This window comes from Patella vulgata, chromosome 4 (genome assembly GCF_932274485.2).
Source record: "Patella vulgata chromosome 4, xgPatVulg1.2, whole genome shotgun sequence".
NCBI lineage: Eukaryota > Metazoa > Mollusca > Gastropoda > Patellidae > Patella > Patella vulgata.
Genome location: NC_065882.2, coordinates 79,765,458 through 79,826,565, shown reverse-complemented (window position 1 = coordinate 79,826,565; position 61,108 = coordinate 79,765,458). Strand labels below are relative to the sequence as shown.

Genomic DNA, 61,108 nt, shown 5'->3' with positions numbered 1-61,108 from the left:
ACTTCAGGGAAAATATTATAATGTACATGATTATGTAAGAACAAATCAAATAGAGGGTCAAGTTGTTGAATATCCGAGAAAGCGAGAAAATCTGAGAAGAGATAATTAGTAACCATGGAAATAGATTTAAGAAGTTAAATATTGTTCTTGTTAAGGTCCATTCTCGGGATCCCCATTGGTATCGTTCATTTCTACTCCACTAAACTCGGTCCATCCACGGGGTTTTCACGAGTTCAAATTATCTACCCTTGATTCTACGAACCAATCAACAGTTTTAGCTTCATTTTTTATGTTCACCACAATAATCTAAGTTGCAATAGAATGTGAATTACTTTCCTTTGCCCACTCGATTGGTCGATAAAAATAGAAGTATCAAGGGTAGATAATTTGACTATGTGTCTCCCCCGAGAGGTTAGTGGAGTAAAGCGGAACGATACCACTGGGAATACCGAGAATGGTTAAGGCTAGACCAATTGAATTTTTTGTTCTTTGTGGGTATGGATAAACAGCCACAGGAATCATGGGAACAATGTTTTCGGTAATATTTCATAACTTCAAAAATTTGAAACTAAAGTTTTTGGATAGTTCAAACAATTACTTTTTAATTTTGAATTATCTTTGAATTTCAAAAAGAATTAGGAATATATATGTCACAATTCTATGGAATACAATGACTGCTTATTACTGAGTGAGGTTTCTACTAGGCTTCTCTAGTCTTGATCAAGCAATGATAAGCCTAGTCGAAATGTCATTCAGTGAATTGTATTCCATAGAATTGTGGGCCTGTATATTCGTGTTCAATTACTAAATGCCATTGAAACAATTTTTATACGCCCACATTTTCATGTGTCCGTCCTTGTACGCAAATTGTGTAAAAGTATGTAATAACAAAGGTTGTGGACCCTCTAGAGGTCAAAATTTTTGTCCGATTTTGATGAAACTTAAAACATATATCTTTATATTCCAAAGATTTCAGTTCTTTTCGACATTCGCGCAATTCTGTTTAGCTTGTTCTCTATCCATCTCTTGCAAAATGTGGGCGTATTTTGCCTGGCTACTGCTGGTTAAGAAATAAGAAGCAAAATTTGTAATAGTTGTTCCCACAAAGGACAGAAATTCAAATGGGTGTGAAATAAAGATGTCGATGATTTAAAGATAAGAATGAAAATTGTAAGGTTATAAATTTAATGAATTGGTTAAAATTGAAAGATTCAGTACTTTAATCTTGGGTTCTTTATAGTTGAGGTTGATGAAATAGTATTAATTAGGGCCAGTTTTATTTATCATAGCACCATTGTAGTTTATTGATAGGTTAGTCATTTATTTTATCATCAAAAATCGTAAAACTTGTAGTGACAACAATAAATTGTAATTGTTTTGTAAATGTCTTTAAATTAATATTTTTATTTTTTATGTCAGTTTTAAGAGCTTAGGAGTTTTCAAGTGCGATTCCGTTGAACAGAGATTGAAATGAAATGTATGATAGATTCAGGGGACTATTTATTACGTATTTGTATTTGTCGATTGTATATAAATATTATTATTATTTTTTTGTAATAAAGAATTTCAATTCAATCACACTACACTGTTTAATTTCTATTGGTCAAGGGACCATGGTGGCCTGGTGAGTGGGGGTGTGGGTTTATTCCTGATGAGCGTTAAATCAATGGGGAGGTGTGTATAATCCCTTGGCAGTTGGACATGGAAATAAGAATAGGCTGTAGTCAATCAAGTTACATGACAAAGATGGCTTCTAAAAATCGATTTTTTTTATATCTTGGGGTATTTCCTCGCAAATACAATGTTTTGAGAGGGATTTGAAGCATATTTTTGATGTATTAATTAGAATAAAAACATATTCAAACTAATTAATATAAAATTTTTAGTCCAAATATGTCATCAAATCACCCAGTTTGTATGTGGGAAGGCATCTTTAATCTTGTGTATTTAGTATTCATTTTTTTAACATTCAATCAATATCAAATCTTTGTTATAACAATTGTAAAAATCATTTAAATTCACCAAAGATAAGCTGTCAGGCAACGAAACATATGCCCACAGCAGCTAAATCATCCGAGTGGTCGACAAGGTTTGTCACATTTATTTTTATACGCCCACATTTTCATGGCTGCCCCTCGTTCTCAAATAGTGTAAAAATATGGTATATCAAGGTTGTGGACTCTCTAGAGGTCACAATTTTCTTCTGAGAAACTTGAAATGTAAGTTTATAACTTAAAGATCTTGGTTCCTTTCAATATTCGCTCATATCGGACTGTAACTTCCTGAATTAAGGCCCCTTATTGTACGAAAAATCACGTTTTTAGCTTGAGGTACCTCTAGAGGTCACAATTATTATCCGATTTAAATAAAACGTTTGAATATATCACCTTTACATCCTAAGGATCGTTGAGTTCGAATTTCGTGAAAATCGGACCAAAACTGACAGACAAAATGGCCGCCCCTTGTACTCAAATAGCGTAAAAATATGGTATATCAAGGTTGTGGACCCTCTAGAGGTGACAATTTTTCTTCTGATTTTGATGAAACTTGAAATGTAAGTGATAACCCAAAGATCTCGGTTTCTTTCGATATTCGCACATATCAGACCGTAACTTCCAGAATTATGGCCCCTGATTGTACGGAAAATCATGTTTTTAGCTTGTTCTCTATCCATCTCTTGCAAAATGTGGGCGTATCCTGTCTGACAGCCGCTGGTTTTTGTAGGTAATAAGGGACATTAGTCTTTGTGTGTATGACAGATGTGAAACGGAGTAGAACCATATTACATATTAGTAGTCATCATTTGACAAAAACAGGGAAACAAAAACCTCCCTCATGTGCCTGCTTTTTGGGAAGGATCATCAGAGAGAGAGAAATGGGGTTTAACGTCCACTCACACAAACTAGGTCGTTTCGGGACTAACATATGGTTAATCTTTATTTCATTAATTCACTTGCGCGTGGGGGATCACATGGCTAAGTGGGTAAGACGCTGGCTCGCTAGCCTGGAGGTCGGGTGTTCGATCCCTGCATTGGCCGAGAAAGTTCATCCAGATTTTCCGGCGTGGTTCCCTCTTGTCCGTGATGCAGGACAGAGGGCCTGACAAGGACAGCTGTCTAGTCCTTCGGATGAGACGAAAAACCGAGGTCCTGTGTATATATTGGAATGCACGTAAAAGATCCCCTGGCAGTTGGAATTCGATATAAGAGTAGGCGATAGTGCCGCTGCTCGGGCAAAATTTCTCTCATAGCACACTGTATGGCGTATGCCTGTCTTCATTACCTCAGTATAGGAGCAGAACAGTAGGACGTTAAACCTCATTTTATTTCATTCCATTTCACTTGCGCGTAGGGGGTCTTTAGCAGATGGAGGAAACTGGAAAACCCACAAGGTTGGACAGGCAACCCTACCCCTTTTCATGTACAAGCTCAATGACAGACCTTATGATGCAACGCACACCATTCGACCACCCGACCCCCGGATTGTCTGAGAATGACATATTTTTATTGTAGGGCCTAATAAAGAAGTCAATAATTTTACATTTTTTTTATTACATATGGAATCAGTTAACATGTTGAATATGTTGATAATAATCAGAGATAATTAGCTCAATATGAACCAGTGTTAATAAATGTCTAATTAATAATTTATATAACATTTAAGGCCTAAAGAAAGACCCGCAATAAGCAGATTTAGCTTGTTTAAATTGTGATAAATTACATATTGTACTGAAAATGCATAATCAGGGTCAGGGTCAGGGACTTTAAATGACAGTTACACACAATAAATAGATGAACAGAGGAACCCTGAAACAAATATGAAGTGGCAAATGTATCAGGAGTGGCATCAGATGTTCTTGAATGACAGCATACTGCACCTCATGTACGACACCCTCACTGCTTATATAATGACATGGAGTAATAGACTTCACTGGGTTTTTCCTGTCTTCATTAGCCCAATTGGTGCAGAAAGTAAGACCAATCGCTTTTCACACTGACTTGGTTTTCAGGCCAAAGATCTGACAACAGAGTCACATACAGCAAAATTCTTTTAGTAACTTTCTTGGTGTTTCTATACGTAATAATTTATAAATCTTTCTTATGACGACTCTCGATTGCCTGAATCTGACTTCAATATATTGTTAAACACATCTGATTCACACAAAACTTGATTCTTGGAAATAGCACAATGATTAAATTTATCCATCAACAATTACTCAAAATTTCAGGAATTCTCTCGCTGACTAAAAGCTTCATAGATATTACCAGCAAATTTCTTTACTTCCTCCATCAGTAATAACTCCTGAAAACACATAATATATCAATTAAATCTAACACACAATATATCAATTAAATATAACACACAATATATCAATTAAATATAAATCTCCTGAAAACACACAATATATTAATTAAATATAAATCTCCTGAAAACACACAATATATTAATTAAATATAAATCTGAAAACACACAATATATCAATTAAATATGAATCTGAAAACACACAATATATCAATTAAATATGAATCTGAAAACACACAATATATCAATTAAATATGAATCTCCTGAAAACACACAATATATCAATTAAATATAAATCTACTGAAAACACACAATATATCAATTAAATACAAATCTCTATTCTTTGGAGCATTAAAATAGACAACAATGGATCTAAAAGCTCATATTAATGTAATATGAATGTATATAAAGTGACTTGCATTCAATTTTTCAAATTTTTCATTGGAATTTTTAAAAAATTATGTTTGGTGAACAGTCCAAACTTGTTTGTACCTGCTTAGTCCATTCTACACAAGTTTTTTATTACTATTTTGTTGCATGTGGATCATCCATTTTCAATTATTTCTGCATTGTCTTCAGGGTGTTTTTCTTTGTTCCTTACAAATGGCGCTCAAAACCATTGTCTCCATTGTGTACTGACTTAGGAAACACAGGCTACAACATGTTATATATCTTACCTGAATAAAGACATTAGGAGCATCTGCTACGATTTTAAACACCAGACCATTTACAACAGGCACCATTTTAGCTAGAGGTATCACACAATCATGTATATCAGTCCTATAACATAAATATATCTATATTTTATTACAGGTACCATTTTAGTTACAGGTATTACTAAATGAAATGGGGTTTAACGTCCTACTTTTCTGCTCTGACCGGGCTAACGAAGACGGGCATACGCCGTACAGTGTGTAGTGCGAGAATGGCCCGGACAGCAGCACTACGGCCTACCTGTTAAGGGGTCTTTTATGCGCACGCCAATATGTACACATGACCTTGTTTTTCCATCCTATCCGAACGCGTATGTTTTCCCTTCCCAGGCCCTCTGTCCTTCACCACTGACAAGGAGAAATAACGCCAGAAAACTCCCGATGAACTTTCTCTGCCAACACTGGGATCGAACACGGGACATCCAGGTTAGTGAGCCAACATCTTACTCACTGAGCCACAGTGGCTCCTAGAGGTATCATACAAGATTATTTTTTCAATGGTTCTGATGTGAAATGCTAGGGATAACAAGCAAACATTGAGGCTGATGTCCCCCTGCCAAAATCCCAAAATAAATAGATGACACATTTTAATTTATTGCACATTTATTTTTTTCAAAAGTATCAAACTGAATATGAACTATACACTAAGTTTCACCACTCTCTATCAGATAGAATCTAGATTATCTTGTCCTAAAGCATCGACCAATGAAATTGATTAGCTCTGCTTAGCTTCAGCTCAAAATGTTAATCATTGAACAAGTACTCTGGTACGCTACATGGATGAACAGGTCTTAAATAATCCTATGGTGATGCTTCTCACAGCGAAATCTATTTGTTAAGGCCAGCTCAAATTTCGTCAAGGTTGCTGAGATATAAATTGTTGGCGATATTGTAGGTTTAGGTTAGGAAGCATTAGGGGTAGGGCTAGATTCAGGGTTAAGGTTGGGATTAGCGCTAGCCCTGTTTACATCTTGTGACTTGAAGTTGGCTTTATCATATAGACCTAACCTGTTTCTCAGCTACGCTATGATAGATACTTGGAACAATCTGGTCGAGTACAGTTCACTGTGAATAATGTGCATGTGCTGTGGAACAATCGACTTCAGGTAAAAACGATCGGAGTCTCATCGAACATCGACCCTTCTGAAATGGTTTCCAGGTCCAGAATGATCTAAATCCACAGTATGCCAGTCGTATCAAGCATTCTCGTCCATCATGTTTCAAAGTTTGTTTTGTGTTTTATGCAAAAAGACAAAAATGTGACATAGATCGTTTACCCCTTGGGCTCTTCAGCGAGACAGCGTGGGAGAGAGACAGAGAGAGATAGAGTTTAACATCCACTCGACACAAACTAAGTCATTTTGGGATTAACACATTGTTCAATTTTTATTTCAATAATTCGCTTACATGTAGGGGTCTTTAGCAGTAGGAGGAAACCGGAGGACCCGGAGAAAACCCACGAGGATGGACAGGCGACCCTACTCATTGTCACGTACAACCGGGGAATCAAAACCATGCCAGTTGACTCAATGACAGACTATATGATACAACGCATGTGCTAACCATACGGCCATATAACCCCACCTCTTTGTCTTTATCTCATCATAAATATAATAATGTCTACAGAATGATAAAGCCTTACTGTTTATTGGAAATATTTTTATAATGTTCTGCTATATAATCCATTAATTTAGAGAAACCTTTGTCTAAACACACTGTTATCACTGACTGGAAATCTGGGCTGAAAAATTTCAAAAAGAATAAAAATAGAAAGATCATATTTAATTTGGAAAATAGCAGAGAATTTTGCCCCAGCAGCAAATGAAATTCAACGGCCAAATGATGTGCTTAGCAAATGTCAGTTATTGGTTTACAACCTGGGACAAACTTTGAATGTAACTGTTCAAGTCACTGATTGTTATTTAAGTGCAAGGGTCATTTTGGGACTAACATAGGGATTATTTACGGAGAGAGAGAAAAAGAGAGCATCTTACTCACTGAACCACTATGACTCCCTCCAGGTTAGCGATCCAGCAACTTACTCACTGAGCCACCACAGTTTCCTCCAGGTTAGCGAGTCAGCATCTTACGCACAGAACCACCTCGACTACCTGATTTATAGAGAACCACCTACCTGTCTATCACATCTCTTGTTTCTTGAATCAGTTTATCGTAAATTTCTTCTTCCTTATTAATCATCTCCTATAAAAAAAACATCAATCATAGAAACGGACGTCACTAGTCAGTTCGAATTAATTAAAATATAAATAAAATTTAACTCCTTAACGAAACCAGGCTATTGCCATTGGGTGGAAGAATCCCTGTAGAGAGCAGGCAAGAACATGCCCTGAAGTTCACAAAACATTCTCAGGTTTAAGCTGAAAATTCTCTCATCTTTCCATCGCTGTTTATGAGAAATATCTTTGATCCAGAAAAACAAAACATTGCACATAGTTCCTCATTGATGGATTTAATACATTAAAACAACAATACTTTTATAAAGGGCTATATTTGAGTTAAAATAAGGCGAACCATTTTGATTTAATTCCTAACTGAAGTCTGAGAATGTTTTGTGAACTTGGAGCCTGATCTCTGTGATACGGTTGGGGATCAAATTGAAACATGTCTTGGATTAAAACTGCTCTACATCTAATACAGTCTTGTTTAGTTTGTTGATTGTGGAATATTACAATTAAAATATTGTGACATAGAATCTAGAATGTCATACACACATGTTGTCAGTATTCTGTACTGATCACACAAACACTTCAAATGAATAAAATAAAACATAAGAAGTTTCATATTTATCTCTTCAAGTGAAATGAAATGGAGTTAAACGTTCTACTTTTCTTCACCCAACAATCTAATGAAGACTGGCATACAACGTGACATGAGGTAAATATTGCCCGAACACCTGCATTTCAGTCTACTCATTGTCAAAAATGAAATGAAATGAAATGGGGTTTAACGTCCTACTGTTCTGCTCCTAACCTGGGCTAATGAAGACGGGCATACGCCATACAGTGTGCTATGAGGGAAATTTGCCCGGACAGCGGCACTATCGCCTACTCTTATATCGAATTCCAACTGCCAAGGGATCTTTTACGTGCACGCCAATGTGTACACGGGACCTCGGTTTTTCGTCCCATCCGAACGACTAGACAGCTTTCCTTGTCAGCCCCTCCGTCCTGCATCACTGACAAGGGAGAACCACTACTCATTGTCAAATTCCAGAAATAAGTAAACAAAAGCGAACATTATGCCAATTTGACAAGTATGATAATTATATTATATCAACTCGCTGATAACTGATAAATCTCTTAAATGTTCATCAACTTTATATGTGTTGATCACTTGCCGTCATGACCAAAGCCCAACTTAACCGAAGCGGGGATCTGGGCCTGACTAGAATCGTGGGGTCCATAACGTGACGAAAAGATTATTTCATATCCTTTTGAATAGCACGCATGCATAACACACCATTAAACGGTCTGTAATACAAGAACAATTACATAATATCTGATCACATACGAAATCTATTCAGTTCCAAATGGCGTACAATGCGCGGAAATGGCATATAACTTCACAGAGAAGGTCGAGGGATCGCTCAGTCTCCGTCCTCGCGCTACTAGATAGATTACCGTGGAACTTTCATCTGGAATTTGATTTTTTTTCTCTTTTTGCCATGAACCGCGGGGCAAGTTGGGCTTTGGTCATGACAGTTAACAACAAAATCTCACGAGACTACATAATAATACATGTTCAGGGCATAATGTAAACAAACAATTTAAAAGCACATGGCCATGTAAATGATATTTAATACTTACTATATCTGGTTTCTGTTCATTGGCCATGAGATACGATGAGAGAGGATGAGTTGACGGCAGATCATTACGTTCTTCTACACGATCACGTATATGTTGAATTAATGACTGCATATTTTCTAAACTCAACTGATCTCGTAATGATAAACTGTAATATATATACATGGAATAATGTCATACTTTTTTTTAAACGACTGCACTGATGAATACGACCATACGCCGTACAGTGTACTATGATCAACATCTTTGATAGAAGGCCTGATCTCGCTTTAACTAAGTACATCTTATCAAGGCCTTCACGTAATACCCTGCATATCTCGGCACTAATTTCGATTGGGTACAAGCCAATTCCTTGATCGTGGTGAATACCAAGTCTCGCACTTTCAAGCTAAAATGTCTACCTGTGATAATCGAGTTGCAAAGTTCAAGGTTCATTCAATGTCAAGGTTTCCGTGGAAGTCACAATGTCACAACCTCTGATTGGACGCTACTGTTCACGTGTCTGTAGATAACATAGCTATAAGTTTGGGAATTGTGAAGTAAACAAGCAACGGCCAGATGTTGTGAAACTCGCAGTCATTGCTTCAGGAACATGTATGAAGGACAGCAGCATAATGGCCTACTCTTATTTCAAATTCCAACTGTCAAGGGTTCTTTATGTGCACATCAAAAAGAAAATGGAAACTTGTTTTTCAACCCATCCGAACAACTAGACACTGTCCTTGTCAGGTCCTCCATCCTGCACCACTGACAAGGAGAAACCACACTGGAAAAACCAAAGGAGCTTTCTCGGCAAATACTGGAAGCAAACTTTGGCATCTGTTAGCGTGAGCGCTGGCTAGCCAATAGTTCAGCTACACTCGTTACACTCGCCCAGTACGTTCAGGAACCGGCCTAGTGATTTCTTGTGGTGTGACACAACATGCCGTTAAAAAAAATATCTCCCCTTCTGCTAAATAGCTTTGCAGGCACCATTGAAATCTAAATATAGGGTAACGCAAATATTTATGTATTTTTAACGGCATGTTGTGTCGCACATACTGAATATACAAGGTAAGCAAGGTCTTATTTTCTGACATAAATGTTCCTTTACATTGTAGAGGCATTCATAGGGACTGACACACGACCGTTCAGCAGTAAATCTTACTGGGAACCGAAAGTTTTTCAACAAGGAGTCAATAGGCCGGGCCGATTCCTGAACGTACAGGGTGAGTGTAATGAGACCTATGTTCAGAGCTGAACTAGGTAGCCAGTTGTTTTCATTTGGTAAAGTTTATGTAATTTCAAGAAAGGTAATAATGTGGGTGTATAAAATAATAACTCACCTGTCCAATTCTTTACCTGTAGCAGTTTTAACCACCTCTATTAAATCTTCTAAACCTAAAGTATTTTAAATGATGATATAGGTGTGAAACAGCTTTATCTAATGTCCACTCCAACCGTTAAACAATTTAGAGAGAGAAATGAAGTTTAACGTCCACTCGGAACAAACTAGGTCATTTCGGGACTAACACATGGTGGTACAAGCGGGGAATCGAAACCATGCCACTTGATTCAATGACAGACCTTATGATCCAACACGCACACGTTAAATCATTTGGCCACCCAACCCATGAAAAATTTAGTGGACGTGATCGTCTTTTATTTAGGTGAAAACTAATTGTTTTACAGAGCTGATCTGATGAATTAGTGATGGGTAAAACTCTCTAAATCTGTTTTAATTTATGCCATGCTGCATGCTACATGTATGAGGGACATTTTGTCTGGACAGTGGTATTCCTGCCCACTTTACATCAAATTCCAACTGCCAAGGGTTCTTTTAGGTGTTCTTAGGACCTCCAGATCACTAGGTCGAATGGTTAGCACGTGCATGCTGTATCATAAGGCCTGTCATTGAGTCAACTGGAGTGGTTTCGAATCCCTGGTTGTACGTGACAAGGAGTACATGTAGGGTCGCCTGTCCAACCTCGTGGGTTTTCTCCGGGTCAAGTGGATGTTAAACCCCCATTTCTCTCTCTCTCCAAATCTCTAGACACTGTTCCTGACTGGGACCTCCAGCATTCACTAATGACAAGGAGAAACTACAGAGATCAAAGCGTGGCCCCGGTTTCAAAAAGCATTCTCAGAAGAATTTACTTCACCTTCAATCACTCTTTATGAGAAATATCTTTGATCCAGAAACACAAAACATTGCACATAGTTCCTCATTGATGTATTTTATACACTAAAACAACAAAAGTTTTATAAAGCGCTATTTGTTTATTAAAATAAGGCGAAAAATTTTGAGTAAATTCTAAACTTAACTTTGAGAATGTTTTGTAAAACCGGGGCCGGATCCGTTTGGTTAGTGAGAAAGAATGGCTTTGTATTTTTCGTGAAACAAACAGCGGTAAAATGAACTCTTGGTCAACCAAGAGGGTCATCCTGCAAAGTGATAATCACTACAGTTCGATGTAATTAGAAACAATTGTATTTCTGGTTTCGTTAGCAGTTTTGTATTTCTCTTGCCATACGATTTTAAAATAAATAATCTGTATTTCATTACCTGGTCCCACAAAATGTTTAATTAATGACAAATATCTTTCTTGTACAGCTTTTGTTGTTCGATGTTTTCTGGCAATCTAAACAAAATAAACAATAAATTCATGTTAGTAGTCAGTAGAGGAGTAGTACTGTGGGAATCACTGTTCTTAATCGGGTGTTTGATGTTTAATCAAGCCGATTAGTAAAACAATGAACCACTGTTCTTAATCGGGTGTTTTTTGTCGGCTTTAGCTGACTGATGTTTAATCAAGCCGATTAGTAAAACAAATGAACTGTCCACTATGGTATCATAAATCAATCTACTTTTGGCTAAATTACAACGGGTAAATTATTACTTGTTAATTAAGAAGTCAATCAACTTGCTTGTCGGCTACAGTCATACCTTAGTGAGGATCCGTCATGTGCTTCATAATCTGAGAAGCCTAATTCGCACATTTAACGGTAATTTTGATAATCCGGTAAAAGAACTAAACAAGCTTCCTGTTAATTCATAACAGGTTCAATAAGGGAATGGAAGCTTATAATTAACCTTTTTCCTACCGGGACCTCATTTGACCCAATTCTGTCCGGTTCATTTCAAAATGGATTAAGAACGCAGGAGGGAATGTGTGGGAACGGCATTCCCTTAGTCTGTTTGACTCCTATCTGTATTGTTGTATTAGCTTGAAAACGTTAAGAGAATACTCTTTAAAAACCACGCCTCTTTACTCAATGACAGACCTTGTGATTTCACGTCAAACGGTTAAACTTACATATCCATTCTGAGAATCTTGTGAGTTATCAAGGAAAATATATCCACCCATAACATTTAACTGTACTCGTAATATAACGGACATTAAACAACAACCATACACTGATGATATCGTTCGTGAAAAACCTACAAAATACAAATATTTACAATCTCAGTAAAACACACATCTTATTTCAATCAATCTGATTAAAACACAGAACCGATTTGTTTCGTTTTTTATAGTTCAAAACTTCGTTTCACTTGTCTTTACTACACTAGGATCTGCAAGAGTTGTTATATAACCTGCGTTCTGGCTGGTGTGAGGAATGAGCCAATGAAACGGTCTGTTGCAGCGAGTTCTTGGTCTGAGGTGCACGGAACTGTGGGTAACCCACTAGAAACATCAACACTGATTGGTTAATCAAATGTCTGACGTCATGGGGTCAAATGCCGCCTGACGCCCGTATGACCCCTGACGCAACCTCAACTACAATTGGTCAGATCGTCATGTAGTGTAGGTCATTGAAAGTATACAAAATAACGTAACGAAATATAGATCTGTATTTTAAACAGATTGTATCTTATTTGGTTTTTTTTACTGTTGAACTTAGTTTTCCATTGTTGAAATTTAGTGGAATCGAGAAGAATTCTAAAATAAACTCTATTGTGCTTCATGCAGTGGGATCAGCCAATGAATAGATCAAAATTTGGTTTCATTTGGTTTCTCGAAGACTTTTTATATAAATAACATTCTGTTTGATGTGGGGGATTATTTAATGAAATGGCCTGTTTCAGTGAAGCAATCTGCCATGGGTTCATAGAATTATGATAGTCATGTGCTCAGTAAATGTCATGAATAGCGCTGTATAGAATAAAACCAACGTTATATACAAATAGTGAATGTCCATAGTTAAATTAGATCTAATACAACTCTTAATACTTACTGCAGACTTTTAATGTTGCCCATAATTCTAATTTATTAGCAGGGCTACAAAATAAATATTTTATGTTTACTACATGTTCTCATGGGTTAAATTACTGATGGCAATATTCTAATCTGATTCCAACAGTACTAGAGTCCGACTTTAGTCACATCAATGATCCGACCTGCGACTTGAAAGAGCTTAGGATTCAAGTAGCAATGAAGGGCCATACCTCTAATTTACCTTATTCGCCATGAATTGCTAACTCATTTTATGAACTGGCGATTTGAGCGAAAGAACGAAAGATTTGGGGAAGATTTGAGACTCGACTCATACTCGAGGTGCAGCAACTTGGGACTCGACTATGACTTCAGGTTCTGTGACATTTTGTCTGGTACATCTAAAATCATTATTCCTTGAAAAGGCTTCTGTCTAATCGTCATCAAATGCCAGGTGCCAAGGGTTCTTTTACATGTACACCAACATGTGCACAGGATCCCAGTTTTTTTTCCCATCTGAATGACTAGACACTGTTCCATGTCAGGCCATCTGTCCTGCACCACTGACAAGATCAAACCAAGCCAGAAAATCTCAACAAACGTTCTCGACCTACCCCAGAATCAAAGTTGGAACCACCTAGTTAACGAGACAGTGTCTTACTCACCAAGTCACTGTGGTTCCCGCTGACAAGAAGTAAATTCTACTATAAAACTAACCTCTGTTTAAGTTGAGTTGTATATTCTTCTGTATTTAATTTATTTATCAGTATTTCTCTGATGTTAGGAATCATAGATAAAACTAAAAACCACAAAAACAATCAAATATAATGGGCTTTCGCAATCTGATTAAAACACAGATCCTGTTTCGTTTCGTTTTTATAGTTCAAAATTTCGTTTCCTGGATGATGTGAGGGAGCCAATTAAAGTGGTCTGTTACAGCGAGTTCTTGGTGTGAGGTGCACGGAACTGTGGGTATCCTAATCAAATGTATGACGTCATAGGGTCAAAAGCGGCTCATATGATCACTGACGCAACCTCCCACTACAACTTGTCAGATCTTCATGTAGGCCATTGAAAGCATAAAAAAATGACAAGAAATATTGATCTGTATTTTAATCAAGGATTCTTTTATTTGCAGACAAGGTTAATGGCAGACAGCATGCTTGCGTCAGATTGTTCCGCTGTACCTGACTCTCGAAGGTGACTGTCATGCAAAAAATCCTGCTTTTCTGCACCAGTAGGGATAATGAGGACATCCATGAGGGAAATATCACCTTGACAACAGCAATTCTACCTTCTTTTCACTGAATTCAAACTATCAAGGGATCTTTTACGTGCACGTCAATGTTGACATGAAACTTTGTTTTTGGTCTCATCCAAATGACTAGACACTGTTCACTGCCAGACTCAACATCGTGCACCAGTAATTAAGTGACAAGAGGAAACCAAGCTCAGAGTTTCATATTCAGAAACACACTACCCTACACAACATGATCCATTTGTTGACATTAATTAAATTTAATTTTTTAAAAATTGTTTAAATCAAAGAAAATTAATTTGAAGTTGAACTGACCTGTCATATTACATGTTCGTTGATTACTGTCAAAATGATGTTGTCTTCTACAATTACAGAAAAAAAAACCCCATTATTCCATAGCAATTATAAAATTTCTAATAAAATTAAAATGGAATGATGGCAGAATCTGTCCACCATTATTTTCCATTTCTAAATCAGCTGTTTACTGATGGACGTGCAATATGTCTAGCGTACATGTATTTTTAAAGATAAGAGTTGCTACATTTTTCCCGTAAGAGTGAAACCTTTGTCTGGTAGTCCATAAAGATTTACACAAGGATGACAAGTAAAAAGACAGAGAGAGAAATGGGGTTTGACATCCACTCGACACAAGCTAGGTCATTTCAGGACTAACATGGTCTAATTATATTTCAATAATTCGCTTGTGCATAGGGGTCTTTAGCAGTGGGAGGAAACCGGAGGACTCAGAGAAAACCCACATTGTTGGACAAGTGACCCTACTCCTTGTCACATACAACCGGGGAATCGAAACCACGCCAGTTGACTCAATGACAGACTTTATGATACAGCGCGCACGCGCTAACCATTCAGCCATACAACACCCCTGAAAAGTAAAAAACATTGCTTGTTAAATAGTACTCATACAGCAAAGCCAAAGCACGCTGTTCAGCCTTTTGCTATAGTCTGAGAGAAAACAAACATGCTTTTCCATCTAATCTGAGTTTAGTCTGGAATATTGTGACCTCTCTTACCTGACAACATTTATGTATTCCTTGTCTTCTTCTTCTCGTATCTCTTTTAATCTCTTTAATAAATATTTATACATCATCCATGTTCCTGTAATAATTATAATATTCATACATCATCCATGTTCCTGTAATATTTACAATATTTATACATCATCATCATTATCCATGTTCCTATAATATTTACAATATTTATACATCATCATCATTATCCTGTAATATTTACAATATTTATACATCATCCATGTTCCTGTAATAATTATAATATTATCTTATATGTCATTCTAATCAATTTTAGACAGTAGTGGTAAAAAGAGAGAGAGAGAGAGAGAGAGAGAGATGGTTCTAAAAGCAAGAGAGAAATGGGGGTTTAACATTCACTCAACACAGACTAGGTCATTTCGGGGACTAATATATGGTTCAATTTAATTTCAATAATTCGCTTGCGCGTAGGGGTCTTTAGCAACGGGAGGAAAACGCAGGACCCAGAGAAAACCCACAAGGTTGGACAGGCGACCCTACTCCTTGTCACGTACAATGACAGACCTTATGATATAGCGCGCACGCACTAACCATTCGGCTATCTTCCCTCCCCCACTAAAGTAACTACTATTTCCTGTACCAACGGGTCTGAGGGGTGCTTTGCCAGGTAGCTAAAAACGTTAAGATGTACTGATGTGATTGTGTTTACCTACGATTGGGTGACTTTAGTTTCACCTGGCAAACTTAATTTCGTTATTAATGCATGTAACATCTTGAAAATAAGTTAATTTTATACTAATAGAACTTATTAAACATAAGCATCCCACTCTAATGAAACCAACTTTGGTTTATCTGCAAATATTGTCTATAAATTAAAACAAGTGTTGTTTCTATCAAAATTGATACGGACATTCATAATTAGGCCCTACTGTGTATTTTTCCTGTGCAACTCATATCAGGTGAGTACTTTGATTGGCCTTCATGACGTCAAAGATGTCAAATTTAAAATTAAAATGCCAGACTATCATCGCTTCAATTTAAAAAGACATGATTTGTAGGCTATCTGTGTCAGGCAGGATTGATTATATGCTTAATTGTAGTTGAATCAGGCAGAAATGTTATAAATAACCATAACCAATTGTTGTTTTAATGAAAAATGTTGTCAATTTTGCTTATTGAAGTCTGACGCGTTTCACGTCGGGATTTGCCATGTATAATTATATAGTTCCATCTCTTATCTCGAGATGTGGTTTCTTCTTATCTATTTGCCAGCATGAACCGTGGGACTTCGGACAGTTTTATTTTGGATATCAACTGTCAAGGGTTCTTTTCGTGCACACGCCAATATGTAGGTCTACACAGGACTTCGGTTTTTGTCCAATCCGAACGACTAGACACTGTAACTGTTCATTACCAGGTTGTCCCTGCCCTAACCAAGTAGAAATCATGCTCGAAAATCATAAGGAACTAGTTGCCAGCCAACAACTGGGTCGAATGCGGGAACTTCTGGTTAGTTAACTGTCTAAAAACATAATTTACAAAATTCATACATGTATATCCAAGATAAAAATATCCGAGGTATAACAATGATTGAGAATGGTGAACGACCCTACGGGCTACTGAATTTTGGCCCTACTAAGTAACTAATCTGACATTGTACTAGCTATTGATCTTTACCTCCAACAACGACCCCAGAGAAGATGAACTTCTTTTTGTGCCTTTTAACAAAATTCCAAATACTGCCAAGCATCGTGTCTGCTTATTGCTATGTTGTTTGTCTTCAAATGAATACGATCTTTGAACCCCTCGACGACGATTTTTCTCTTCGTTAATTTAGAGTTATCCCCCTTGTAGAGAGCGCCTCCTGGGTTGTGTTGGATCGTCTCGACCGTCAAAGTACGTTTATAAATACTGTATATTATTTTATTTATTAAATGCTATATTTTATCCAATTAAGTCATTTGGCAAAGTTATTATAGTAGGCTTATAATTTTCATGTTGACTTGTTTGGTAGGAGGAGAATTACCATCTCCAACCTAGCAACTTGTGCTCAGCTAAACCAAAAGACACGGTCAAGGACGAGGCTTCGTCAGTCAGGATTTTATTTTGTGGACCTGAACAAGAATTAAATTGTTATACCTTTAAATACCTTTTATACCTTTTCTTCGGTCTACCGTTAAGACTCTATGGCTTGTTGACCACCTTGATTACTTCTAGCATTGATAGGATTGCGCATGTTTGAGCTGAATCTAAAAAAATTTCTCAAAGTGTTTGGTCTAAATATTATCTATAGTATAGTATAGTATATTAGCAACTTGGGTTAAACTTTATTTCTTCATTTTTTCAAAATTAATCAGGGTTACAGCATTGACAACGTAGTATGGTAATGCGTTCCAATTGTTTATGACTCTGATTGAGAAAGTGTTTTTCCATATGTACGTCTAATCTAGAATGATGGTTTTCTAGTTTAATGTTGTGCCCTTCATTTCCAGATTTAGTGGGGGGGGTTTTCGTCACAATAGTTAGTACGCCAGATCCGTTTAACTTTTCGTTCAGCTAATAAAAACGAGCAATCGAAAACAATATTGTTTAAAATTAAAATTTTGCATAGGGGCGAAGAGCTTCTGAGGCCCAGGAGAAGCAAATTTATAAAATTGAAATAAAAATAATGGAATTTCAAGAATAATCGAACTGTCTTGTTGATATGGCGACACACAATCCTCGGGTTATCATGTAGAGGTTGTGAATACAATTAACACTCTGAAACAAAACAAGAAAATGAATTTTCACGACAAAAAAGAAGAAAATTAAACATTATAGACGGGCGATGTTTTATTTTTATATAACAACCATTGAAATGATGAGCGGCTGTTTGTGAATATAGATGCTGGATATATTTTTCTTAAATACCCTAAGCTCAGAAAAATTACGATGATCAAAACCAGTTGTCATTGTTTTTTAAGGCGAGTGATCGCTCTCAAGTGCCTGCTGCTCACCTGAATTTCAACCGAGGGGAGTTTTTTTTCCCTCCCCTTAAAATTGAAAATCGCTCTCCTTTACAAAGTCATTGGGGGTTTGTTAGCATTTATCAAACCAGGAATGACCCCCTAACATGCAGTTATTGATCTTCATAACCATTTCCCATACACACAACTAATCACTCTCCATAATATCAGATCACTCTCCTTAATTTCTAAATCACTCTCCTTTATTTCTTAATCATTCTTCTTATCGAAACTCAGAGAGCTTATTTAGGGGAGCGATTTTTTCAATTTGTTGATTGAGGGGAGCTTTTTTTGGCTCTTGTCTGAAATACAAAAAACAACAACTGCAAAACTGCGTGTAGGAATTTTGACAAACAGAAGATCAAATTGGTGTAGCCTAAAAATAATATAGGTTATTAAGGGTTACATGTTGGTCATTCCATGTCATGACCCATGGTTTAACTATCGGGCAACACATCATATGGTGACCCATGGCTTCTATAACTTTCTTAATTGGTTTGATGATAGAGCATGGTATCCATTGGGTAGAATTGTTGGAGGAACGGTAATTTATTCCAATTTATATTCTGATTTAGATTGAAAAACATCAGCAAAATTGCCAATTAATTTGTTTTCAAGGCAAATATTACTCATTCATTGTTATATATGTCCACATTGTTGTGTAGATAGATTTTATCTGCTTTTGATGAAACTTAAAATAGACGTTTTTATAACCCAATAATACATTCTACAGTAGATATGGCTTGACATCAGTTGCTCTTATTTTTTGAAAAAAATTTCACAAGTTGTTTTCCTTTATTTTGTTAATGTAGAATGGTAATGAACTGCTCTTTTCATTTTCTTTGTTTTATTTGTTTCGTTTGAATTTGATTTATCTGTTTAGTTTTTGATTGTTTAATTTTTGTTAATGAAGCTGATTCTTTTAAACTTCGTTTTTTATTTTTGAACTCTACTTGGTGTAGGTGTTCATCAGGTAATACCTCGACTGAGTTCAATATAGAGATTAGCCGGTTGATTTGTTGGATATAAACCTTTGAATAATAGCGCCTAACAGGCAGCTGTGTTTAATTATGTTCTCCTGATTTTGATTGTTTCTGTGTGTTTGAAGTATATGTTTGTGATATGCGCTTAGAAACACTTCACGTGTAATGAAGCGCTATATAAATCGAACAATAATAATAATATAGACTTTATGTAATACTGCAGTTATATGACAGAGATATGTCATTTTGAATCGGAGTACTAATTCGCAAGTTTATAAACTACTATTCTATGAGTGACTCGACTTGTGTATTTGTTCGGATGAGACGAAAAACCAAGGTCCTGTGTATATATTGGCGTGCACGTAAAAGATCTCTTGGCAGTTGGAATTCGATATAAGAGTAGGTCGAAGCGCCGCTGTCTGGGAAAAATGTCACCCAAAGCACACTGTATGGCATATATGCCTGCTTCATTAGCCCAGTCTGAGCAGAACAGTAGGACGTTAAACCCCATTTCATTTCATTTCGATTTTGGTGTACTGATTTTATACCTTCCAGTTAAGACAGTATTCTTAAAATTGGGGGATTTGGAAAATAGTTACGCTAATACCAATTTCATTCATTCATTCAATGTTGTAATCTTTTTTTTAAATTTCTTTTTTTTTAGATGTCAACGTATAATCTGAACCCAGTAATTTATACAGATCTGACAAGGCGTATGCAGGGATGGGTAACGTGGCAATCGGGACCATGTGCTGACTTTGAAATGGATTTATACAGATGTGGATCTAGAGTAGGATATGGTAAAGTGTATGATGTATGTAATAAAGAGCGTGAAGATATGTTTGAATGTTTAAATCACAGTGTACAGGTAAATAGTAACACAGCTGGTTTTATGATAGTGTTTAGTTGTTGGGATGGGTAGACTGGATAACCTGCTCTAAAGGACGTCAGACTGGTTACTATGTCACTGCGCTATTCTGACTTCAATATATCTAGACAGGTAACGGGCAGCCTTCTTGCCAGGAGGAATTCCTCCCGGTAGTGGGCACCTCTTTCTGCGCAAATTACCAATGTAAACAAAAGCATGATCGGACGCTGAAGTATGCCATAAAGATGTCAACATCAATTAAATGTAGCGATCGTTTATGTTTAGCTTGTGGATTAGACCCGAAACTATGCAATTTTTTCTCAATAAAGAAATTTTACGGTACACTACTGGCAATTAATATTTTGGAATTTGAGAAATACTGCAGTAAATCAAAAATGAGTGATTTACCATAGCCGGTAGGCCTACGATCGTACCTGATTATAAGACTAAGAGCTGATTTTAAACCGTCACTTTGTTTGGGTTTAAAGGACAATATTGGTGTCAGTCATTATTACATATGTGATAGAACTGGTTAAATACATTCCAAATACAATTTTAACACAGAGATCATTGCTACGGGAGATGTGTAACAAGCACGTGAAGAAACGGGAAGTGACGCCAAACATGACAAACACGAGTTCTCCTTCTATATAACAGACTGAAGTAACGAGCGGTAACAGACAAACGATCAAATTTCATTTCACTGATAATTCCGTTGAAGTTGAAAAGTTATGATATGGGACAGTGATAGGGCGACCCGTGCACTCTACAGAAAGTTGGTCTCGACACGGCTAAATGTGCACGCTTCAGTTGCGTGTCTCAAACTGATTTCTGACTACCCCGCACTCTCTTTGAGTCGATAAATAGCCATGGCACGTGCAATTCTCTACAAATATATCAACTATTACAGCCGTAAAAAATCTATTGTTGACAATTTTGAATAGCAGTAAAATTTAACTTCTTGGTTATTACAGCAGCTTTAGAAATTACGTTTGTTTTATTTTTTAAATTGCTTTATCATTAACTGTACCGTTAAGAGCGGCATCTTTTGGTTTAGTACAAATACTATCTCTGAATCACTTTCTTTAGCAGGAACGTGATACTAGCTGTAGTTTCATTTTACTTTTACAAGTTTCTTAAAACAATTGTTGAGTTGTCTAAAGTGCTTATTTCTAAATTCAATTTCTTGTTCTAGCTTTCTGTTATGTTTCGTAAAAAAGTAGTCTTGATTATCCCGACTTGTCAATCAGACGTAAAATGGTCGATAGACTGGTTAAGCGAGACTAATTTCAAAACAAGGGCACATAACCTATCTTTTACTCAAAAGTGTCTGGATGTTATGGACGACATTTGGAACCAGTTTTCAGTCTATTAGTTATAGATGATTAATGGTCATAGCTAATTAAGTACAACACGATCGTTTATTTAGTGACTATAATTGTGTGAAACTGATTTGAGGCTTGGCATGTATATAAATATTGTGGCGTAATTGTCGAGCAGCATAGATTGATGATAGTGAGCTGCATAGATCAATGACACCTAGCTGCATAGATCGATGACAGCGAGCTGCATAGATTGATGACAGCCAGCTGCATAGATCGATGATAGCTGGTAGCATAGATCGATGATAGCGAGCAGCATAAGTCGATGAAATTTCCATTCAAAATATCTTTGTAAATACCGAACAGAATTGAACCATTATTGGACTGAAATTTTGTGTTAATTCTGTATAAAGTCCATTGATATGTACATGTGACTGACTGGAAACAATAAATTATTATTATTATATTCCTATTAGAGATTCATCTTTCACAGCATTATAGTTTGCAAGAGATTTCTTTTGCTTATAATGACAATCAGCGACTTCAAATAAAATCTCTTATTTCTACTTTCAGTATCAACGATATAAAATTATGCAGGAAGAACGAAAAAAACAAGGCAGACCATACCTTGAGCCACCCCCGATGCACGTACCTGGATTTAATAAACGTTAAATTGAAAGTAGAGATATTATATAAACAGTGTGTAAAATAGACTAAAGTTTAAAATAAGAGGACTTACTATTCATTTTATTAAAGTGTCAACAGACATTGTATATCATATTGAATACATCATAATAAACTACGTAAAATAGTTTAAATTTGGGAAAAAGTGAAAATAAAATGTATGATCCTGTTAAGAATAAAACGTATAATATAATTATTTACTCTTAGTCTTACACGTTTGATTAATGTTGTTGGGGGCTGAATAGTGTAATGTTTGTGATTTAGATCATAAGGTATGTCAAAGATCTGGCTTTGAGTCAAGTGGCGTGGTTTCGATCCCACACTTGTACATGACAAGGGGTAGGGTCGTCTGTCCAAACTTGTGGGTTTCTCCTGTTTCCCCATGTACTAGCACGATGCCCAAATCACCTGGGGCCCAAATTTGATTGTGGCCGAAATTCGACCGAGACCCAATTAGCCAGGTGCAGGGCCCTCACATAGGGGAGGCTGTGGGGGACAACACTTCTTGGTGGCGGCAAATTATCTAAGTGCATACCAGAAATGTTCAAATAGCAAATTACCGGCCTTCGCTTCCCCTAAATCTGTGTAAACCAGTTCATATTTTAGCAAATAAAGAGAGAAAAATTATGATTTTTCCCAGATATATTTTAGGTTTTTTCGATCAAATGGAGGGTTGAAGGTGAAATAAATATAAACATTTTAAAATTGTATTTGAAAATTTCTCTAATCATAGAGAGTCAACCGAGCGCATGCACTAAACAAAGCAGTTACGGTATTTGGAGGGGAGGGGGGTATCACTGAAACTTTTGCCATGGGGCACCACATAGACTTGTGAAGATGGCCATACATTCATGGGGTCATGCTGGTAACTTTGATACCACATATGTGGGGGGTGGCGACAAAGCGTTTTTTGCACAGGCCCAATTCGCCAGGGGGCCCAAATTCAATGGCCTATGAGATTCACGGGGTTATGCTGGTTAATTTGATACCACATAATTATGTGGGTGTGGAGCATGGTGATTTATATAGAAGATTTAAAGCCAAAATAAAGACCTGCCATAGGCAGATTTGAACAATTTCTAATAATTGCTTTTGATTATAGTCGAGGAACCAGTCATGTTGGGTGGTTGGATAGCCGAATGGTTAGCATGTGCGCACTGTATCATAAGGTCTGTCACTGAGTCAACTGGCGTGGTTTTGGTTCCCCAGTTGTACGTGACAAGGAGTGGGTTTTCTCTGGGTCATCCGGTTTCCTCCCACTACTAAACACCCGAACGCGCCAGCGATTTATTGAAATAAAATTAAACCAAATGTTAGTCCCGAAATGACCTAAATTGTGTCGAGTGGACGTTAAACCCCATTTCACTCTCTCTCTCTCTTTCTTTGCCTGGCAACCTATCTTTTTTATATTACATATCTTGAGGCGTTGTTGAATTGTGTATCAAGGTTTTATTGTCATATAATACATGCATGTATGGGATAATAATACAATTCAACTACATTTCAAGATACCTCATTTTAAAGATGCCCTTCCACGAATGTATTTCCAATAAAAATATAGCATATTTCCTAAATATGAAAAGTAGGGATACTGAATCTTACTAGAAAAATACTGGATTCCCTAAAACAAACACCCATGGGTCACACACAGGAAAAAAAATCTAAGAGTGCCACAAACTGGCAAACTGTCTGCTTTGGTAGGTTTAGGAACAAATGGTACGTGTTGAACGGTGATCAAGTCTATAGAGTCTTTAAATAATTAAATTCAAGTGTATAAAATAGTTGTTTAGGGTTTATGTAACTCTCATAGTCAACAACCACAACAGTTTATAACGCCCTGACAGTCAACAGCCAACCACAACAGTTTATAACGCCCTGACATTCAACAACCAACCACAACAGTTTATAACGCCCTGACAGTCAACAACCAACCACACAGTTTATAACGCCCGGACAGTCAACAACCAACCACAACGGTCTATAATTAATTACAATTGACGAACGCTTTGTATGCTAACAGATTCCATTTGATTAGGTATATGGAATTCTGCGTTCCGCAACGATCAGTTTTGGGGCCTGTACTGTTCATGGCATACATTATTCTATGGGTGACATCGGAAACTACGCTATAGAAATCCGAGGAACTTCCACGGTAACCACTGGGAACGAAATCTGAATTCCCTGATTAATGAGCCAACTTTACTCACCTTCCATTCCATTCAGTTGGATAATCATAATAGGCTTGGATGGGACGAAACACCGAGGCCCCGTGTAGACATTGGCGTGCACGTAAAAGATCCCTTGGCAATGGCAGTCAGATATACATATAACAGTTGACCGTAGTGCTGCTGCCCGGGCAAAATTTACCACATTTCATTTCATTAACCCACTCGGAGCAGAATGTTGAATGTTGTGTCATTATCAGACCAGTTTGAGGTAAATGTGTATTCTGAGATGATTAACACCTGTATGTCCTGTTAGTAAATGTGTAACCTAGATTAAAATTCTTGTTTGTAAATATATATATTATTTCTCATATTTTTATAAATTTATGTACATGTTTATATTGTATGCTGTCGTCAAGGATGTTTCGATGCAGTAAAATCTTACGCTATACGGAGAGCGGCGCTACGGTCTATAATCTTATATTAAATTCTGACAGTGGGTCTTTTACGTGCACGCCAGTATTACACGGTTTTCCTTCCCATCCGAACGACTATACGTCGTGATGTCGAGTTGTAATCTTATGAAGGGAGACACAACAGTCACCGTTATCATTACATCCTTTGATCCTATATATTACACACGTGACCGGGAATCAAGTGGGCGGATTTATAAGAAATAGAAGATATACATTAATAGCCAAATATTTTAAGGAGACTTGTGACGCAGAAACTCGTGTCTGATTCTTTTCTTAGGCCACTGTCATACATCACAAGTTTTACATAGCTTGTTAAACATACATTATGCAAGAGCTAAATATGTCTATTGCAGGTCTTTCTTTAGGCCTGCAATGTTATCTAAATTATTAATTAGACATTAATTAACTTATCCAGACAATAATCAACTCTCGATGGCATCGCTTGCCTGCGATATTTAGTGGATTGTGCGCCGATTTACTGCATAACTTTCATTCACGATTTAAGAATTTGCTAGATAGGTTTCAACGCTGGCTCAATGACTCTGGCTTACTGTCAGTGGTATAGGAATGAGAGAGAGAGAGAGAGAGAGAGAGAGAGAAAGAGAGAGAGAGAGAATTGGGGTTTAACAGCCACTCGACACAAACTATGTCATTTCGGGACTAACACATGGTTCAATTTTATTTCAATAATTCGCTTGCGCATTGGGGTCTTTAGCAGTGGGAGGCAACCGGAGGACCCGGAGAAAACCCACGAAGTTGGAAATGCGACCTTACCGCTTGGCATGTAGACCCCCCCCCCTGCAAAAAGTCCCCCCCCCCCCCCTTGAAAAAATTGTCGACCATAAAAAACAATAGATATACATTGTCTGTCAATATTACAGCACGCCTGAGACCACTCCCCTTAACAATATACCTAAATTAATAATCTAAATTAATATTCCCTATCAATATACCTTATTAATATTCCTCATCAATATTCTCTATCAATATTCCCTATCAATATTCCTTATTAATATTCCCTATCAATATTCCTCATCAATATTCCTGATCAATATTTTGTTCTACACTAAATTCAGTGGTATTTTAGCCTGTTCTGATATCAATCCTCAAAACAACTTAATTAAACTTAAGGCCTATTTAGATTTTGACCATTTAGGTTAACCTTTGATATCTTGCACATGATAACAGGATATCCGATAACACAGACGATAACATCCAAGTAGACGATTGCGAAATGTGTAACTTTTGCTGCACCCTGAACTAAAAGATACAAATATTGATAAACTGCTGCACTTTGTGTACATCAATAGTCCAAATACCGCAACAAAAGCCGTTGTTGTACTCATTTTATTTCATTAAAATTGTGGGAGTGTATTGCAACAAACCAACAAGGAAACTGTCGACGGACCTTGACCTTAGTGAAGTGAATAAGAAAACTCGTTGATTCATTTTAAAAAGGTAATTATAAATATTAATTTTAATGTATTTTTAATGTTTTTGATAAGTCCCAAAGTGGTCCCCAGGAGATGCCAGTACGTGGTCCTCGAGGTGTTTGCAAACCGCATTGATTTTAACCCAAACCACGTTTTACAATTTGATCGATCTGTGTTGTGTTGATTCGACAAGAAAGGGGCGTGGCGGTGACGGTTGATTTTACAAGAGGAACAATATACTGTGGCGAAGGGGGAGGGGGAGGGGGTACATACAAACTCCCAGTTTATATCGTTAGGGGGAGGGGAGGAGTAGATCCACCCCCCACCCCACCCCGCGCCGAGAAATGTTGATCTGTGTGAAACCTATAGAATCGATTTGATACTCTTTGGCTAAAACAAAATAAGCGCCATTGCGTCTCCTTCACACAACCCCTGCCCCGAAATCTATATTCTGTTACATTGTTTTTTCGAAAGTTTGTTTACTAAAAGTGTGGTTTCCTCTTATCATGTGTGGTGCAGCACTGGGGGAGGATGAGGGGGGCGAGGGGGGGGGGCTGGCAAAGACAGTGTCTAGTCATTCGGATAGGACGAAAAAACGAGGTCCCGTTTACACGCTAATATGCACGTCGAAGACCCCTTGACAGTTGGAATTCGAAATAAGGGTACTGGCACAATTTCTCTTATAGCACACTGCATGACGTATGTCCGTCTTCAATAGCCCAGTCCATGCAGAAATATATATAGGACATTAAACCCCATTTCATTTCACTTTATTTTTACAAAGTTTAGCTAAAATTTTGTCTCGTACCGAGGCCATGTTGAATACACACACTATAGGCTGTATCTATCAAAAGAGTAAAGAATTTGTCCTACAACTTTTGATAACAGTAATTTGACAGGGTAGTATTTCATATCGTTGTGTATGTAGCAAAGTATTGTGTAGTATGGAGAGAGAGAGAGAGAGAGAGAGAGAGAGAGAGAGGGGGGGCGGTGGTCATTTCGGACTAGGACATTTCGGCCACTTTTTTTTGTAGAAAGTGGACGTTTCTGCCAGATTTATTTTTTTTTTCTTGTAAAATGTGCCGAAACGTCCGTTGGCCGAAACATCCTAGGCCGAAATATACCCTGGCCAAAACATCATAGGCCGAAATGTCCACTGGCCGAAAAGTCTGTCCCCACTCGACACAACCTAGATCATTTCGGGACTAACATATGATACAAATTTATTTCAATAATTCGCTTGCAGACAGGGGTCTTTAGGACCTGCAGAAAGCCGTATGAACTAAATTGTTCATTTAATACTCTATCTATCTAATTATTTAACATAGAATTAAGGAAACCAAACCTAGATATCGACGGTAGATAATCTCTCAGCACGATTAAAAAGAGACCCATCAAAAGGTTTTACACAACATTTATAGGTGGCTCTGACTTTTTAAATCGTCAAGGTCGCAAGATGTAGATAGGGTTAGGGCACGTGATTGTTGACGAGGTTGACGGTTAGTTTTAGGGCTAGTTCTAGGGCTAGGGTTAGAGTTAGCGGTAGTCCTGTTTACATCTCATGACCTTGACGAAATCTGCAGGTGGTCTTAATATTTAGACCTATAACCGTGGCCCAGTGGGTAATGGCAATCCTGGCTGATGCAGACAAACAGGATGTTAAACACCATTTGTTAAATAATTTCAAGTGGATGCCGAATGTTCACAAATTTTCAGTTCACAATATCTTTGTAAATAATAAACATAACCGAACCATTTGTGGAGGGATGATCCTTCACAATATCGTAGGTTAAAAACGATTCAATATCACCAAAAACGACTTTCAGATATTGTAATGTGCTTACTCCTAGATTTTGTTTGTCTTTTATACTGGCCTTATTGCGAATGTTATTGGATAGAATCTTGTTTTACAATCACGTTGTTTTTATTTCAGTAAAACAGAAAGATGGGAGACTGGCAGCATTCTATATTTGGTTGTTTTGATAACATGGGATTATGTATCATCACCTATTTCGTACCTTGCTACACATTTGGTAAAAACAGCGAACAGGTCGGGGAGAGTTGTATTCTGTGTGGATTGTTGTATTTTATTCCCGGTGTCGATCTCGTCGCTTTAGTCTCCGTTCGAGGAAAAGTCCGCCAACAAAGTAACATAGAAGGTAGCTGTTTCGGAGACCTGCTTAACGTTATCTTCTGTCATCCGTGTGCCTTGGTACAAGAGGCACAAGAACTACAAGGGTCTGGCGGATATGGAATGGTCAGAGAATAGCCAGAGAATAATTGTTATATTAAAGTTTGTTATATTTAATTGATATATTATACTGTTTGATATATTAAATACTTGTAGTGTTTTCTTTTCATACGGGGGATCACGTGGCTAAGTGGGTAAGACGCTGGCTCGCAGCCCGGAGGTCGGGTGTTCGATCCCTGCAGTGGCCGAGAAAGTTCATCCAGATTTTCCGGCGTGGTTCCCCCTTGTCAGGGATGCAGAACTGAGGGCCTGACAAGGACAGCTGTCTAGTCGTTCGGATGGGACGAAAAACCAAGGTCCCCTGTACTCATTGGCGTGCACGTAAAAGATCCCTTGGCAGTTGGAATTCGATATAAGCACTGTATGGCGTATGCCCGTCTTCATTAGCACAGTTTAGGAGCAGAACAGTAGGACGTTAAACCCCATTTCATTTCAATTCAATTTTCTTTTCATATAATAACTAGTGCAGTTAAACATACATTATGCAAGAGCTAAATCTGCCTATAGTAGGTTTTTCTTTAGGCTTGGTATGTTATATAAACTATTAATTAGACATTTATTAACAAAACAAGGCCATAATCAACTCTTAATTGTATCTGATAATCGAGAATTAATCTAATTTAAAAATGGGAAAGCGATGCTAAGTCTCAAATGCACCAGAACCCTGGTTACCACTATGCACACATCTTGTCAAAACTACAAACAGTGATAATTTGGCTCAGAATGAAGTAATTTGAATGAAATTTTCAGTATTTTCTTTTTTTATCATCTATTTTTGAATTATTATAGCAAGAATGGGGATTTCTTTATTAAACTCTTAACTAATGTATCTTTAAATTGTTTAAGTGGTATTTAGTAACTAGATGAGAATAACACATGACACAATTATATGGAATACAAGTTACTTAAAGGGTTTATTTCCTTTTCCTTGATAAAGATGGGAGAACTCTCGTCGAAACGTCGCTGAAATAAACCCTTCAAGTATATAGCCAATCTGTTTTACAGAGGATTACGAAAGTCTTCTAATATCCCAGTTTTATTTTAAAATTTATTTATTATTATTTAGTACGACCGACCCTTAATTCAATGAGAGGGATTTTACGTAGAGATGATCTGTTTTCCAATCCTTATTTTGAAAGGGGAGCCGCTAGATAAGACGCTGGCTCGCTAACCAGGACGTCTTGGGTTCGCTTCCGGTGTTGGCCGAGAAAGTTCTTCGGGTTTTTCGGCATAGTTTCCCCATGGCAGTTGGACAGGACGGAGGGCCCGGTAATGAGCAATGTCTAGTCGATTGGATGGGACGAACAATCGAGTTTCCGTGTACATATTGGCTTGTACGTGAAAGTATCCTTGTCTTGTTTTCATATAATAACTAGTATTGTTTTGTTTTTTGATTTGGTTTATTATTAGTTAGTATTACCAACACTGAGTGCCGAGACAGTAGTGCCTTTAAGAATACGGTATACAAAATGATTGAGTCTCTAGATGACATATAGTTCCTGGTCGTTCCTGTTCAACCCTATTACTGCAATATAAAAATACGGCTCTACCCCCACCTCTGTTCTAAGCTATTTTGAAATCCTTACCGTCTTTTTTTTTGCAGTGATTCTTCTTTCTTAGCCAAAAGGAATCATTTCCCGCCAAATAATTCAACACTATTTTCAAGTAGAAATGTGCGATTCAAAAACAAAAACGAAATACGTTTGATTTGGTCCGCCATTATAAAACTCGCAGATGTCGTGGGTCTCAGCTGAATGACGGTGAAAAATAGAAGGAACTGTCCTGATAGCAGCCTTTCTGTCTACCTTTCTTGGGATTCCATTTGCCAAGGAGTAGGTGCCTAATAGGGTCGTCTGCTTGGCTAACCTTTTGGTTGACCTCACACTGCTAAAGACCCTGGCGGATGGCAAGGGCTAAATCTATTTGTTAAGGCCAGCTCAATTTTCGTCAAGGTCGCTGAGATGTAAATAAAGTTAGGGCACATGATTGTTGGCGAGATTTTAGGTTAGGGTAAGGGTAAGCATTAGGTCTAGGTCCAGAGTTAGGGTTAGGGTTAGCGCTAGCCATGTTTACATCTTGTGACGACCAAACTTGAACTTAGCCTTATCAAATAGATCTAATCTTTAACGTCCACTCGACACAGCCTATCCGACAATTGTCACATATTGGGCCTTTTGTGGTTATAAAGATTAAAGATGTATTATGTAAAATGTAGGTAAAGAGCTGACAGTTCTCGCGAGAATAGTTAGAAAAAGATAACGAAAAGGGAATATCTTGAAATTTTTTAGTTAAATAACTTCATTCCGAGCAGAGTTATGGCTGATTTAAGAACAACATAGTCTTGATTATCATTGCTACCGTGGATGCAATATTAAACAAAGTCTCGAGTATTCATTTTTAAATTAAATTATTAATTTTGGACCAGGTTTGACCGGGCCAAATGCTACTCATCGCCTTGTCTTCGTAAAAAGCCTGGATTGTGCACTGAAGATAGACTTTGGTACTTTAATATTCCAAGATGGCTAAGAGAGAGAGAGAGAGAGAGAGAGAGATGGGGTTTAATGTCCACTCGACACAAACTAGGTCATTTCGGGACTATCATATAGTTTTAATTTTATTTCAATAATTCGCTTGTGCGTAGGGGTCTTTAGCAGTGGGAGGAAACCTGAGGACCCGGCGAAAACCCACGAGGCTGGACAGGCGTCCCTACTCATTGTCACGTACAACCAGGGATTCGAAACAAGAGTTGATTATAGTCTTGTCATGTTAATAAATGTCTAATTTATTGTGTTAACGTTTTAACGCCCCACTATTCTACTCCGACTGGGCTAATGAAGCCGGCAAGTGAGAAGTTGGGTTTAATGTCAATTCGTCACAAACAAGGTCATTTCGGAACTAACATATTATGGTTCAGCTTTATTTCAATAATTCGCTTGCGCGTAAGGGTCTTTAGCAATGGGAGGAAACCGATGCACCCGGAGAAAACCAACTAGGTTGGTCAGGCGACCCTACTCCTTGTAAAGTACAAGTGAGGAATCGATACTATGCCACTCGACTCAATGACAGACCTTATGATACAACGTGCACGCGTTAACCATTCGCCCCCCCCCCCCCCCACACACACCCGACGATGGCTGAGATGACGAGAAATAGCTGATAAAATTGTTTATTCTATACAAGATAGTCTTTACAAATACAATGTAATCAAAATAAAATAATCTTTCAGGCCACCGTGATATAATATATAGAAATACTGAACACTCTCTTGATTTTCCCTCAGTTTAAACAGTTTAAAAAGGATAAGATCTGTTTGATCTGGGATTATATTTGATGTGTTATTTTGTATAGCGATATTACGGATGTGTGGACAATAGGGGAGGGGGAACTTGATCCACTTGGATTACTATGCACATAAAACGTTTCACGTCTGTATATTACCCCGTAACCACGAATAAAGATTTCCTCGTAACCACAGTGTTTACGAATAAAGATTTCCTCGTAGTTATAGTGTTTGCGAATAAAGATTTCTTCGTAATTACAGTATTTACGAATAAAGATTACTCCATAACCACAGTGTGACGTTTGCGAATAAAGATTGCCTCAAATACTGCATTTACGAATAAGGATTACGTTGAAACCACAATGTTTACGAAATCAAGATTGCCTCAAATATCGTATTTATGAATAAAGATTACAATTTAGATACAATATTTATGATATAGGGGAATACCCTAACCCAACCTTATGATATAGGGGATTACCCTTACCCAACCCTATGATATAGGCGATTACTTTAACCCAACCCTATGATATAGGTGACTACCCTAACCCAACCCTATGATGTACGTGATTACCCTAACCCAACCCTATGATATAGGTGATTACCCTAACCCAACCCTATGATATAGGTGATTACTTTAACCCAACCCTATGATATAGGTGATTACCCTAACCCAACCCTATTGATATAGGGGATTACCCTAACCCAACCTTATGATATAGGGGATTACCCTAACCCAACCCTATTGATATAGGGGATTACCCTAACCCAACCCTATCGATAACTTATTTCTATTAAATCAACACAAGATATAACCGCCTGACTTTTCAACTGTCAACAATTTTAGGGAAAAACGAAATTATACGAAACTAAGCTAAAAAAATTAGTAAACAGACCTGTTTTCTGTTACTCTGTCGAATTGACAGTTTAGCCGTGTATATCGTGTACATAATAATATACACCCGTACTCTCAAAATAAGAGAGAGAGAGAGAGAGAGAGAGAGAGAGAGAGAGAGAGAGAGAAATGGGGTCATTTCGGGACTAACATACGGTTTATTTTTTTTATTTCAGTGGGAGGAAACCGGAGGAAACCCACGAGGTTGGACATACAACCGGGGATTCGAAACCACGCCAGTTGACTCAATGACAGGCTTTATGATACAGCACGCACGTGCTAACAATTCGGCCATCTACCCCCCCCCCACTCTCAAAATAACACATCAGATTAACCTAATCAAACATTTTAATTCGACCTACATTAAAAATGTCTTACACTTTTAAAGACTTATTAAATTATTATTAAGATGCACCACACTTTTATAGAATTATCAAATTATAATTTAAAGGTCCTACACTTTTATATAATTAATAAATTATAATTTAGATGTCCTACACCATTATAGAATTATTAAATTATAGTTAGAGACCTCCCTCTTTTATAGAAAGACCGAATTATATAATTTAGCGGTCTTACTATTTGATAAAATGATCAAATTATAATTATTAAATTATAATTTAGAGGTCCCACATTTTTTATAGAAGGATCTAATTATAATTTAGAGGCACTGTGGTTTCATAGAAGGACCAAATTATATAATTAAGAGGCCCCACTCTTTTATAGAAAGACCGAATTATAATTTAGAGGTCCTACACTTTTATAGCGGAATCAAAATATAACTTAGATGTCCAACACGTTTATAGAATGATCGAACATAATTTATATGCACAACGCTTTTGAAGAAGGACTGAATAATAATTACGAGACCACCCCTACTTTATAAAACGAACGAATTATAATGTAAAAAAAGATATCTACAATAATTAGAATTTATATTTACAGTGATTATAATTTATTACATGTCTGTGTGTAACATTATAAAGTACATAATTATATACTTACAAATATAACAAACAAATAAACCAAACAATTAAACAAACACCACTGAACACTAACATATCGGTAGACAAAACTTGATGACAAATCATCCGCTGTCAGATAAACAAAACAATCGAATCTAAATACAATATGAACTTTCCACGTATTTCTTATGTTTTGCAAAAACTTGTGGATAAAATTGTATCTAAATCGTCATGCATCCGATGACACGTGGTCTAGCGGCAGAGATCTCAAATCAACAACAATATAAAAATGTAAAATGAAAGTAGATACTGAAATTCTCCGAGTTAATCTGAGTTTTCCATGTTTTTAAAGGAAATGGTCATAGAATCCAGAGATTTTCCCTGGTATTTACCGATTGCTACATATATACCCACAGCCAACAACGCCCCTAAAACCAACATGGCGAATCCTAGACCTCCCATGGCACCTGAAATTATACAATATGCGAGAAATGAATTAAAATATGGTTGTCTGTACTAAACGGATATATGAATATACTCTTCGCTGAATTCCATCAGTCAATGTTTCGTGTACACAGGAACTCGGGGTTTCGCCCGAACAACTTGATGCTAATAGTCACTAGGCCCACTGCACCGGCGTCAATGGGACGCCACACTGAAGAAATATGAGATCGTTCCGGAAAGGAATTTGACTCCATTTGCAATTTTGTGGGCACAATACTTCGGCCTTTATACTATGATGGAATTTTTACCCGGACAACGGGACAACACTACGGCATACTCTTATATCTATATAATACCAACTGCCAAGGGTTCTTTTTCGTCCCACCTGAAAGACTATATACTTTGTCCCTTGCAAGGCCCTCCGTCCTGCATCACTAACAACGGGAGGATGATATGCCGGAAAATCACGATGAACTGTCTCGGCCAACGCAAGGATCGAAGACGGGACCTCCAGGTTAGCGAGCCAATGTCTTATTCACTGAGCCACCGTGACTTCCAATCAGATATGGGATTCTTTGACGTGCACTACCTATTTATATACCAATTCATCTTTAAATAGTAGTTAGCACTGCACTAGATAGAACATTTTGTTTTCACCCCTCCCCAGTTTGATGGAAACTAGTTAAAATTGATGATTATATTATATTACCTGATGAGTAACCACTAGCAACAGGTTTAGTATAAACTGATCCATCTGGATAATACGAACCTGTTGAAAGACACACAAATAAATGAAATGAAACGAAACGAAACGAAATGAAATATGAAATGAAATGAAATGGGGTTTAACGTCCTACTGTTCTGCTCCTATGCTGGGCTAATGAAGACGGGCATACGCCATACAGTGTGCTATGAGGGAAATTTTGCCCGGGCAGCGGCACTACGGCCTACTCTTAGCCTATATCGAATTCCAACTGTCAAGGGATCTTTTACGTGCACGCCAATGTGTACACGGGACCTCGGTTTATCGTCCCGTCCGAACGACTAGACAACTTTTCTTGTCACGCCCTACGTCCTGCATCGAAATGAAATAAAATGAAATAAAAATGAGATGAGATGAAATGAAATGAAATAAAATGAGGTTTAACGTAGGCCTGCGGGGCCGAATAAAGACCCATAGAGAGGCCCGAAGTACATAAAAGATTTTCGAAATGAAATGAAGTGGGGTTTAACATCCTACTGTTATGCTCCGACTGAGCGAATGAAGACAAGTCTACGCTAGCTTGGTCGCCCAGCGGCGCTGCGACCTAATCTTTTATCGAATTCCAACTGACAAGGGTTCGTTTACGTATACGTCAATGTGTACGCGGTACCTAGACGTTTCGTCCCATTCGAACGACTATACGTTCTCCATAGCCAGGCCCTCTGCCTGCAGCACTGACAATGCGGAACCACATCGAACAATTCGGATGAACTTTTCTCGGCCAACGCAGGGATCAAACACGGTACCTTCAGGTTAGCTAGTCAACGTCTTTAAATCAGTCAATCAATCTTATAAGCATACGTCAAACGATAGCTAAAAGAATGGGACTATATGGTATCAAACAAATTAAGCATTGACGGGTCGCTTGGATAAAATAAAAAAAATAAAAACAAAGGCGAAATGAAATGGGGTTTAACGTCCTTCTTTTCTGCACCAATTGAGATAAAGACGTGCATACGGGATGCATTGTTGCGTTTTCTGTCTTCACCTCATCGAAAAGCAACTGCCAATTGTTTTTGTACATGCATGCCACGTCTACACGGGATCTCGTTTTCTGGTCTCATCCGACCGACTAGGTGTTATTACTTCCTGCACAATTGACAAGTGGAAACCTCCCAAAAATTTCCCAAACGCAAATAGATAAATAAACAAAAACATACGTATGTAAACTTCACAAAATGTGGACGCTTCTATGGTCACCTGACCAATATCAGACATGGCGGCGTCACTAAGGCGACACTCCGTCATGTTGCCACAGTAATCAAAACTAGCGCACGAAAACGACTCCTCTTCTACACACATTTTAGCACACTGTTCAGCACTGACACCTTCTATCACACGATTATCTCGTAGAGCTATCTCCTTGTGTGCTTTTAGTTTAAAATCATCGGCATAGTTTCCTGAAATAAATAATATAAAACGTTGTACTTTGTTGGACGGGGGTTGGATGGCCGAGTGGTTAGAGCGTGCGCGTTGTATCATAAGGTCTGTCATTGAGTCAACTAGCGTGGTTTCGATTCCCCAGTTGTACGTGACACGGAGTAGGGTCGCCTTTCCAACCTCGTGGGTTTTCTCCGGATCCCCCGGTTTCCTCCTACTGCAAAAGACCCCTACGCGCAAGCGAATTATTGAAATAAAATTGAATCCTATGTTAGTCCCGAAATGACCTAGTTTGTGTCGAGTGGACGTTAAACCCCATTTCTTTTCTCTCTCTCTCTCTCTCTCTCTCCCTATCTCTCTCTCTCACTTTGTTGGAAATGTCATTAGTTGATTTACGTGTAACCAGATCTCGGTTTTTTTGACGCCCTCCGTCCTACATCACTGACAAGCGGGAAACCACCTTTGAAAATGCGGAGGAACTCGTTCTGCCAACGCCGAGAACGCGACCCCCAGGTTAGTGAGTGGGTGTCTTACTCACTGAACCACCGTGGCTCTCTCAAATAATAATAACAATAATAACAGTAACCATAACAATAATAAAGAATAAAAGTTCTAAATACTTGAGTAATGGTTACACTGCGGATCTTCTTGAATATTTGATTTAGGAACATCAAACACGTGCTTCCTGCCCAGAAAACATGTGTTAATGTTTGGACAATAATCAAACGATTTACAATCAAACTCATTATAATCTACACATAATCTAGCACACTGGTTGTCCGAGTTGATGTTCTGGTAGATCGTGTCTGAAGAGGATAGAACGGTTGTGCCGGGCGTCTCGGTGAATTTGGCTGTGTAGGACCCTGTCAATGAATCAATTTGGTAGATTAGCAACCTGATTGAAATATCTATATCTCGTTTCGTTATTTTTTAAACCTTAGATGGCCTCTACTACATGAAGATCTGACTAGTTATAGTGGGAGGTCGCATCAGGGGTCATTCGAGCGGCTTTTGACCCTATTACGTCAGACATTGATTAATCAATCAGCATTGATGTTTCTAGTGGTTTACCCACAGTCAAGAGCATGCCACAACGAATTGCTGAATGTCTGAGGATTGGTGGAGCAATTAATCATTATTAAGACAAAAATCAAAAACGTCCATTTTCACTTTTGACGGTGTATCTCTTTGCGAGTGAAATGGGGCTGTCAGATAAGCCGCCCATGTGAACTGTTTATGTTCATGTGTAGGCAATTGGCCTGTTATTAACATACACTGGTTACCTCTAATAAAAACAGTAGTGCATTTCCGCAGTTTTGTATTGTATATAACAACTCTTCCAGGTCCTAGTGTAGTAACGACAAGTAAAACGAAATTTTGAACTATAAAAACGGAACGAAATAGGATCTGTATTTTAATCAGAATGGTAGATTAGCGAACACGCTAGAGTTGGACTACAAATTATCTTTTCACGTCCACTTGCAGGAGTTTTCACTGGATCAATACAACATTTTAGGTACCAAAATACCGCCCCCATCCCCAAACAGAAATACGGCAAATGACGGATTTTTATGAGTTAATGCGTTTAATAAGTAATGATGATGGTGTTAAACATACATTTTGCAAGAGCTAAATAAATTTGCCTATTCTCGATGCCATCTTATCTGTCCGATTTTCAATGGATTTAAATCCGATCTGCTGTTCAACGTCCGTAGATAATTAAACGCAAAATTGGACAATCGAGACTTTGTTACTTATCGTGACAGCGCTAACAATGACAATGGAGACTACAAAGATTTATAAAATAAGATTTTCTCGGCTTGGAGAGAAGCAATTTGACTGAAATTTTCAGCATATTCCCTTTACATCATCTAGTTTTTCATCTTTTTCCTGGTTTTGCGATATTTTTCGTACGATTAATGCCGAAGTGCGGGCATGTGAATATGTTTTGTATCTAGTTGTGTTTGAACAAATTCCCAAGTGGTAGTGTTTGGGAACTGAGTATTTGGGAAATATGACAAATTAGCGCCCCCCCCCCCCCTCACTCACTGCACCACCCTGAAGAAATTTGAAGCATATATAGAACTTACTAGTATAAAGATCACAATGATCACTGGCAATTATTAAATCAGGCCGTTCATCCGGGTGGGTGTGACTCATTACACAATAGCCCGTATCATAACAATACTCGAATGATTGACAGGAAAACACGATCTCGCCTAAACATTCGTTAGCGCAGTCATCTATAGATGTTCCTGTTAAAATCAAATCATCAAATCCATTCACTTGCTTGTTGGCCTGTCCACTGAAATGTTGTAGGGCTGTTTCTGTAAAGGAAATAAAATGGAACATGGAATGGAGCTTAATAATTGAACAGTATATTATCAATAGTTAGCTGCTGATCATTTGGGTGACCACTATACATACAGAAATACATGTTATTCATGAAATGTCGGCTCTGCGTTTCTACACCAAGGCAACAGGACTATGGAAGACTGGCATTATGCCATACAGTGTGTTATGAGGAGAATTTTGCCCGGACAGTGGCGTTTCAGTTTACTCGCCATGTGAAAATGAAAATGTGAAAAATGAAAATGAAATGAAATGGGGTTTAACGTCCTACTGTTCTGCTCCGACTGGGCTAATGAAGACGAGCATACGCCCTAAAGTGTGCTATGAGGGACATTTTGATTTTGCCCCGGCAGTGGCACTATGGCCTACTCTTATATCGAATTCCAACTGCCAAGGGATCTTTTACGTGCATACACAGGATCTCGGATTTTCGTCCCACCCAAACGACTAGACAGCTGCCCTTGCCAGCCCCTCCGCCACTGACAAGTGGAAACCACGTCCGGAAAATACCGATGAACTTTCTCGGCCAATGCAGGGATCGAACTCCCGACCTCCAGGCTAACGAGCCAGCGTCTTACCCACTTAGCCACGTGGCTCCCCTTCCAAAATGTACATGGGACCTCGGTGTTTGTCCTAGAGGACCACTAGAATCACACAGTCTTGGTTCTGGAAAGGTTTAAGGGTATATATGTTATTTTCTATTTTTGGTAGGTTTGATATGTCAACACACATCTGTACACTGCTATCATGTGTCTAACAATAACTTATAATCGAGATGGAAAACCACGGTGGCTGGTGGGTATGGCGCTAACCACGGTGACTGGTGGGTATGGCGCTAACCACGGTGGCTGGTGGATATTGCACTAACAACGGTGGCTAGTGGGTATGGCGCCAACCAGGGTGACTGGTGGTTATGGCGCTAACTCACTACCCATGAGGTACTGGGTTCGATTCCGTTGTTGGCAAGAAAAAAAAACTTTTGACGAAATGAAATGAGTTAAAATGATTGGAGTTTAACATCCCATTTTTCTGCACTGACTGGGATAGAGAGAGCGAATGGGGTTTAACGTCCATTCGACACAAACTATGTCATTTCGGGACTAACAGATGGTTCAATTTTATTTCAATAATCCGCTTGCGCGCTGTACCATAATGTCTGTCATTGAGTCAAGTGGCGTGGTTTCGATTCCCCGGTTGTACGTGACAAGGAGTAGGGTCGCCTGTCCAATCTCATTGGCATTCGCCTAGGCCCCAGGTTTCCTCCCTACGCCCAAGCGATTATTGAAATAAAATTGAACCATGTTAGTCTCGAAATGACCTAGTTTGTGTTGAGTGGGCGTTAAACTCTCTTTCTCTCACTATCCGCTTGGTGTAGAAAATATTTTGTTGTTCTTAGTGTTTAACGTCCGCTTCCACCGAAGGTGATATCGCAGACAAGTTGTCTTTTTTTTATTTTCATTATCTTAGCGCACACGCAGGGGTCTTTCCTGTGGGAGGAAACCGGAGTACCCGGAGTAAACTCACGAGGTTGAGAAGGCGCCCCTATCTCCAAGCCACATACGCTAACACCAGGGATCGAAACCACAACCGCAACCGCAAGCCAGATGTGACCGGTCAACTAGAGGTCGTAGCGTGACACTATAGACCAAAAGGCCATCCTACCCCCCCCCCCCCCCGCCCACGCCCCCGCCCCCGCCCCCGCCCTAGAAAGTATTGTAGACCGCATTGTATTTATAATGAAAATGGTGCCATATCAATGCCAGAAGTAATCAAGGTGGTCAACAAGCCAATAGTGGCTTAATGGTAGATCGAAGAAAAGGTTTAAAAGGTAAATAACTTACTTGATGCTACTCTGTTAGGATTTCTTAAAACATCTGATGTTATATCTGAACCCTTTAACACTTGTTTCTACAACAACAAAAAATCAAACATATTCAAATACTAAAACAAACAAAACTCGATAGTTATATTTTTTTTTATTTGCACAACAATATGACCGCCATATTTACGCATACTACTATACGCGTTCAACAATCTACTTCCGGTCCTAATTAGTTCTTCGCTCCATCAAATTGAATGATGAAATAATGTCTCGTCAACACAAGATTTCGTTTATGTGAAGAATAACGTTACAAAGCGAGGAGGAGAAGCGTGTCCGGACAGTGGCCCTACCTCTTATCATTCAACTGTCCACCGCGCAGGCGCTACGTCTGATGAATGGGAACCGACCTTTGACAATGCCGAAGGTTGAAATCAGCAACAATCGATCTTCACCCACTAAAGTGATTGTGATTATAGCCTTCAATCAAACATGGACAGTCGAATTAATATTACACCAATATTTTCCTTCTGTTGTAATATGTTTAAATGGTTTTGCGCCACTTCGCCTGGGTCTGAAGATATTTCTTTACCGGACACGTTCAGTAATGCGCCGATCCTGACAGGTCAACATACCAATAAAAACCCACGATCCAAACAATTCCTCGAAATCAGCGAAAGCCTTTGACTGTCAGATTTTTTACATGTAAATCAGAGAAATGAACTTACCGAACCATCATCAGGATTCAGTGTTACATGAAAGGCTTTGACTGTCAAAGTTTTTACATGTAAATCAGAAAAATGAACTTACCGAACCATCATCAAGATTCAGAGTTACTTGAAAGGTTCCTTTTACAACCTGGTCTGTTAAAACAATCCATGCATCGTTCAAGGCTATCTCTTTATCAACTCTTCCGCCGACAACTCCTGTAGAATATAATGCAAACAATACACACCTGTGCACGTAAAATCATAAGATCTGGCGTGGTTTCGATTCCCCGCTTGTACGTGACAGCGAGTGGGGTTGACTGGCCAACCTCGCAGGTTTTCATCGAATCCAATGGTTTCCTGTCACTGTTAAAGAACTCTGCGTGCAAGCGAATTATTGAAAAAAATGAACCATGTGTTAGCCTCGAAATGACCTAGTTTGTATCGAGTGAACTCGCTTTTCTGTGGAAATATGAGGAGCCACGGTGGCTCGGTGAGCAAGACGTGCACTCGCTAACCTGAAGGTCCCGTGTTCGATCCCTCCGCGGAACAAGAAAGTTCATCGGGATTTTTCTGCGTGCAGACCCCCCCCCCCCCTTCAACTTGTCAGCGATGCAGGAAAGGAGCACGACAAGGAACAATGTATTGTCATTCCGTGTACACTTTGGGTTGCACATACAAGATCCCCTAGCAGTCGGAATTCAAAACAAGAGTAGGCAGCAGTACCGCTGTCCGGGCACAATTTCCCCAATAGTTCACTGTGTGACATATGCCCGTCTCCAATAACCCAGTCGGAGCAGAATAGTAGGACGTTAAACCCCCATTTCATTTCATTTCTGTGGAAATATGAGATTGATTGTATACAATCTGATTAAAAAACAGGGGCCTATTTCACGAAATTTTAACTAAGATAAAATCCAAATTTTAGTAATTTGATTGGATAATATTACATTGATTTTAGTGCTTAGCCAATCAAAATTGAAGACAGTATCTACTAAAATTTGGATTTTATCTTTAGTTAAAATTTCGTGACACAGGGCCCAGGTCTATATTTCGTTTCGTTTTTTTATACTTTCGATGGCCTCTACTGCGTGAAGATATGACCGGTTGTAGTGGAAGGTCGCGCCAGGGGTAAGCGTTGATGTTTCTAGTAGGATACCCACGGTTCCGTGCATCACACGCGTAGAACTCGCCGTAACAGACCGTTTCATTGGCTAATACCTCACATCAGCCAGAGCGCGGGTTATATAACAGCTTTTCCAGACCCTACTGTAATAGAGACAAGTAAAACGAAATTTTGAACTATAAAAAACGAAACGAAATAGGATCCGTGTTTTAATCAGATTGGATTGTATATATACAGATGGCCCGGGCCCTTATTCACGAAAACTTAAACTAAGTTACAACCGAAATTTTAAGAAATACTGCAACTTCATTGGATATATGCAAATTGATTTTACTCATCAGCCAATCGAATTGCAGTATTTCTTAAAACTTCGATTTTATCTTAGTTTAAGTTTTCGTGAATAAGGGCCCTGGGTGTTTCTAACCAACAGAAAAAAATCGACAACTTACGTGTGTAATGATCGCATTCCAGACTATCACTGAGTTTTACTCCATCTGAATTATAATCTTTACTTAAAGTACACACTTGTTTGCCAGCACATATATCAAAACTGTTACATGTAAACGTATCAACACTATCACATTGTTCAGCACACGAAGTTGGATCAGTTACACCTTGTAACGTCAGAGCATTCTTAAACGGTGCAACTTTACTGGGCATTTTGACGTACTTAGCTGAAATAAAATATATACTACATGGTTAAGAGAGAGAGAGAGAGGGAGAGAGAGAGAGAGAGAGAGAGGGGGGGGGGGGGGGGGTAAGCGCGGGTACAAAGAAATCAGTCAAGGGGACGTGGGACCTAGCCTACTCCTTCGAATGGCATGAAAAACATCGAGTCTCGTGCATACGATTGGCAGATTAAAGATCCCTCGATAGTTGAAAACCGAAATTAGATAAGGCCGAGGCGTTGCTAATCGTGCAAAATGTACATCGTAGCATGCCGTGTCCCCTTTTTCATTATCCCAATTGATTCACAAAAGTTAAATCTCCATTCACTGGTAAGCTAACGCCATTGACTTATGAACCTGGACCTATTAGTAATGACAATTTTTGTCATTAAATCATGTAAGTGGTCATTATTCTAAAATAATGTTTAGTATGTATAGAAAGTGGTTAGAAATTATACAGCTGTCATTAATTAACAGACAGGTGTATTAACTAGCTGTAAAAGATGTCACTACTGGTGTAAACGCGTGACTATTTATAACACCCATCATTATTGAATACACACACCTGGACAGTAGTGGTGTATATCATTCAATAGTCACAGTTTTAACACCCTAGTGACACAACACCCACTAAATGTATGCAGTCTGATTACTAATAATTTGTCTGCGATATCACTTCAGTAAGCGGACGTTGAGTTATATTTATAGCGCGGCTTTCATGAGTTAACAGGTTTAACCATGAGAGGCCGAGGGGTTAAACCTGTTAACGAAGGAAACGTGTTATAAATGACTTGTTACATTGACAACTGCTCAACATGCTTATTGTTATTGCACGGAAAACCCACCCCACTTCTCTATATGATTTCTACTAAAACTAGTGTAAACCAGCAAAAGTGTGCAATAACATTGAACATGTCTAGTTATTGCACGGTTAAGCTCCACCCAATCTACAAGAGGGAAAACAATCTGCTTATGCAACGAAAAGAACAAAGGAAGATTTCCCGTCCATGTTACACATAAAGGTATTTCACTCACATTACTAACAATTTTAACTGACTAACACACATAATGTATACTATTCAAAAAAAGTAGGGGATATTTGATTTTTAAGTGTTATTAAAGTCACCTAATGAAACTGACGAAGAAACAAATGACAAAATGAAATGAAGTTCACATTCATCGATTTATTCCAAATGATCGTTAGACTAAGTAAGGCACAGACTGACCATTATAAGGGTAAAATGATACCCGGGGTCAAACAGCAAAGTTACCACAGCATCACAACCAAGTCAGTAACGGGTAAATCCTCCTCTGTTTGCCAAACAAGCATTGATCCGACGTTGCATACTCCTAATGTGACGTCTGAGGTCATTTTGGTCCAGATTGTCCCATTCCTGTTGCAACGCAGCAGCAAGTTCTTGGACATTGGCAGGACGTTGTTGACGTTGACGTAACCTCTGTCCAAGCATGTCCCATACATGCTCGATGGGGGAGAGGTCGGGACTCAGTGCTGGCCAAGGTATTGTGGTGATGTTCTGTTGTTGGAGGTAACCTGTAACGATCCTGGCCCTGTGACATCTTGCGTTGTCATCCTGGAAGATGAAACGGCGGCCATGACGTCGTGCGAACGGCACAACATGGACTGCCAAGATGTTGTCCCGGTAGTACTGGCCTGTAACACACCCTGCAACAACATGTAAAGCCGTTCTTCCAGCAACAGTGATGCCTCCCCACACCATAACAGAACCACCCCCAAATCGATCATGTCTGATGACGTTAACGTCTTGGAAGCGCTCGTTTCGACGACGCCACACCCTCCTACGTCTGTCCAAAAAATCAACAGTGAACCTTGACTCATCTGAAAACATCACATTGCTCCAGCGTCGATTATCCCAGTGTTGACGATCCCTACACCAACGACGTCTTGCCTGAATGTGATGATCTCTCAAACAAGGGATCACCCCTATGCAGTCGATTCCGAATCGTCTGGCCACTCACTCTCACACCAGTGTCTGTTTGAAGACGAGCGCTGATCTGATTTGCTGTGATGACACGATTTCTCAAGGCCAAGGTACGGATAAATCGATCCTGGGCTTGAGTTGTCGCCCTTGGTCGACCTGAGCGTGGTCTGTCCTGTACAGATTGTGTATCACGGTATCTGGACCATAGCCTGCTTATGACAGACTGAGAAACATTCATCGTCCGCGCCACAACCGCCTGTGTTGTGCCGATCTGTAGCATGCCAAGGGCACGTAACCTTTCATTTTGGGTAAGCCGACGCATATCAAAATTTGTTTTCTGGTCACTAAAACAATTAAACTGATGTTTCCACCCTGGAATTCAATGCCACAATGACTGTAACATTCAAAGTCAGAGTCGTGCAAATCTTGGGTTGGACCCCCATGATGATCCCAAGCATCACCTGCATTCCATGCGGTAGCTATTGGTGCGTTTGGGCGTCACATGTAACTGGAAATGTTTCTTCTGTTAGGTTCTATAGTGACTTTTTTCGTAGTCATTTGCATATTTTAGTATTATGCCCCCAAAATCAAATATCCCCTACTTTTTTTTAATAGTATATATAAAATGACGTCTTTGGACTGTTAGTGTCCAATACTGTCGTATAGATTCTTTTACTTTACAGTGATTTCACTTGATTCCAGGGGCCTGTTTCACGAAATCTTAACTAAAGATAAAATCAAAATTTTAGCAGATACTTCAATTTTGATTGGCTAAGCACTAAAACCAATCTAATATCATCCAATCAAATTACTAAAATTTGGATTTTATCTTAGTTAAAATTTCGTGAAACAGGCCCCTGAACAGTGTCCATAAAATGGCTTTACATAAAGATACAATACTACTTACCGATAGGTGGCGCCTTGTCGAGAAGTGTTCCTATCATGTAAACATTGCTGTCATCCCAGTGGACCTCTGTACGAGTTATTCTCAGAGGTGACAAACCTCCAGATAATGAGGCTATCAGTAATATGGCCTGGTCGATGAAAATCGTTCTGTATTCCGATAACAGATTACCAGCCTTGGCTATATATAAAATAACATATCGCATTCTATATTCAGATATTATATTCTATATTCAGATATCATATTCTATATTCAGACATCACTATCTATATTCAGATATCATATTCTATATACAGATATCATATTCTATATTCAGATGTCATATTCTATATTCAGATATCACATTCTATATCCAGATATCATATTCTATATTCAGATATCTATATTCAGATATCATATTCTATATTCAGATAATATATTCGGCTTAATAATAATAAAAATATAAAACAAAATATCACAATGTAATACTTATGTCAATGGATTGACTTTATAGAAATATATTTATTATACAGTTTAGTGTATTCCATTGTAAAGACACGATATTCCATTGTAAAGGCACGATATTCCATTGAAAAGATACGTTATTCCATTGCAATGGCACTGTATTCCATTGTAAAGATACGATATTCCATTGTAAAGTTACGATATTCCATTGTAAAGGCACGGTATGCCATTGTAAAGGTACGATATTCCATAGTAAAGGTACGATATTCCATTGTAAAGGCACGGTATTCCATTGTAAAGGTACGATATTCCATTGTAAAGGCACGATATTCCAGATCATATATGGAAACATTGACGGAAACCACGGTGACTCAGTCGGTAAGCCGCTTACTCAATAACCATAAGGTCCCGGATTCGATTGCGGAGTTGGCTAAGACAGTTCCCCGGGATTTCCCAGAGTGGTTTCTCTTATTACACGGCCTTGCAAGGAATCGCCAGCCCAACGATGTGTCCCCTGTTAAACTTCTGTTCCTGAATCTAGCGGATTTAAATTTTAGCGACATGAAATATTTAAATTCTAAACTACCCGGTGAAGTTGTGTTTCTGTATATCCTATTTAATACGGTTTAGTGTAATTCAGGATGGGAAGGGTGGTTGCCCCCCACAGACACAAATTCCCCACTACATCTGAATTTACAGTATCTTCAACTTACAGGGGAAGGTGATCCTAAAGTCTATCTTTTCAAAGTCGTTATAACAGTTACTGATATCGAAGGCTGTCTGTATATCTGGAGTTTCTTGATCAAAATCATATAATTCATATATGACAGTAAATCCAAACTGTTAATACAAAATATAATATTCATTAGACATCTTTTATAAACTTATAAACATGCCCCCATGTTATAAACCTATTATGCTTTACTCGGCAAACCCCAGCAGATTCCAGTACCCTACATCTAGCCTCGGCTGTATGACGAAGTCCGCCATTGAAACTATTTTCAAGTTCCTGGATTACCAATGGCATTGCCCATGACGACGCCTTTGAAGAATGTTTTATCATACAAATATTTCAAAGTCTGAAGCTGTTTTTCTTTCAAGTTTATCCGATTTTCTTCAAACAAGGACAACCTCGCACTAAAATTTCTATACACGATTCGAACGACGCAATTTTGATAACTTCTTTTTAAAAGCGGCAAGTTTTCCTAATAAGTAAACCGGCGCCGCATTGCAATTGTATTGGCGTAGGTACATATCACTTACCGTCATACAGTCGAGGCTAGATGTAGAGTAACGGAATCCCCCGAGGATTACCGAGTGATAAAGCATGTCCCCATTTATAAACCTATAAAGCATATCCCCTTTTATAAACCTATAAAGCATGTCCCCTGTTATAAACCTATAAAGCATATCCCCTGTTATAAAGCATGCCCCCTTTTATTAATCTATAAAGCATGTCCCCTGTTATAAAGCTCTGACGTGGCTTCCCTTTTATAATATTATGACGTCTATTCCCTATTATAAACCAATGACGCCTATTCCCTTTTATAAACCTATGACGTCTATTCCCTTTATTAAACCCATGACGCCTATTGCCTTTTATAAACCTATAACATCTATTCCCTTTTATAAGCCCATGACGTTTATTCCAACCGGCATCAACAGATGCTTCAGATCACCACCGTGTTACTGTAAGTATTTTTAAAAAATGATTTTATATTGTAAATAATCTGTTACTTACATCTCCTGGTCCCGTTATTGTTAATCGTATAGGAATGTCTGGAGTGTCCGTGTCTAAACCAATATTATCCATGGCGGACCAGTCTTCCTGTTAAAAATGAAGTCATTTAAATATACATTTAAGTGAAGGTTCGTAATTTGAATGGAATCGGATTGGACTCATCGTCGACACGGTACTTAAGTGATAAATCTATTTGTTATACAAGCCAGCTCAGTTTTCGTCAAGGTCGCTGAGATGTAAATAGGGTCAGGGCATGTGATTGTTGGCGAGATTGTAGGTTAGGGTTGGGAAAAGCATTAGAGCTAGGTCTAGGGTTAGGGATAGCCCTGTTTACATCTCGTGACCTTTGACCAAACTTGCAGTTGACCTTATCAAGTACTTAGATGTTGAGAATGTCATAATTTCCCCCACTCCATGCTGCAATAAAGTCTGGAAAATATGTATACTATTTGCTTGCCATAGTCAACAAAGTGGTAGTCGCGTTTATCATTCCAACTTCATAATTAAACAGCAGCTACCTTCCCTCAAATTTCTCTTGTTCTAGCCACGCAACTATCACGACCAGACTTATTAGCCAGTGTGCTAACTATTCGACTAACACGACCAGTCTTACTAGCTAGTGTGCTAACTATATGACTATCACGACAGGCATTACTAACCAGTGTACTAACTATACGACTATCACGTCCGATATTACTGGTTGTGGGTGAAGTGTACTAACTATTCGACTATCACGACCGACCTTACAATAACAGTGCACTAACTATACGACTATCACGATCGGTCTTACTGGTCGTGAGTGAAATGTACTAAGTATTCGACTATAACGGTCGTGAGCCAAGTGTACTAACCATCCGACTATCACATACCACCTTCCTGGTTGAGAGTTGAGTGTACTAACTATTTGATTATCACGACCGGCCGTACTGGCCGTGAGTTAAGTGCATTAATTATACGGCTATCGCGACTGGATATTCAAGTCAAGAGCAATAACACGACAACGTCAAGACTGGTTATTCTAGCCAAGAGTCCAATGCATAATGACAACCTGGCTAAAATTTGCGATAATTTCGTATAAATACTAGCGGTGCACCGGAAGGGCCTTGAACTGGAAGTAATATAACTCCGAAACCGGAAGTGGTGTTTCGACTGCACCAGGCATATGCCCCTCGCCCGCCTCGAGCTTTGCTTTAATTTCAGCCCTTGTGTAGCAGCCAACCTTATACAAACAAACAATTGAAATGAAATGTGGTTTAACGTCCAATTGTTCCGCTCCTACAATAACAAACATATAGATGTTACATACCCTCAGGAAGTACATCTCGAATACGTTTAATCCGTCGCTAAAATCTGCTCTTGTTGAAGTATATACGTCACAATCTATACCACGTGCTTTTCTCTACAAGAATATTAAATCATATTCATTAACGACACTCGTCATATTCAATAACAGCACTAATTAAAAATATATGGTCAGATATATACTCTTCAAAAAAGTATGGGATATTGAAATGCAAATACCTATGCAGGTTGTGATATGATAAATAGTCATGGACACTTGACATGCTTTGAGAGTATGTTCACAGCTGAAGAACTTATCGCCCCAACAGAACCACTGAGCTGCACATGCGACACGCAATAGCGCCATACACGTGGGAGGAGTTCATTGTCAAATTTGACACTTCAAGAAAGGGTTGATGAAAACTGCCGTGTGCTGGTTTATCTATCCATGTTTGCTTTCCTATCGGTTCTTGCATAAGATTTAGCGTACCTTTGCTTTAGTGTGTTACGTTTCATTTGATCGTGAGACGTCAACGCCAACCGACAACACTGCAAGAATTGGCCGTGGCACTGAAAGAGGAGTGGGTCAGATTGCCCCAAATCGTGATTGGACGGTGGATTAGGAGCATGCCACGACGAATTGCTGAATGTCTGAGAATTGGTGGAGCAATTACTCATTATTAAGACAAAAATCAAACACGTCCATTACGAGTGAAATGGGACCGTCAGATAAGCCGCACATATGAACTGTTTATGTTCATGTGTAGGCAATTGACCGGTTATTAACATACACTGGTTACCTCTAATAAAAACAGCAGTGCATTAGCGCAGTTTTGTATTGTTTCGGAATATCCCTTACTTTTTGTTTTGAAGAGTATATTACAATATGATTAAAATACAGATCTATATTTCATTTCATTTGTTTTTATACTTTCGATGGCCCACATGAAGATCTGACCAGTTGTAGTGGGAGGTCGCGTCAGGTGTCATACGAGCAGTTTTTGACCTTATGACATCAGCCATTGATTAATCAATTAGCGTTGAGGTTTCTAGTGGTTTACCCATAGTTCCGTACACCTCTAGCCAAAAACTCGCCGTAACAGACCGTTTCATTGGACAATCCCTCACATCATCCAGAACGTGGGTTATATAACAACTCATTTAGATCCTAGTGTAGTTTGAACTATGAAAAACGAAACGAAATAGGAACTATGTTTTAATCAGATTGTATTAATTCAACTGCCCATGTTTGATTGAAGACATATTAGATCATTAGAATATCTAGAAACAAAAAATTGCTGACGGGCATACGCTTCGAGGGGTATTTTGCAACCCTTTATCGAATGTGAACTATTTAACGTTTAACAGAAGGTCTATGCACATGCGTTAACCAATTCGACCACCCGATATCCACGGATAAAATCCATTTGAAGTGTCCATATGCTTGAATCAGGTGAATTTACTTGTTTTGCGAGGGGGATTATAACATAGCAATCGTGTTGATAGTATCGAAACGTATTCGAACGTATCTGCACGTACCAGATCATGGACTCAATAGAAACAATCCTATCACAACGCGCCGTACAACAGTGGAAACCTAACATTACCTGTCCGGAATAAGCATACGAATCGTCCAGGAAAAACAGTGAACCAGGACTCCTCATATGCAGAAATTGTCTGGAACTGTTGTAAGCAGAATCCCATGTTCCATTTTCTATCGGCATGATCGTACAATTCTTTATCAATTTATCCATGGCATAGGCAACACCTAAAAAACCCAACAGTTTCTTTTTTTAAAAAAAATGCTATATCTATAGTGTAGTTCAATTTCAAAATATCAGGGAAAAAGGGATAATTTGACCAATGCTAGAACCAGATTTTGAAATTCATTTCATCATAAGTCATTGTGTGCGATTATGCAGGGCGGGGACTCTTATGCAGTGGACGCCTAGGACTGTTCTCCTGATTCATTAACTTGATTTTGATATATAGGTTTATTATTCATTACTTGGGGTTTATGTGTTTGTTGTGGGTCTAGTTCGCAGGTTTGTTTATGTTTGGTATTCTTGTAATTACCATTAGAGTCATCGAGAGAGAGAAAGAAAAGGGGTTTAACGTCCACTCGACACAAACTAGGTCATTTCGGGACTAACATATGGTTTAATTTGATTTCAATAATTTGCTTGCGCGCAGGGATCTTTAGCAGTGGGAGGAAACCGGAGGACCCGGAGAAAACCCACGGATTGGGCAGACGGCCCTACTCCTTGTCACGTATAACCGGGGATTCGAAACCACGCCAGTTGACTCAATGACAGGCCTTATGATACAGCGAGCACGAGCTAACCATTGGGCCATCCAACCCCACTATTAGAGTCACCAGTATTGCAATCATGTATGTTCCTTACCCATATTGTAATCGTGTATTTCCCTTACCCGTAACGTAATCATGTGTTTACCAGTATTGTAAACATGTATTTCCCTTACCCATATTGTAATCGTGTATTTCCCTTACCCGTAACGTAATCATGTGTTTACCAGTATTGTAAACATGTATTTCCCTTACCCTTAACGTAATCGTGCATTTCTCTTACCCGTAACGTAATAATGTATTTCCTTTATCCGTATTGTAATCATTTATTTCCCTTACTCATTGTGTAATCATGTATTTTCCTTACCCATATTGTAATCATGTGCTTCTGTGTTTGTAGACTTACCCGTATTGTAATCATGTATCTCTGTATAAGGGTTCAGACTATTGTATGGCGGGGAAATATCCAAGGGTCTGGAATCATATCGTAATAACTGCCAATCAAAATCATACCAGACCTAAAATTAACCAAAACTAGTTATAGATATTTTACAGCGCAGGATAAGTGTCTAGTCGGACGGATAGGACTAAAAACAGTTGGAAATCGAAGTAAGAGTAAGTCATAGCATTACTGCCCGGGCCAAATTTCCCTCATAGCGAACTGTATGACGTATGGGTGTCGATGGTCGTTGCTACTACCTTGGTCAGCCCGAAGCCCTGGCCCCCGAGTTCACATAGCAATCTCAGACTAAGTTAAGAATTTACTCAAAATCTATCTCCTTTTTTTAACTAAAATATAGCCCTTTATAAACTTTTGTTGTTTTAATGTATCAAATACATCAATAAGAAACCATATGCAAGGTTTTGTGTTTCTGGATCAAAGCTATTTAAAAGTTAAGTATATTCTTAACTTAAGTCTGAGTGAGGATGCTTTGTGAAACCGAGGCCTGACCTGACTGCAACTGAGCATATCTGGAACAATCGTCGGTGGAATTTTGACGATTTGGATCAAACCTATTAGTTATTCTAAGTTTGTGAGAAATGAATAAAGGTTTCTGTACTAACTTCAGCCTGTCTAATGAAGACTGGCAGTTTTTGAGGAGGCGGATGAAGAATAAAGTTTTTGTTTTGAAAGAAGGAGGAGGAGGAGTTGAGGAAAACGCGAAAAATAATACATTTTTTGAGAAATTTAAACTCACGTCTGCTTGTTGAATTTGTTGTCCTCCAGGGGAAATAATCTCTTCACGATAATAATATTTAGATTTTAATTTAGGCATGTCTCGAACTTTCTTTCTTCCTGGACATGATATTCCTGCCGGTGTCTATAGAATAAAAAATACGATGTTTAGTAGTGGACACTGAATCTATAACACAGCTGTGTTGTGTTTGTTTACATAATGATTCTAGGTCACGTCAACGCCGTTGTCATGGGTGAGGTTGGATGGTCGAATGGTTAGCACGTGCGCGATGTATCATAAGGTCTGTCATTGAACCCACTGGCGTGGTTTCGATTCCAGGGTTGTACGTGACAACGAGTATGGTCGCCTGTCCAACCTTGTGGGGTTTCCCCGCGTCCCCCGATTCCCCCCCCCCCTACTGCTAAAGACACTTACGCGCAAGCGAATTATTGGAATAAAATTGAACCATATGTTAGTCCCGAAATGACCTGGTTTGTGTCGAGTGGACGTTATACCCCATTTCCCCCTCACTGTGTTACCATATGACGATTTGGTTGAATTTATGACCTATATTCTAATTACATTTTACCATTCTCTAGCCAATCAAAAATATGCAAGTATTACTAAGCACGTTATTCTAGTGAGTAGAATTAACAACCGCCATTTAAATGTTGGCTGTAAACGTGACCAAGTCTTAAAAAAACATCCAAAATACATCTCTAAATATTCTCACTGTTAGAGTAAGTAACATGTCATAACATTAAATTTATTTTCAGGTGAAAACGGCGATCAGAACTTCAGTAAATAGCCTTCTTATTATTATATAGTTTAGTTGTTGTACCTTTTCAGTTGAATTGTAGCTCGTTACCCCAACCCACCCATCCGGTCTACGCCTTTTAATGAGTTAATGTTGTTTAAACATACATTATGCAAGAGCAAGTCTTTCTTTCGGCCTGAAATGTTATCTAAATTATTAATTAGACATTAATTAACTTATCCCAATCATAATAAACTCTCGATGCTATCGCTAGCCTGCGATACTTACTGGATTTGAATGTGTGATGAATGATTTAACGTCAAAATGGATAATCTATCGACTTTAGTAATGATGATCGAGGCTAGGCCTAAAATTCATTTGCTGATATTTCGAGTCAGAGAGAAGCAAATTGAACTGAAATTTTCAGCGTATTCTCTTTACGTTATTTATGTGTTAAAAATACATTATGGGAGATAAGATAAAGAGATGGCAGTTCTCGCTATAATAGTTAAAAACTAGATAATGTAAAGGTAATTTGCTGAAAATTTCAGTCAAATTGATCCACTATGAGCCGAGAAAGAAGCGGGTGAAATTTTTGCATAGTCTCAGCCATCATTACTGAAATCATTGATATAAACAGCATAGTCTCGATTATCCACTTTTATTGATTTAATTATCAATAGCCGTTAGCGGCATATAGGAATCTAATCCAGCCAACATCGAAGGCTAGCCTTGACATCGAGAGTTTATTATGGTCTGGATAAGTTAATTAATGTCTAATTGATAATTTAGATAACATTTCAGGCCTAAAGAAAGACTTGTAATAAGCAGATTTTGCTCTTGCATAATGCATGTTTAACTATTATAGCGAGAACCTTCAGCTCTTTATCTAATCTCACATAATGCCCCTTTAAAATTCATTCAACTAATGCCTCTAAGAACTTACCTCGTACACGCTGGGATCATCTGGAGGTGAGGTTCTAAAATCTATATAATCATATATATGATGGAATTGTTGCGTTACATCATTTATTATAGTGTATATACCAGTCACCTCAGCTCGCAGTGGTACACTAGGAGCTCCCGCCGAATTATTCCAGCCAGGTACTATTCAATACAAAATAATTAGTTGGTTGATTCAGCTATTATTATGACTAAGTGGATAAGACGCTGGCTCGCTAGTCTGGAGAGCGCGTGTTCGATCCCTGCATTAGCCGAGAAAGTTCATCCCGATTTTTCGGCGTGGTTTCCCCTTGTCAGTAGTGCTGGATGGCGGGCCTGACAAGGACAGCTGTCTAGTCATTTGGATGGGACGGAAAACCGAGGTCCCGTGTATGCACATAAACCATCCCTTGGTAGTTGGGATTAGATATAAGAGTAAGCCATAGTGCCGCTGCCCAGGCAAAATTTCGCTCGTAGCACTCTGTATTAAGTATGCCCGTCGGAGCAGAACAGTAGGAAGTTAAACCCCATTTCATTTCATTTCAGCTATTATTACCTCGCAAGGGGCAACGTATGGTCGTTCAGATTGGAGGGAAAATCGAGGTGCCGGGTACACATTCACGTGCACGTAACAGAACCTTGGCAGGTGGAATTGAATATAAGATTAGGCCGTAGTGCCGCTGCCCGGGCACAATGTCCTTCACAGCACTCAGCGTCTTCATTAGCCCAGTAGGAGCAGGGCCATGTTTCACAAAAACTTAAACTAAAATCACTAAAATAGATTTTAACTAAAATCAAACTGAAATTTTAAATTTTATGCATTTTACGAAGATCGATTGTAACTTAATATGCAATTTTAATAGATTTCAGTTAACATTGGGTTTCATACGTTGTAACAATGTCTACACATGGTCAGTCAGTCGTACAGAGATGAAATAAATAAGTTTATTGCGTGTTATTCGTTTTGAAATGTATCAGTTGGTTGACCTTGAACTTGCATGTCGCTTTAGTGACCTTGGCATTTGATTTACTCGCAAGCTTCAATGGAAATAATGCGTATCGATAAACTAAATCGCTTGAATTTCGTAGTTTTATGGTATTTTGGATAACCGAAATTGTCACAAACATGTGATATTTCTGACTCAAACGACTAATCTAGACTAAAGTATTGTCGATTATTAAAAGTATTTTTAATAACTTTTAAACTAATACACGAAATAACCAATGTTCCGATGCGTATATTTGAAATGACAGTCCCATGGGCCCTTTCAAAAATAATTTGAAAATGCCAAAATGCCACACTCCTTATTGGATAATGCCTATCTATCTTACTAAATTAAAATGATTTTTTTTCCAATATAAAATACCCCTGGCTCCTATATAAATCATCATAAACCCCAAAACCATAAATACTTTGCATATGGCGTATATAGTATTATAGGACTGACGGGGTTTCGATTCCCCGGATGTACGTGGCAGGGAGTAGGATCGCCCGTCCAACCTCGTGGGTTTTCTCCGGGTTCTCCGGTTTCCTCCCACTACTAAAGACCCCTACGGACAAGCGAATTATTCAAATAAAATTGAACCATGTGTTAGTGCCGAAATGACCTAGTTTGTGTCTATTGGACATTAAACCCATCTCTCTCTCCCTCTCTCTCTGTCTCTCTGTCTCTCTCTCTCATTTTAAACAATTGTAGGCCCACAAAGATATTTTTTTTAAAAATTAGATATGAAGTGGGTTTAGATTTTTTTAGGTTTTTTTTTGGTCTATTAATTATTTGACAATAGTATAATTTATACTTGAATTATGGTAATATATAAAATAGTAAAAAAAGTTTTGTTACTGGGGTTTTGAGTTTTTTTATGTTCTTGGGGTTTTACTTTGGGGCGTCATCTAATATCTTATATTGTCTCACAATAAAATAAAAGGGTGGGCCGCAGCTATATTTCCCATGCAATGAAAATATATTGAATGAAAATTATTTTTGTGAATGATAGTATGTTTAAATTATATAACCCGGGCCATTGGTAATATTATCATTATTCCAAATATATCTATATGTCGCAATAGATCTCACAACGTAACTCTAATCAATGTTTGTTAATGTCGTGATTTTAAGTTAGGAGAGGGTGACGGTTATCCTAAGTTAAAATTGATTTTAGTTAAAATTGTCCCTAAATAGTTTTGTGAAACGCGACTATTTTAAGTTAAGATACAATTTTAACTTACAATATTATTTTAATGGATTTTATCTAAAATGCTTAAAATGGTTTTGTGAAACACATATATCTCAAGTTAGGATGGGATTTGAGTTTAAGACGATTTAAGGAGATTTAAGTTTTTGTGAAACAGGGCCCAGAACAGTAGGGCATTAAACCCCATTTCATTTCATTTCAGCTGTTATTAATTGAATTGTAGCAGCCATATCCAATTTAGGCCCAATGTCCACCGGAAGTGACCTTGGTTAAAATGATGCTTACTCCATGCAATTAAATGGGTTTTAACGTGCAATAAAGAGTTTTCGCCTACTCTACATCGAAATCCAACTGGCAAAGATTCTTTTATGTGCACGATTATGTGTACACGGGACCTCAGTTTTTCGCCCCACCCGAACGACATGACGCTATTTGTGACAGGCTCTCGTCCTGCAGCAATAACGAGCTGATGATCCCAAGGGGAACTTTCACAACGAATACCGGATCAAACCCCCGAACCCACCTTTTAATGAGCCAACACGTTACTCACGAAGCTACCGCGGTTCCCTGTATAAGATAGACAGGATGACATGTCTAATAATTGACAGTTGAGACCAGAAACCAAACTAGATTTAATAAACAGCTTCTGTTCATCCTCCCCAACCAACCATTTACAATTTAACTCTACAAAGCCCAACAAGACTCCAGTTCAACCAAATTCAACACGTGATTTTGATCTATTCATCCCGCAAGTTTGACTTCTTAAATGAAACCACCACAATCTGATTCATATACAGATCTATATTTCGTTTCGTTTTTTTATACTTTCGATGGCCTACACTACACGAAGATCTGACCAGTTGTACTGGGGGAGTCGCGTCAGGGATCATAAGAGCGGCTTTTGACCATATGACGTCAGACATTGATTAATCAATCAGCGTTGACGTCTCAAGGGGTTTACCCACAGTTCCGTGCAAAGCACGCTAAGAAGTCGCGGTAACAGACCGTTTCATTGGCTAATTCCTCACATCAACTAGAGCGCCTGTCATATAACAACTCTTCCCGATCCTAGTGTAGTAAAGACAAGTAAAACGAAATTATGAACTATAAAAAAGAAACAACGAAACAGGATCTGTGTTTTAATCAAATTGTAGACCACTGTAATAACTGTACTCACCAGAAAAATAATAATCTAATGTGAAGTTGGCACGTACAACAGGCCAATACATACAGGTCTGCCAGTGGTTGGCCTTTAAACCCCTCACGAGAGTTCCTGATCCCATATACGTCTATAAATAGAACACTAATCCATATAGCATACTTATACTATCTAAGGGAACTGTATATATTGAAATACACCTACAACATAGATCTAAATACATTAGTATAGGGCCTAATACTAATTTACTAAAATAACCCTAATATGTTAGTACGGGGTCTAATACTAATTTACTAAAATAACCCTAAATATATTTCGAATACTAATTTACTAAAAATAACCCTAAATATATTTCGAATACTAATTTACTAAAATAACCCTAAATATATTTTTAATACTAATTTACTAAAATAACTCTAAATATATTTAGAATACTAATTTACTAAAATAACCTTAAATATATTTTTAATACAAATTTACTAAAATAACCCTAAATATATTTCGAATACTAATTTACTAAAATAATCCTAAATATATAAGTATAAGATTAGTACATAACCTCTCCAAGTTCCTTAGCGAAATGTAAAACCCCAGCTGTAGAGTAGACGTGGGGTATTCCACCAGCAGCACCTCCTCCACCAAATATTACTGTGTTTGCATCACCCGTTAAATTACTAACAGTACATGTATTCTCTATAAATATTAGGCGATAAACGAGTTATTCAAGGATTGTGACGTCATTTTACTTGAAACGTCTATATTATAGTTAAAATAAGGCAAACAGTTTTATAAAGGGCCATGTTTTAGTTAAAATAAGGCAAACAATTTTGAATAAATTCTTAACTTAAATCTGAGAATGCTTTGTGAACTCGTGACCAGGGCCCTGTTTCCCGAAATCTTAAGTAAAGATAAAATCCAAATTTTAGTAGATACTTAAATTTTGATTGGCTAAACACTAAAATCAATCTAATATTATCCAATCAAACTACTAAAATTTGTATTTTATCTTAGTTAAAATTTCGTGAAACAGGCTCCAGGTTTTTAATTTGATTGTTGTCATAATCAACAACGATTGAGTTGAGTAAATTCTTAACTTAAATCTAAGAGTGTTTTGTGAACTCGTGGCCAGGTTTTTAATAATAAATTATTAAACAGTTACCAACGACGGAGAAGAGTTGATTGTTGTCATAATCGAAGTAGACATCGGATTCTATTCCGTTTCTCCACATCCGTAACGCAGCTCGGTTATTTTCATCATCAACATATTCCACTGCTGATATACTGTAATTCATATCTAAAATATTAGCCTCTATTCTTGTCTGGAACGATGGCGGTAACGACGGTAATTTAGGGTCTGTAAAAAGAAAAAAACCCATAAAGATACTGTCGTTCCTGAAGGGAAATGATAATTTAAAATTAAAGATGCATTATGAAAGGTTTAGATAAGAGCTGGTCGTTCTTGTTATATATATAAATATATAGAGAGAAATGGTGTTTTACGTCCACTCGACACAAACTTCGGGATTACCTTATGGTTCAATTTGTTTTTCAATAATTCGCTTCCGCGTAGTGGTCTTTAGCAGTGTGAGAAAACCGTAGGTCCGGGAGAAAACCCACGAGGTTGGACAGGCAATCCTATTCGAGGCTACGGAGTTATTAAAATGAGGTAATTTGACTGACATTTGCGGCATATTCCCTTTGCATTATTTATTTTTTAAACTATTATAGCAAGAAATGACAGCTCTTTATCTAATCGTCCATAACGCCACTTTCATCAATTAAGTACGTGCCCCGGGTGTCAAGGGACGGTGGTGTGGGTGGAGGGGCAGGAGTGGTCGGGGTGCATTATCGAGTTTTTGTTTACCAATTGTTGAATCTACCAATGTGTATATGGCACAGCTGAAGAGCAGGGCCCATAACAAATGACAATAAACATATATTTTAATTTCGTCATGGATATAGAAGTTTTGTATATTTTTATCTTAAAATTTTATATTTTATTATTATTTTTTTGAATTACGCAGATGTTTAGTGTGAAAGATGGTTATAGCATCATCAATATGGAACAGTTCGACTCCTTACCTCCTGGTTTAGGTGTAGCGTTTGGAGTAGAAGAACATGGTTCCCACGCTGCCTTGGCAGAAACCAGCAATGTTATCAAGATAAAAGCCTACAAATAAAGCAACAATACTAGAAAATAGATAGAAATACAACATATAAACTTTTAGTCGTTTCCTTTAAACATACATTTGCAAGAGCTAAATCTGCCTATTGCTAGCTAGTCTTGTTTTAGGTCCGAAATGTCATAAAAACTATTATTTAGACATTTATTAACTTATCCGGACCATAATCAACCCTCGATGACATGGCTAGCCTGCAATATTTACTGGAATAGGATCCGATTTGCTGCTTAACTTTCATTCATGATTAAATCATGAAATAGATAATCGGGACTTTGTTTTTTTTTATCGTACTGACTTTAGTAATGCTGATCGAGGCTAGGCCTAAAATTCAATCGCTAAATTCTCGGTTCAGAGTGGAACAATTTCCCCTCATAGCACACTGTATGGTGCATATATATCCGTCTTCTTTCACTAGACTTGTAAATAAATTTGTAAAATTCATATTTTTTTCAGATAATTCATCCTAGACAATTTTTTTCCAAAATGAAATCCCCTCATATCCGCGCATCTTAAATCATTTCAATAATATTTTCTGAGAGGGGGAGAGAAAGAGAGAGAGAGAGAGAGAGAGAGAGAGAGAGAGTTTAACGTCTTCTCTACACAAACTAGGTCATTTCAGGACTAACATAAGGTTCATATTTAATTTCAATAATTCACTTGCGCGTAGTGGGCTTTAGCAGTTGGAGGAAACCGGAGGACCCGGATAAAACCCACAAGGTTGATAGGCGGCCCTACTTCTTGTCACGTACCACCGTTGAATCGAAACCACGCCAACTGACTCAATGACAGACCTTATGATACAACGCATACACGCTAACTATTCTGTCACCCATTAGACAAGCAACTGTAAAAGCAGTATTTGTTTTCAATGTTTTTTTTAGATAAAACAAATATATGAATAAAATATTACCTTCGGTAGGCGGTAAAAGATGTCGTCCATCTTGGTCTTCCGGCCTGTATGAAAGCCCGATACACTCAAGTGAGCTGTCGACGAATCAAAGTGCACTGATAAGTAATTTCTAATTGATAATATATTATTTTATCACTGATTTTACTGACTGTTACTGGCTGATACCCCCATTAGATAGAACGGCACATCTTTAGATAAATTTAATATTGAAATAATCTATATTGTTGTACATCTAGTAGATAACTGTCAAAATCATAT

The 61,108-nt window shown here is 38.1% G+C and overlaps 2 protein-coding genes and 1 long non-coding RNA gene across 6 annotated transcripts; 1 reads left to right on the top strand and 2 right to left on the bottom strand.

Annotated features, from left to right (window-relative positions):
* Positions 1-3,531: 3,531 nt before the first annotated feature.
* Positions 3,532-24,915, bottom strand: LOC126819016 (peroxisomal biogenesis factor 3). 4 transcript variants are annotated; one of them, XM_050546826.2, is made up of 14 exons: positions 24,370-24,915; positions 17,450-17,549; positions 15,325-15,409; positions 14,609-14,655; positions 13,753-13,834; positions 13,058-13,101; positions 12,136-12,260; positions 11,385-11,460; positions 10,165-10,219; positions 8,843-8,987; positions 7,150-7,217; positions 6,658-6,756; positions 4,980-5,082; positions 3,532-4,302 (listed from the first exon to the last, which is right to left on the bottom strand). In XM_050546826.2, exons 3-14 carry the CDS (start codon positions 15,399-15,401, stop codon positions 4,225-4,227), a joined length of 999 nt encoding a protein of 332 aa, XP_050402783.1. In that variant the 5' UTR covers positions 15,402-15,409; positions 17,450-17,549; positions 24,370-24,915; the 3' UTR covers positions 3,532-4,224. The 4 variants fall into 4 exon arrangements, with proteins under 4 accessions (XP_050402783.1, XP_050402782.1, XP_050402781.1 ...); XM_050546825.2 differs by lacking the exon at positions 17,450-17,549 and having other exon boundaries at positions 24,370-24,636; positions 24,773-24,900; XM_050546824.2 differs by lacking the exon at positions 17,450-17,549.
* LOC126819019 (uncharacterized) lies at positions 17,133-22,358 on the top strand. The gene is made up of 3 exons (XR_007679458.1): positions 17,133-17,196; positions 19,953-20,156; positions 22,052-22,358. It is a non-coding gene; the product is annotated as an uncharacterized LOC126819019 (long non-coding RNA).
* Positions 24,916-33,659: 8,744 nt separating the features above from the next.
* Positions 33,660-59,133, bottom strand: LOC126818106 (uncharacterized). Its single transcript, XM_056100322.1, has 19 exons — positions 58,996-59,133; positions 58,317-58,448; positions 57,776-57,887; positions 54,407-54,567; positions 52,725-52,847; positions 51,932-52,043; positions 50,825-50,985; positions 49,243-49,335; positions 47,937-48,023; positions 46,909-47,035; positions 45,755-45,931; positions 42,668-42,892; positions 41,196-41,311; positions 40,408-40,474; positions 38,305-38,541; positions 36,835-37,077; positions 35,995-36,234; positions 34,781-34,840; positions 33,660-34,094 (listed from the first exon to the last, which is right to left on the bottom strand). Exons 1-19 carry the CDS (start codon positions 59,131-59,133, stop codon positions 33,952-33,954), a joined length of 2,754 nt encoding a protein of 917 aa, XP_055956297.1. The 3' UTR covers positions 33,660-33,951.
* Positions 59,134-61,108: the final 1,975 nt, after the last annotated feature.

What these genes read in the sequence shown, in the direction of transcription:
- LOC126819016 (XM_050546823.2), bottom strand. Translation starts at nt 17,050, where the DNA reads ATGCTTGGCAGTATTTGGAATTTTGTTAAAAGGCACAAAAAGAAGTTC. An exon ending in CTCTGGGGTCGTTGTTGGAG is followed by an intron (nt 15,410 to 16,977) that starts GTAAAGATCAAT and finishes TAATTATTACAG; the next exon opens with GAACATGGATGATGTATAAA. An exon ending in ACAACTCAACTTAAACAGAG is followed by an intron (nt 13,102 to 13,752) that starts GTTAGTTTTATA and finishes TTTATTTTGTAG; the next exon opens with CCCTGCTAATAAATTAGAAT.
- LOC126818106 (XM_056100322.1), bottom strand. Translation starts at nt 59,133, where the DNA reads ATGGGTTTTTTTCTTTTTACAGACCCTAAATTACCGTCGTTACCGCCA. An exon ending in AACAAATTCAACAAGCAGAC is followed by an intron (nt 52,044 to 52,724) that starts GTGAGTTTAAAT and finishes GGTTAATTTTAG; the next exon opens with GTCTGGTATGATTTTGATTG. An exon ending in TGAATCTTGATGATGGTTCG is followed by an intron (nt 40,475 to 41,195) that starts GTAAGTTCATTT and finishes TTGTTGTTGTAG; the next exon opens with AAACAAGTGTTAAAGGGTTC.